Raw genomic sequence first — 72,089 nt, forward strand, 5'->3', positions numbered from 1 at the left:
GACTTGTGGGCTTACAGGGGCCGGAGAAGAGGAGTGTGTGCTCTCTATAGTACCAGTCAAGATCAAATCTAAAATGAGTGATAAATATATAGAGACATATGCCTTTTTGGACCCGGGAAGCACGGCAACATTCTGCACGGAAGATCTACAAAGGAAACTGAATGTTAAAGGAAAGCCTACACGGATACTTCTAAGTACCATGAGTCAAGAAAAACCAGGAGAACAGAAACTCATGAACAGTTTTGTTATATCAGACCTGGAAGTGTGTGGGTTGGAAGATTCCAAGTTCGTTGAGTTACCCAAGGTGTTCACTCACACTAGTATACCTGTGAGTAGTGGAAACATACCCAAGCAGTCAGACATCCAGAAGTGGCCTTATCTACATGAAGTGAGGCTACCAGAGATAGAGGCTAATGTAGACCTGCTTATAGGAGCCAACTGTGCAAAAGCAATGGAGCCATGGCGTGTCATTAATGGACAAAATGGAGGTCCTTATGCAGTGAAGACCACCATTGGTTGGGTTGTGAATGGACCTATAAGAAAAGAACTAAATGACTCAGAAAGCAAAGAACCACATTTCTCAGTAAGCCGAATCTCTTTAGTGGAAGTTGAGAAGCTACTGGTCCAACAGTATAACATCGATTTTTCAGAACGTAATTATGATGACAAAGAGGAAATGTCACAAGAAGACAAACAGTTTCTACGAGCAGTAGAAAAGACAACGACCTTTGAAAATGGACACTATAACATTGGATTGCCACTTAAGAATGAGAATCTTCAAATGCCAAACAACCGCTGTGTTGCGGAGCAGCGGATAGCATGTTTGTTCAGGAAGTTTAAGAAGAATCCTCAGTTTTTTGAAGATTATAAGTGCTTCATGGAAAACATCATCACCAAGGGCTATGCAGTTCCAGTGCCAGACCACCAGTTGAGCCGTGACGACAACAGAGTGTTCTATATACCACACCATGGGGTGTATCACCCGAAGAAGAAAAGTTGCGAGTTGTGTTCGACTGTACGGCTTCGTACCAGGATATGTCTCTAAACAAGGAGTTACTGCAGGGACCGGATCTGACTAACACACTGGTGGGTGTTCTTTTAAGATTCCGCGAAGAGCCAGTAGCGCTGATGGCAGACATTGAATCAATGTTTTACCAAGTCAATGTACCAGAAAGAGATGCTGATCTTCTTCGTTTTCTCTGGTGGCCAGATGGCAAGCTGGATGAGCCCATGAAGGAATATAGGATGATGGTGCACCTCTTTGGAGCTACTTCCTCACCAAGTGTCGCCTCATATGCGCTAAGAAGAACGGCAGAAGATCACAAGGAAGAAGCATCTCCAGAAGCTGTTCAGACAGTCCTGTGCAACTTCTACGTAGATGACTGTCTGAAAAGTGTAGCTACAGAAGAGGCTGCAGTGAAATTAGTCAGTGATCTTCGTGCTCTGTGTACCAGTGGAGGGTTTACATTAACAAAATGGACAAGTAACAGTAGAAAAGTGTTGATGTCAATTCCTGAAGAACACAGAGCCAACGAGGTGAAAGATCTGGATCTTAGGCATGACACTTTGCCAGTTGAGAGAACTCTAGGTGTACAGTGGAACACAGAAACAGATACCTTCACTTACACTATAAGGTTGCAAGACAAGCCAGTGACCAGAAGAGGCATTTTGTCAGTCATTAATTCAATTTATGACCCTCTTGGCTTTCTAGCACCAGTCATCTTGCCTGCAAAACTTTTGTTGAAAGATCTCTGTAAAGAGCAGCATGGTTGGGACAAGGAGATCAATGAAAAGCATGCAAAAATTTGGAAAAAATGGAAAGAAGACGTTGTACTCCTCTCCAACTTCCATGTGAGTAGATGCCTAAAGCCTACAGGTTTCGGATGCACTGTTGTTGCGCAGTTGCACCATTTTTCCGATGCTTCAGATTACGCATATGGAACTGTCTCTTACCTGTTGATGGAAAATAGACGAGGCAAGAGACATTGTGCCTTTCTCATTGGGAAATCCAGAGTTTCTCCGCTCAAGCAAGTCACAATTCCTAGGCTTGAGCTGACTGCAGCAGTGATTTCAGTGAGGATGGACAGATTACTGCGACAAGAACTTCAAGTTCCTCTGCAACAATCAGTCTTCTGGACGGACAGCACAACTGTGCTTAGATACATTGATAGTGAAACATCTCGCTTCAAAACATTTGTTGCAAATAGTTTTTCACTTATTCGAGAAGCAACCAAGCCATCGCAATGGAAGTATGTGACATCGGCAGAAAATCCTGCAGATCAAGCAAGCAGAGGCTTAAAGGCAAAATATCTGTTGGAAGGAGGTTCATGGATTCACGGGCCGAACTATCTTCTAGATGAAAACGAATGGCCAGAACAGCCAGTGAGAAAGAAGGAAAACCTTCAAAATGATCCAGAAGTCAAGACTTCAGCAACGGTTAATATACTGAAAGTTGAGAAAGGCATGGAACCAATGAGACGTGTGATAGACTACTATTCAGACTGGAATAAACTGAAAAGAGCAGTGGCCTGGATAATGAAGCTAAGGAAGGTGCTGTGGATGTTAAAAGAAGAAAGAAAACAGTACTCAAAAATAGTCCAGAAAAATGAAAATGATCCTGAAAAGCAAAAGTTAAAGTTGCAAGGGCACATGAGGACATTTAAATCTGCAATGGGAAAGAAAGCGCTTGCTTTGGAGGATCTTGAGGCTGCCGAATCAGAAATTGTTCGTTTCAGCCAGAAACAACATCATGGAGAGGAGATCAAAATCCTACAGGAGGGAGGACAGCTTAGTTGTAGCAGCCAGCTGTTCAAATTAGACCCAGTTCTTCGAGATGGGATGCTGAGAGTTGGCGGCAGACTCCATAAATCAGGCTTGCCAGAAAATGCTAAACAACCAGCAATTCTTTCTAAACACAGCAAAATCTCTGAAATCATTTTGAGAGACATCCATCAACGAACTGGTCACTGCGGTCGCAATTATGTGCTGGCGCAATTGCGATGTAGATATTGGATTCCTCAAGCCAATTCGGCAATTAGAAAGATAATCAGCAAATGTCAAACTTGCCGTAGGATTTCTGGAAGGGTTGGTGAGCAGAACATGGCAGACTTACCTGAAGACCGTCTTCTACCAGACAAACCTCCGTTTACAAACACTGGTGTCGACTATTTTGGCCCATTTGATGTCAAGCGGGGCCGGGGTACTGTCAAAAGATATGGTGTCATGTTTACCTGCCTCACTCTCAGAGCTGTACATATTGAAGTTGCAGACAGTCTTGACACAGACTCCTGTATCAATGCGATTCGCCGTTTCATCTGCAGAAGAGGTCAAGTTACCATCATGAGGTCAGATAATGGCACAAACTTTGTGGCAGCGGAAAGGGAGTTGAGGGAAGCCATTCAAAGACTGGATAACGACAAAATTGAAAGAGTCCTACAACCAAAAGGTATAAAGTGGATTTTTAACAGCCCGGCTGCTTCACATCAAGGTGGAGTTTGGGAGAGACAGATTCGAACAGTGCGTCGAATTCTCAGCGCTCTCTTGAAGGAACAAGTGCCAAATGAAGATTGTCTTCATACGATAATGTGTGAGATTGAAAGCATCATTAATGGCAGACCTCTCACAAGCGTCACAGAAGACATAAATGACGTTGAAGCTTTAACGCCGAGCCATCTGTTGCTGCTTAAGTCACAGCCCCTCATGCCTCCAGGTGTCTTCAACAAAAATGATGCATACACCAGAAGAAGATGGAGACAGGTTCAATATCTAGCAGATTTGTTTTGGACCAGATGGACTCGTGAATATCTTCCACTTCTGCAAGAGCGCCAGAAGTGGCTGAAACCGAGAAGAAACTTCACGGTCGGAGATCTTGTGCTGCTGGTGGACAGTTCTTCTCCACGCAACTCCTGGCTCATGGGGAGAGTGGTTGAGACGTTGCCAGACTCAAGTGGAACAGTCCGAAGATTGAAAGTAAAAACTAAAAGCAACATCCTGGAAAGACCTGTTAACAAGTTGTGTCTTCTGGAGGAGGCTTCATCCGAGCGATGAAGAGAAAGAATGTTTGTTCATGGACATTACAATTAGGTTGGCTCTTAATGAGTAATGTGTAAGTTAGTAATTGTTTAGTTCTCTCACCTAACCAATTAGGGGCCGGATGATGTAAGAGCCAATTAAAGGTTAATTTTATTGGTACTGATAAAATGATTAGAGGAGAAATATACATGTTTGATGTTAAGAATATAATTTCTAGTTGATTTCAAAATACTGTTTGTTAAATGTATAGAGTATAGAAGTGCGACATTCTAATGCGCTTTTTAGTATTTTGGGCTTCCGGCGCACTGTAATTACGTAGTTGGGGAGTCGGATAAGCTGGAAGCAACACAGTTTTTTGACCGAGTCTTGCCATGTAACTTAAAAGTTTCAATAAACATATTTTTTTGCAAGAAAAGTACCTGGACTTGTTCGCGTTCAAATGCATGTTGCTGGACTGACTCCTAAAGGTGGTACAGAAGAGTGAAATAGAGACGGAGTGCCGCCGCTACAGTTTGCTTTAACCTCTTCCACGCTTGGGGCACCTGTAACAGATACAATGCGTGCAGTCCCATTTTTTTAAGGTTGCCAATTCTGTCACATTGGTCACCTACAATACCAGTAAGGTAAGGTCTATTTTTAATACCGACACAACAACACATTATAAAACTGTCATCAAGGTTCAAGTGGTCTACATAAGTTACACATCACAAAAACAAGTTAACAGCGTCAATATTATTAGCCCCCTGAAAAATGGATCTTTTTATTGAGCCATAGCACAAACCACTGCTGTGTAGTGATGTGCTTTAATTTTGTAATGCTCAAAACTTTTAAAAGTTAAAAGCAAGGGTTATCTTCCAATTTACACACAGTACAAAACTTCAGCACGGGTTTGAGCTGTCACTTGAGAAAGCATCATGTCAGAAACAAAATAAATCTGTTTAGACTTGAGAAAAAGAATAATTGATGCTTACAAAGCAGGAGATTGATATAAGAAAGTTATCTAAGTATTTCCAAGTGTCAAGAACTGGAGTGAAAATATCATCAAGAAATCAAACAGAGCCACGCTGTGGAGAACACGCCTGGCAGAGGAAGGAACTGGAAGGTTTAATAGACCCAGAAAAGAAAACTAGTTGGAGATGTGCCTAAAAACCTCAGAACAACTGCCAAGACAGTATAAAAACAACCTAACCAAGTCAGTTGTCTCAAAGAGGCGAATCACTGGAACCCTACACAAGAATGAACTGTGAGGTTGCAGAACAAGGAAAACCCCACTTTTACAGACGAGACACCTTCAAGTCAGACTGAAGTATGCTAAAGACAACCTGGGGAATGATTATGCAATACTGGAATACACTTGAAGTGCGTCGTTTGATCAGATGACTTCAGAGCCACAGAGTGCTGCTTATGTTTGGAGAAAGAAGCCGGGCAACCCAAAGAACACCATCCCCACAGTGAAACACGGTGGTGGGAGTATTATGTTGTGGGTGCGCTTCAGAGTTTCTGAAAAGGGAATCTCGTGGAAAGAAGGATATGTGAAGATTTCCGAAGGAAACATCAAGCAGTCCGCAGCAAAACTGGTTCAGGGTCATTACTTTGTCTTCCAACGTGATGAACCAAAACATACATCGCTTTTCCAACACCAAAGAGAAAATTATTGATGGGCCTGCACAAAGTCCATGACTTGAATCATTAAAAATCTGCAGGATGAACTGAAGACTAAGGTCAATTCCAGAAGACCATCTTATCTGGAGGAGCTTGAGATATTCACCAAAGAAGAATGGGCTGGGATTTTGAGACTTGTTAAAAACTACAACAAACAACTGCAGGATGTTATCCAGCTAAAAGGATGCACAACTGACTGTTAGCATCAGGGCAGCTAATAATTCTGTCGGTAGTTTCAGTTTATTTGTGACATTATTTTCCTTCTGTGTGAAAAACCCCAGGATGTTTGGAACAGGTGTGTTAAAAATTACTTGTTCTGTTTAACAGGTCTTGGAAAATCCATGGGGAGGCTAATAATTATTATTGTTTCATGATTTTCAAAAGGGCTGCCAAATGTTCATCACCAGTCCAGGGTGTACTTCACCACTCGCTGGCATAGACTTCAGTTCCCCTGTGACCCTGAATTGGATAAGCAGAAGAAAATGGATGGATGGATGGATGGGTGGGCTTTCAAAAGGAGTGAATAAACTCATTATGAAGCACTTTTGTAGTCTGATAGTATGCGAGTGTAAGCTTCTCATTCTCAGAGAACAAGTGTCCTTATATGACCCATGAGGCTTTTAACTGCAGCCATGGTCAGAACATCAATAATGGCCACTGGTCAAGTCAGATTTCCTCACATAACCTGACTGTAAGAGGGCAGCAGGTCATTGTAGCCTCACTCTGCATCGCAGCATCACGCCTTTAAATTTTTGTACAGAAAAAACAGAATAAAACAAACAAAAAAAGGGGGATGCCACAAGCACTGATCTGGGTACAAGACCACCAGATAATAGGCATTCTCTCCCCTCTCACACACACCCACACCGACAAGCACACTGAGTGACAATTTAGCCACGGCTCATTTAACCTACAGGCTGTGACCCCGAAGTAAGGTTCCCTACTGGGAGTTTTCACCAGGCCAAATTCTTGCTGAAGGACGAGAGCACAGAGGAAAGTGACAACGCACACAGTCAACCACATACTTCGTAGGCGTTCTAGCGAAAGAGGTGCCCATGATGCTCAAAGTTTCATAAATAGGAGCTCATTCTGTTCACACTTATGTACACTTCGGCCTAGCTGTAAATAAATACACCCTCGTGCTCCCGCTACCCATAACCACAAATAATGCGAATTTCCTTCCCTTTCTGCAACGTGGCAGCGAGTGATGCTCAGCAGTCACCCACACAGTTTGCAAAAAATACCCCCGATGCACATCCCTGCTCATCGCGGTGCATTTTCTCACCGTGCGGACAGAATAAGTCACTCTGCCACTAGAACAATGTCAAACACAATGCAACTCTGCACTCTCTGTGTCTCACACACACTCACACAGCAGTGCCCCCTCCTCTTGTTGCCAGCAGGCTAGTGGGAGATGTTAGTCAAAGGGGGAGGGGGTGTTGTGAGGATATGCTGAGTGTGAGTGTGGTGGGGGTCTTTGTGAGCGACAGAGGTAGGAGGAGAAGGGCAGAGGGAGGGGGACATAGCGTTCTATTTCTCATAGACCAGCAGCTGCTGTCTATAGTGGAGAGAGAGAGAGAGAGAGAGGAAGAGGGAGGGCTGTGTGGCGTGAGGCAGTGCGTGTGCTCAGTGTTTAGGTGAATCCACAACCCTCTGGCTCACGAGGATAAAGGATCCACACACAGAAAACAAGAGAGAGAGAGAGAGGGAGAGAAAAGCAGTGCGGGGACTTTGTCTTCTTCTTCCTCTTCTGGCATCCTCTGCGCTCTTTCTCCTCGCTTCATTTTCCCGCAAGCCGACAGCGGCTGTTTTTGCTTCTTTTTTCCCTCCCTCCTCATCCTTCCCTTTTGTTCTCTGCATCCATCTCCGTTTCACCTCGGTCCAGCAGAGGAGGCAGGAAGAGCATAGTCAGAGGCATCATCCTCCCCTCCTGCACGCCGAGCCGGTAAGCTGAGCTCTTTTTTCCCCCCCCTCTCCCTTCGTTTCACCTCTCACCAACGTTCTGTCCACTCAGCACAGGAAGGGGATCGGATAGTCCCACCCTTCACCTTAAAGAGAGGCTGGAGAAGGAGGATGGAGGAGGCATGTGGGTCAGGTTTTGGAGTGAGGCTGGTGGGTGACTTGGGTGGTTAGTTTTAGCAGGGTAGATGGACCGGATGGGAAAGACTAGCCTGGGTCAGAACCCCCCTGTGGAGTAAGGCGGGAGGAAGGGAGCATGTGGGGCTGGTCAACTGGGACTTGTCCTCTTTCACTGCAGTGCTTAGCCAGAGCGCCACAGTCACTGCCACAGTCATATACACATCTCTACACACACACACACACCATCAGGGATCTGCTCTGCATGTTGGAAACCATCAGGAGAGCTCATGTGTGCAAATTTCCAGTGAAGGTTGGTGGCTCGGTCATAGGACATATGTGACCTAGAACCATTGCAGCACATGCATCGTATATTACACTGATACTGTGGGAACAATATGGATAAATTGCATGCCAGACATGGCCTCTCGCACATTGAGATCCATTCACCGCACACGCGTTATATCATCTAATTGTCGACGTGTACAAAAGGCGCCTGGCTTTATGCAGCGAGATGAGGTGTTTGAGGTTCAAGCTCAGGCCGGTCATTTCTGCAAACAGACCTGCTAAAAACAATAGCCTCAGAATTGCAACGCTGATCAGAAGGGGTGGGTGCATGCGACTGGAGTGGATAACAGGGAGGAGGGAAGGAAAGGATGGATGGAGGGGGAAAAAACTGAATGGAAAGATGAATGAATGAGGGCTAAGGATGTTTGGACTTTTCAAATGTAGGAAAACAACTGGTGGATGAGAAAGGTGTGCATTTGGAGCAGAAAGAGTGAAGCTACCATGTGACTCTGCAGGTCTTCTTTTTGTGTGTGTGTGTGTGTGTGTGTGTGTGTGTGTGTGTGTGTGGGAGGGGTGATGTGTGGATGGACAGATGCATTTGAAGCAAGGTAGAAAGAGAAAGCATGTGTGTAAGAGTGGACTGAGATGAAAGGTGTGTAATTCCAAGTATGAGGCTGAATCCATGCCTGCTGCAGTCGCTAGGAATGTGGTTATGATTATGATAATGAATGACTCACTGTAATTTAAGTTTGCATGCATAAATTGGTTTGCATACCAATGTATGTATACCAATCATACAAATGACACACATGAATGCGTATGTGTGCATGACCAGTGTTCTATAATATATCTATATGTAGGCCTTTATTATACTGTACAGGTGCATGCATACATATTTGAAAGTATGACATGTACAATATGTGATGTATTTATTAACAATTATTATATTTATCACTGTAGCACATGTAGTGACTGAGGTAAAACTGCATAAACAAATATATTTAACTAAAACATGTCTTTAACATTAGACAAAAACTGCTCAGTGCGAATCAGTTTATTTATATCTATATATAAAGCATACCAATGTGTTAATCAAATTGTGTGTGTGTGTGTGTGTGTGTGTGTGTGTGTGTGCATGCAGGATTTTTCAGTCTGAGGTGGAATGGTGGCTGCTATGGTATTTACTCCGCTGTTGCTAGGACACTCCCTTTGAACATTTTAACGGAGCCTTTTCATTGGCTCGCCGCGATGATGCAAGAATCCCTCACCCCAAATCTTTCCTGAGCGCCCATAGAAACATGCCCGTCTGCATTTCCCCCCTGCTCTCCTCTCGCTCCTTCTCTGTCACTCTTTTGTCTCCCCCCCCCCACTTTCCCCCATATCTCTCCCCCCTTCTCTCCCATATCTTTTTCTCTTTGTGTTCTTCTCTCTTCTTCATTATTGCTTCATTTATTAATTCCTTGCTCTCAGTAAGTCACTCCTCCCATCAGTCTTCATCAGCTCGCCACTTTCTGTCACTTCCTTCTCTCTCATCCAGTCAAAATGCTCGCTGCAAAATGGTGTTGACAGTGTGCGGTGGTGGCTTCCAGCGCTGCACGATCACTCTCTCCTGCTGTCTTGCGGAGGATTAGCACTCTGTGTGTGTGTGTGTGTGTGTGTGTGTGTCTCACACTGTCCTGTTTCGTCTGTCCATGCGAGGTGAGGCATCATCAGGCTGTTTTCCATGTGTCAGGATTATTAGCCTCGACAAGGCAGAAGACAGGAATAGGGGCTTGGGTGTTACGGTGGAGGAGGTTCTCGTAATAGACATCACCTTATCTATTTTTGTCCTTTCTCCTCCACAATATGTGCAGTTATTGGTGTTCACCTTATCACTGCAATAACCCCAGGTTCACAGCCATACATTATTTCCTGTCATGTATTTCCCTGTGGAGTCATGCAACCGTAACAGCTCCAGTCTGTTGGTTAGCACATGTTAAGGGAGTGGGGGTAGAAGATTAGGTTATTTAAGGTTAGGAGGAAGGAAAAAGGGGAAAGTACGAGTAATTGTAGTCTTGTTTTCCGATCTTCTCACTTTTGTAAAGTGTGAACAGAGTTTCTGCCTGAAAGACTGTTTCGTCAAAACATTTTAGCACAGAATAGTGGCTAGTTAGCTAGTAGTAGCCTAGCCTAAAACAAGTGAAAGTCAGGGAAGTTAGTGATTACATCTCAAACATGCACTCTCTTTTTTTGTAAGGTGTCTTCACACAAACATTTGTTTTATTTGTAGCTGTAAACTTTGATAACTCAATGCTAGCACTAGCTAGTTAGCTAGCAAGCTTCCCAGAGACCAAGAAGCTCTCATAATAAATCGTCTAAGGGAGCAGTATTAAAAAGGTTTTGTGCAGTGTTGATAGTTTTTTACTTCATAACAACTGTACTGGCTGAAACTGGAGGCTCACCACTCTGATTGACAGGTTTATGACATAGGCTACTATAGCATATAATTAAAATAGCTTAACTGGACCTTGCTGCTGTCTATGTGTGTTGGAGCCTTTTTAATGAAGTTATCCAACAAATGATAAGGCCTGCAATGAAGTACACATTCGTACCCAAATTTCGCACTAAAATCCCTAGTTTAGTCACCGTGTTTGTCCAAATATACTTCTGCTTCGGAAAAGCTAACATGGTGGCGGTCAAAATGCTAATGTTGGGGCTTAAAAATGCCATTGACATCTGGCTGTGTCTATCTTCTGGCTGACATCTTCTGTATGTTTGTGGCATTGTTGAAGTTTGTGCATATTAGTGTTGTCTTCAGTGTAGTATTAGTTGTGGCTGCAAAATGCAGCAGCTAGCGTTTCAGTGACAGTCAAACTCTAAAACTGTCACTTCCAATAAGTGGACCAGTTGACATATTCAGTTTGACTACAGGACTCTGTTGAACTTCATGCAGTATGAAAGGAAGTACATGATATACACATTGTACTACATGTAAGTTTATTAAGAGAGCTATCCAAATCAAGTCACTGTGAATTTTCTGCTCATCCTCTCATGATGCTTTGAAATGGTTCTTGTCGAAGCCCAAATTGAAGCCCAGAATTAAACACTTGCCCCACCAGTGCCTTTGGAAAGCACAACAGTGTTTTAAAAGTATATTTTGGCTTTTTGTTTTAAAGCATAGCCTTCTACGATGTCAAACAAACACGTGAAAGTACAACCATTCTCAGTCAATCCTTTTACTAAAGTACACCATCATCCATATGTTTGCCCATGTGGCCACACAAGCTTTCTCAAAATGTGTGACAGCCCACACTTTATCTCACCACTTCTAATCTATTTGACTTCCCCGCCCATCTGTCCAACAGCAACATCTGTCACTTCAACATCTGTCACTTGAGCTCTCACACTTGCGTTTGAGGTCTTCTTTTGTTATCATTTGAGTTCAGAGGTCAGATTGGTGTCATAGACAGAGCTGAAATAATTGAGGAATTTGAGATTTGAGCTGTCTCTAGCCGCTAATCTTGTAGTATTTAATCCAGTATTGTCAGGAATTATGGATTACTTCCTGCGAGCAGAGATGATCCTGTTAAATGGGCATTGGAGTGGAGGAACAGAGGGTGTGGGACGAGAGGGTGGGCGCAGGCGTAGGATGCTGGAGGGCAGTATGAAAGAAGAGCGTTTACTAAATCTAGCATTAGTCAGAAAACTCTTGTGAGATAAAAGACAAAATGTAAATAACACCATTATTAATTCAGTCTTAAAGTCTTAGGACTCTTAAGTAGCTTGACAAACTGGAACATATGCATAGTTTCCTTTCTTGCTGAGAGTAATTTGTAAAGATAGACAACACTTTTATGTTTGTAGAGTAAAGTCAGATTCAGGGTCTTGGTCTGGATTCACGCCTAAGACAGGGATTATGTGAATTTAAACAATGCAGAGGCTGCACTTTGACACCGTCCTACAAAAAGTCAGCATAGATTATGCTTAGGTTGAATTCATCCAAAAGTGAGCACGAACAGGAAAGAGAGCCACAGCAAACATCACCACAAAGAGAAACAAGTGAAAAAAACAAACCAACCCCAAAGCCCATCAAAGATTTAAAAAAGCACAGACGAGAAATACAAACAGTGGCTGCTGTGGGCAGTTATAAATGTTTTCAACACTCCACTGCAAAGAAGTTTTTTGTCTATCATGATTTCTAGCTTCTCTGTGGCTAAGCTAGTAGACCACCAACAGCACAAAAATCAACACAAGCAGCCGTTGGGCCTGCAAAGCTCCATGTAGCACCTACAGACTATCAAGACACAAGAGACATATAGCTTTGTATTAACAATGAAAACTAGTGGAAACACTAACATGTGTGCCCACATATAACAAAAACTCCTTACCACTCTCTCTTAAGGTTTCGAATGAATATGCCTACTAATTAGTTGATTTCATTCATATTGGTAGTTCTCAGTCATATTCTGCAAAGTCATTTCCAGAACAGGAAAAAAGTTTGGGTTTTGAAATCAAAGTCAACTCCAAAGCATCAGCAAACTATTGCTTATTTTTCCGATAACGTTCATATTCAATAAACTTAGTCTCGCGCCATATGTTGCTCATGGTCGTCCATGTAAACCAACAAGACTAAAAAAAACGTGTCCTCAAAGGACTTGCTAAAGATATCTAACAAGATAAGAAATTTTGTTAGTTAAACGAAACCAACGTGTTCAACTTGTTTTAGAGTAATTCAGGTGTCTTCAGGAATTTTCTCACGACATTTTGAAACGAACAGGAGGAATTATAAGAACTTTAAGGCCCATTAGAGGGTAAAAAATCTCGACTAACAAGTTATCAAAAGGGCTAATGTAACACGTCTTGAATTCATCCACTAAATCAGTAAAAAACTAGATTCAGGAGCCAGTGAGATTTAATTCTTTGTGACTAGGGAGCCGGGATCTGATAAGTCATCAATCTTTCTTTATTCTCAATGCTGGATTGCACTTCTGAAAACTGCTGCGAAGTCTTATTAAACTCTGTTATCATCCTTGTTATGGGTGTTCTGCTGAAACTCTTTGAAATCTGTGCTGTTAAATCCGGGAAGACACAGAGACGAGCCACAGTGAATCCTCTCCAGCTTCTAACTTCGACATGACTTGGCTTGTCAAACTCGTTTTCTTCTGTGGTAGTGAAAGATGATGTAATCAGATTACTTTAGTTACGCTCACCTTGGGTTTACAATAACACCGTGGTCTGTTGTCTGTTGATGAGAACAATGAGCCTCCACTAACACCAACGAAAAGTCTAATTGCTCACCCTCTGGTCATATTTAAGGTCAATAAATGAAAGGTGAAATCAATTTATGCTGGTGGGAGGCTAAAGAGAGCAGAGCGAGGGGAGAGGAAGCAATACTGTGTTGCAATTAGTGTGTAAAAAGTGAAAGACAAGTTATCTACTGTGCAATGGCTCTAACTTCCTTTATAAGGTCTGCTATAAGGCTATATCCTAATGTTTGGTTAGAGGCTAAAGGTAAATATACTTACTGTGGAGTGGAACACTTTCCCTGTGAGAGAAGAATGACTCAGTGATTGTGTATTTACTTTAGCAGCCATTATGCGCAGTGTAATCGAGCATGTCTTTGATCATTGCTTAAACCTCATCCCTTCGTTTACTCTTTCTTAATTGTTAGCATGTAGCCTACAGCTAGAAAGCAAATGGTGCTACTTCCAAAACCAAAAGACCTTTTCAGTACCAAACGACATTGTTCTGTAAGGGTACACGTTATGGTAAAAAGCATTTACTTACAGTTTGGGAATCCTTAGTGAAACTACATTGGAATTTAGGCTAACTTTAGGAGCTCTTTCCTGGGAAGGTTTACACTTCAGCAATGAGACAAGACACCATTACATTGCCACATCCGGCAATTACTTTTGTCAAAGACTTACACTTTATAGCATAAACATGAAAATAATATAATTTTAAAAAATACAACAACATTAAAACTTGCCCAATATTGCACCAGTTTACCTTGTACTGCCAAAACAACTTTGGGGATGTACTAGGATGTAGGCAGCTGGACCTGAAGGTGGTACTGGAATTTGGAGGTCCGGTGAGTGTCCTGGATTCTCTATTGTGTTCCTCAGGCCATAGGACAGTGTTTGCATTGTGGTGTAGAGCATTCGAAAGGCTGTGCCATGACAGGGTCAATGGGTGGAGTTTGACCTAGTCCCAACAAAGCTTTTAATCCAGCTGCACTCAAGGTTCAAACCCCCATGGGAGAGTTTGGACTTTATTCGTTTTTTCCAGAAAAAAGAAAGCATTTCCAAACCACGACTAACATTCTGAAAACTTTAACCCAACACATGACCTATCCCTAAACCGAGTACTACTGTTTCATAAAACCAGTAAAAACTGAAGATGAAGAAGAAAAAACATCCAGCTAAGTCTGGAAATTCACTTACAAGGCAAGATAAAATTTGGATTAGCAGGCGGCATGAGCTAAGCTGGCTGTGACTACTTTTGGTTATGTACAGCATATTTCTGTTTCTTTTAATGCAGTCTTCACCCAGTTGATGATACTGTGTAGCCTCTGTTATCACTGTAAAGCTGGACAGGTGGGCAACAGTAACTATGGCAGATCTTAGTAAATGTCACTGCTGCTTGTGTGTGTGTGTGTGTGTGTGTGTGTGTGTGTGTGTGTGTGTGTGCATGCCCTTCCATGGGCAAACTAAGATGCTGGCAGCCATACTTTTATACTGTGTTTGATCAGGCTTGCCAGATTGTACACAGAAACACCCCCGCCCCTCCGCCAATATGCACATAGACACTGAGATATCCTCACTAATTAGTTTAGCAAGGATTTGTACGACTGTATATATCACTCTTTTTTTTAATACATCAAACAGCACTGAAAGAAGCTTTTAAGTCCAAAATAAATCACCGGACAGAAATAAACCAGGAAAACAGCCAAGAGCTCAAACTTTCACACCAGGGATCCACCGACATGTCCCAAATGTGCTCTCTTTTTTGTCTGTTCTTATCCTCTTCCATCAGTTTCTCTTTTTTTCCATTCTTTGTGTCAGCTTGAGCCCATACCTTAGACTGCAGCCAGTCTCCTACATTTGAGAGCCTCTGTGGGACGGGGAACGGTGAAACACCGCATCCTCTGCCATGTGAGACACACTGCAGCACGGTGTGCACAGCAGAGGTGTCAAGGTCTGCTGGCAGACTTTGATGCTAAATATAGATTGGCTCTGTGTACATAAAGGTCAAATTGGGGTTAGAGGTCACCTTGTTCATTTATTCTCTGTGGTCATGTTCCAATGGAGTGAGACACATAATATCTCCCAATTCCAAGCATCACTATTACTGTCAGTTTACCATCAGCACGAGCTCTGGCCTCTTCTCACTCTCCTTCTTGGTCTCTGCATTATGCAGTCTGACATCAAGGTGCATTCATGTTAGCTGTTTTTTTTTTAGCAATAAGTGATGCTTTTGCTACACTAATGTCATTTTCAGTTAACAGAAAATTTATATTAATAGAGAATTTATATCCAGATTTAAAGCCTGCTTAGGGGCTCTGTGTCATTTAGGTTGGAGTTTAAGGAGCTTTTATTTGTAAAGTTTCACTTTCAGGTACGTGCACTGCTCCTTCCACCCGTTTCATGTTGCCTTCATTTGCCATTTGTAGCAGTTTTTCTTTCACTATTTTTATGCACTTGCACGGGAGGATGACGTTTCCATTTTTAGGCACCTCTAATGGGCTCAGTCGCTTTTGCAAACGCAGCACAACTGCCAGTAGACACCAGATCTGCTGGAATCTGCTTTGCTGTTTTGTGCTAAGGAAAAATTGGGCAAGATGTGCATCCGTGGAAATCACTTACCCGGAACTCAAGATCAAAGATGACGCTGAACTCTTCTCTAATTTCCTCTACTTAAGCAAACAGCAAAAATTGTGCAATCAGAAGCATTTTATCAGGCATGCAGACTTCATGAAATTTACTGTACTGTCAATTTCTCAGTATTTATTTGTTAATAGGGCATCCTGCTGTCCATGCCATAGCTTCTGTTTGATGAAGGTGAATAAGACAATAGATACTGCTTATATACTGGAGCTGGATCACAACTAGAGAGTTTGGAGTTTGAGGCTCAAGATAAGGAAGAGTTTTGGTGCTCGAGTGCTACTTGAAAACAATTATTGTTAAAGAACAGAACAATGGCTAGTGGGTGCAGGCAAAGAGGGAAGTAGACTAAAATATACAGCCAGACGTGGAATGAGTGGAATGAAAGAGTGAAGGAGAGTTGAAGGGGAGGGGAGTATCACAAGACAGCGAGACTCCAGGGACTTGACTTCAAACTGCCTTTACGTACCGTTTTATAGTAGTCCTCGTCCTTGTGACATTCACTCTCTGTGTTTTACACACACTGTGTCTCTCGCTGCCTCTCTCACTTAAATCCCCTGACTTGACTACAACGATAAAGAAATTATACAAAAACAAAATAAATATTTAAAAAGAGATTAAGTTATTTAAGGTATTAAGTGGAGAAGATAGTGACAGAATTTTTTTGTGTTAAAAAAGGAAGCTCTGTTAAAAGCTTTGACCAAATCACATTTACGCCCATAAGCAAAGACAGTTTTTGTTTGGCAGGATTTTTGTCTATAGCCAGTCTTGAGCATCAGTATTATGGGATATTTTATTTTAATATTAAACACAAAATCTCTGTGTGTTTGTTTCTTTGTCTACAAACTCCTGCTTGACCACCAGGAGTCCAGTAAACAAACTTTGCACACAGATACAGCTTAGGCCCCTGAAGGTTCTCATCTACATCACGCATTAGGATGTCATTATGCTGCCTAGCAACCACCTAGTAACAGGCTAAAATAACCCATTTTTAGCATATAAAGAACATCTACTGCTTGTAGTTTTTCATTTTTGTCAGTGAGGCTTAGTATTGTCAGTTTGCCAACTGCACAAACAGGCCTAACAATGGTTGGGTACATTTTTAGAGTCATATTAGAATATTGTATTGATGACTTACAAAAACAGGTTGAAGCATGTGATGATCTCCTTTTTAACTACATTTTAAAACCATGCTCATCTTCTACCCATGCTTCCTTACTGGTCAAAACAATTTTCAAATAGAGTCATATTTTAGCACCTGTGAAGCTGAAATATTTAATCTAGTTATAACAATGCAATTACGATAAAGCACGCCTCATTTGGTCCAGATAGGGTGGACAGAGGTCAGCTGAACAGGTAAAACAAAGCATTCGACTGGTTCTTATAACCAAAATTTTAGGTCCATAAGATACATTATTACTCAGTGTAATTAAAGTCCATCCTGACTGATGTAGATGATGATGATTCAGCCAAATGCACCCTCACTGCATGTGGAGGCATCTGCTCTAATGCTCACGCTGTTCACGTCTATCCTTGCAGTTATCGTCACATGTAAAAACACAAACATACACACTCTCCTCTGACCTATATAAAACACAGTGCAAGCAGTCCATCAAGAACAAAGAGCGCCAGCATGCACGCACGCATATTCTGTCTGTCTTTGTTTACAGGTAGTGGGTGGTGGGGAGTTCTAGAAAAGGGGGTTCAATGGGGGAGGGGGACCACAATAACTAACTACCACACACACACACACACACGCACACACACACACACGAGCCCCCCTGCGAGTGCATGTAGAACCCTAAAAGCCTATCCTGTTCTCTTTGATGGCAGCTAATTGGCATCCCGCAACACAAATACAGATAACAAGAGCTTGCAGATACATTCCTTTATGTCCTCTGACAGCCGAAGCACAGAGACAAAACCGCTATTAAAACTGATATATAAAGCTGTAATTTTTCCAGATCTGCTTTGCTAAGTTTGAAAATGCCCCGGAGCCAAGCCACGGTATTCAAATATTAATGACCACATTAAATATAAGGCATATATTAATCTGTGCTGAGAAAGAAAAGAGAAAGAAACTACAGAGGAGAACTCAATTATAATTCCCAAGAATTTCCCATGTTCAACGCTTCAGCAAAACGAGCTGCCGCAGCAAAGGCAAATAGACATCAGGTGTTTTTTTTATCCACCTCTGAACAAATAAGCTATGAAGTTCCCCAGTCGCTGCCCCACTTCTTTATTTCACTTGAGAAAAGATCACACTGAAGGATGTTCCACTGTAGAAACGGATTCAAGTGCAACTTAAACGAGCCGCACATCTGCCTGCCTGCCATTTTTTTCTGCCTCTCATTATATCCTCTTTTCTTTGTCAGCAGCGCAGACTCACAATGCTCATTTGCAATCGGCCTTTCACGAGGCACCGTGCTCTCCTCCGGACTGGTGTGTGTGAAAGAGAGCGAGAGAAGGGGGAGGAGTAGCGGTGGAGAATCGTAACCTCCTCCTTTGATTTCCATCCCTCCTTTGCACTCCATCTTTTGCTCTCACACTCAGCCTCTCTCTTCTTTTCATTCTCCATCCCACCTCACTTCAAGGAGGGACAGCGGTATCTATTATTGTATATGAATGTGGATGGGGAGGGCCTGAGGCAAATTGGCTGTAACATTCCTTCAGTGGTCAATCTTTGGTGATGGTCTGGCCTTGTCTGACGCTGCCACCTCCCATTCTGCTCCTGGAAAAGCCTCTTTGTCTCCTCTTGTGTCCTCAAACACTGCTTGGGCTCTCAGCAGGGTTCAGCGGCCATAGCCAGAGCTGTACCTGTTTCTCTCCAAACCTTAACTTTGAAGCGTTAATAGATCTTTAAAGCTTCATCTAAACATGCTGCCTGACTGTTAAACACACACCTCACTTGTGCACTTGAATGCAAAGTGTTTCCTTACTGAGGCGTGTAAGTTATTTTGAAAGAATTCAAACACACAGCATCAACTATTCGGCCATTTTTGCCCTTCCTTCCTGCTTCTAGGTGCATGGCGGGTTTCTGTGGGCTGTATGAGAAGTTGACATGCCACGCAGTGGTCAAAGTTCAACCAATCTGACAGTGTGAGGAGCTCCCAGAGCACTTCAACATACAAGAGCTCCATGAGGATGATGCAAGCCCAGCATCACTCTGGTCGTCTCAGTAAAATAGCCAGCGGTATTTTTTTGACAGGCTTTTTGGATTCTTGGAGAAAACAGGCGTTTTACTGAGAAAGATAATCTCCATGAAGTGACGCCACTTTTGATCTTCAAAGCTTGAATGCAATCAGCACTGAGACTAACGAACTACTTGAGCGTCATCGCCGCTAAGCTGCTGTGCTCACTGTCACGGCGTTTAATATCGCTTGCGGTCATGTTTAGCCACTTGTTAGCAAACTCCTTTCTGGGACACGTAACACCTTTGAAATTTACAGGTCAATTATTTACCTACATATTTAATGTTGTAGCGCAAAGCTTAAAAAAGTCACAGGTTTGAGTTCTTCTCTTTCTAGATGAAGAGAACTGGAAGTACAAAATGCCAAATTTCTTGGTTTTAGGATTTTGAGCCACATGCTCCGTTACTTTTTGCGCGAGATTGAAATTAGCAACCATGATCATTGTAGAGACTACTTACAATTAATGTTAGTATAAAAAAACAGCTGTATCCTGTGATACCACACTTATCTGCATCTGGCAAGAAAGGACAAACGAGAAAGTGAACAAGTCAAAATTGCAGGTGGTGAGAAGTGAATGATTGGCTGCATAAAAAAGAAGGTTGCAGAAAAAGTGGAAGAGATAAAGGATGAGAAAAGTCACGGGTGGGACCTGCTGAGAGCGCAGAATCAAAATGGACTGATGTGTCTCTGCAATGACTTCTGATCTGTGTCTTCTCCTGCCCCACCTATAATCCTCTAGTCTGAGTCTCTAAATACATATCAGCTGTCAGGTTGCTGAAAAAAGCAGCTAGAGTGCATTTAAACACTGTCCCCTCCAGCTGGCTCGTCTAACAGTGTCTGCCATCTGGAGACTGCAGAGTAGTCTGATATTTGATTAACATGACACTGATTCACGATGAGGCTCATGAAGGGCAAAAAGACGAGTATTCATCGATTTGTTTTGACTGTTTCCAAATGAGGACGGAATGATTAGCACTTCATAGAAATTTGTTCCCAAATTGTGTTAAACAGAAACAATTTTTAAAATAGCTTTTCCTAACCTCATTTTTTGGGGGATGCTTACATTATTTTACTTTGAACACGGAAACGAAATTATTTCACAAAACCCAAAATCTACCAGGGTCAAAATTATTAGCTTTTTGCTAATATACAGTTGTGTATCCTTTTTTGCTGGATAACATCCTGCAGTTGTTTGTTGTAGTTTTTATTTGTAGTCTCACAAATGTTTCCTGAGCAATCCCAGCCCAGTCTTCTTTGGTGAATCTCTCAGGCTCCTCCAGATGTGCTGGTCTTCTGGCGTGACCTTGGTCTTCAGTTCACCCCACAGATTTTTAATGATTCAAGTCAGGGACTTGAATCATTAAAAATCTGGGGATAATTGGATAATCCAAATTGCCACTAGGTGTGAATGTGCGAGTGAATGTGAGTGTGAATGGTTGTCTGTCCTTGTGTGTTAGCCCTGCGACAGACTGGCGACCTGTCCAGGGTGTACCCCGCCTCTCGCCCTATGACAGCTGGGATTGGCTCCAGCGCCCCCCGCGACCCTAAAAAGGATAAGCGGTAGCGAATGGATGAAAGTCAGGGACTTTGTGCAGGCCAGTCCAGAACATTTACTTTAATCTTCTGCAGGTAGCTCTTCACCAATAGCATGTTTTGGGTCATTATCGTGCTGGAAGGCAAAGTGACAACCCAGAACCAGTTTTGCTGCTGACTGCTTGAGGATTTCTTTTAAAATCTTCACGTCCTTTTTTCTTTATGATTCCTTCCACTTTGTCGAGATTTCCAGTTACAGAAATCCTAAAGTGTCCCCACAGCATGATACTCCCACCACCATGTTTCATTGTAGGGATGCTGCTCTTTAGCTTGTACACCTCTCCCTTCTTTCTCTAAACTTAAGCAGCACCTCAGTGGCAAAAAAAAAAAAAAAGCTTTATGAGCATCAACAGTTCTCAATTTGAAACTAATTTATGTTGTTTTTGCCGTGATGCTTTCTCAAGCTTCAGCCCAAACCCTTGCTGAAGTTTTTATACTGTGTGTAAATAGTAGATAACGCTCAGTTTGACCTTGATTTCACGAGCTTTGAGCATTACAAAGTTAAAGCACATCATTGCACAGTGCTGGTTCATGCTATTGCTCAATAAAAAGGTCTGTTTTTTCAGGTGGCTAATTATAATGACCCTGGTAGTTTTTGTTTCTGTGTCCAAATATAAACAAGTTATGCTTTCTAAAGAAAACTAGTACGATTAGAAAACAAATGCGGCCAATAATTTTGTCCTCTGTATATATATTAACACTGTAATAACACAGATCAGATTTGTGTAAGTAAATTCATCCATAAAGTTAATCATATGAATTATTTGCTCAAATCTTGAAACAGTTTTACAAAATTTTGGGCATGACATGCTAGATAGCATCCTCATCTTACTGAGTCCCTGAGACCATTTTTCCTTCATTTTTACTCATCTGTATAAAAAAATAAACTAAATGTATTTACTTAAATGTTAATCAAGCACATTAGTCATGAGGACCATTTTTACGCCTCCTGTAACACTGCAGTATTACTCACTTCGTGGTGATTGGATTTTGAAATGAAAAGCTGTGCACTATAAAGGTGGATGCATCTTAAACCCTCAAGCTGTAAATATAAACATGTATGCTGGAAGTAGAGATGAAAACTGAAGTTTGTGCATGGTGAGAAAGCAAACAAGTGGCATGTAGCTTTAATGGAAAAGTGGACCATTTGATTAGCAATTAGCAGATTTAAAAAAATAGTTCTCCATCAAAGTGTGTAGTCGAGGCCCTGAAGCAGGGGTAAAATTAGATATCTATTCTCGTCTGGTAAAGGCTCAAATACTTACAGCTGCAACAAAAAGGGCTCGTGTGAGAGCTCCAAAGTTAGGAGCAAGAATAAAGTTCACAATATGTCTGCAAACTTAAACTGCGCTTGTTAAGTGGATAAATGTGTAAAGGCTACTCACTGAGTTTTCTGTCTGCACCGAGCTGCAAACTCACCAGACGTGACTTTGCATATTAAATTCTTCTACAGTAAAGACGACAGTTTAACACAGATGAACACTAAACACTGCCACAACACATTTAATCTGTGGTTTTTACATATAGCGCCTGCTGCTACCTAGCTAGCTAGCACTGCTGGTGACCACCGGTATGTTGATTAGCAACCACCTTACAGCTGCAAATGCAAGAAGTGACAAATCAATCTTTTATGTGGATTGGGCTTTAGTCTCTTGGTTTTAGTCTCCTTTGAAAGGCTTGACCTTTGCCCTTTCACTGACAGAATAAACATTAGACTCCTGAATCAGTCCATGACTCCCCGATAAGGCAGAAGACGCGATTCCACGATTGCACAGCACTTTAACACTGCTACAGGAAAGTAAATGCTTTGGTGTCCCCTCGTGCTCCAGATATTGAGCGAAGTCCATCTATCCATCCCACCTCATTGATAACACCAAACTGTGTGTTGCCATGAGAATAAGAGGCTGTGTTTCCCTGGCAACTATTCTGCAAATATCCTGCCTTCCTCCTGTCTGCACTCTCCCCTGATTCAATTCAATTCAATTCAATTTTATTTATATAGCTCCAAATCACAATGACAGTCAACTCAAGGCACTTTATATTGTACAGTAGATCGTACAATAATAGATACAGAGGAAAACCCAACAATCATATAACCCCCTATGAGCAAGCACTTTGGTGACAGTGGGAAGGAAAAATTCCCTTTGAACAGGAAGAAACCTCCAGCAGAACCAGGCTCAGGAAGGGGCGGCCATCTGCTGCGACCGGTTGGTGTGAGAGAAGAAAGACAGAATAAGACATGCTGTGGAAGAGAGACAGAGATTAACAGGTATGATTCAGTGCAGAGAGGTCTATTAACACATAGTGAGTGAGAAAGGTGACTGGAAAGGAAAAACTCAATGCATCATGGGAATCTCCCGGCAGCCTACGTCTATTGCAGCATAACTAAGGGAGGATTCAGGGTCACCTGGTCCAGCCCTAACTATATGCTTTAGCAAAAAGGAAAGTTTTAGCCTAATCTTAAAAGTAGAGGTAGTGTCTGTCTCCCGAATCCAAACTGGAAGATGGTTCCACAGAAGAGGGGCCTGAAAACTGAAGGCTCTCCCTCCCGTTCTACTTTTAAATACTCTAGGAACAACAAGTAGGCCCGCAGTGCGAGAGCGAAGTGCTCTAATTGGGTAATATGGTACTACAAGGTCATTAAGATAAGATGGGGTCTGATTATTTAAGCCCTTGTATGTGAGGAGCAGGATTTTGAATTCAATTCTGGATTTAACAGGAAGCCAATGAAGGGAAGCCAAAACAGGAGAAATATATGCTCTCTCTTTCTAGTCCCTGTCAGGACTCTTGCTGCAGCATTTTGGATTAATGGAAGGCCTGTCAGGGAGGTTTTAGGACATCCTGATAATAATGAATTACAGTAGTCCAGCCTGGAAGTAATAAATGCATGAACTAGTTTTTCAGTGTCACTCTGAGACAGGATATTTCTAACTTTAGAGATGTTGCGTAAATGGAAGAAAGCAGTCTTACATATTTGTTTAATATGTGTGTTGAAGGACATGTCTTGGTCAAAAATGACTCCAAGGTTCCTCACAGTGTTACTGGAGGCCAAGGTAATGCCATCCAGAGTAAGAATCTGGTTAGATACCATATTTCAAAGATTTTCAGGGCCGAGTACAATAACCTCAGTTTTATCTGAATTAAGAAGCAGAAAGTTAGCGGCCATCCAGGTCTTTATGTCTTTAAGACATTCATGCAGTTTAACTAATTGGTGTGTGTTATCTGACTTCATGGATAGATAGAGCTGGGTGTCATCTGCATAGCAGTGAAAATGTATACTATGTCTTCTAATGATGCTGCCTAAGGGAAGCATGTATAATGTAAACAGAATTGGTCCTAACACTGAACCCTGTGGAACTCCATAATTGACCTTAGTGTGTGAAGAGGACTCTCCATTTACATGAACAAATTGGAGTCTGTTAGATAGATATGATACAAACCACTGCAGCACAGTACCTGTAACACCTACAGCATGTTCTAATCGTGCTAATAGAATATCATAGTCAACAGTATAGAACGCTGCACTGAGTTCTAGCAGGACAAGCACAGAGACGAGTCCACTATCAGAGGCCATAAGAAGATCATTTGTAACCTTCACTAAAGCTGTTTCTGTGCTGTGATGAGCTCTGAAACCTGACTGAAACTCTTCAAATAAGCTATTCCTCTGCAGATGATCTGTTAGCTGTTTGACAACTACTCTTTCAAGGATTTTTGATATGAAAGGAAGGTTGGAGATTGGCCTATAATTAGCTAAGACTGCTGGGTCTAGAGATGGCTTTTTAAGTGAAGGTTTAACTACTGCCAGCTTGAAGGCCTGTGGTACAAATCTCTGATGAGATTCGATGATGCAATGGCAGCAGCAGCAGTGTTAATAGTTACACCAGTCAGCGGGTAAGAGTGCTGGAGGTGTGCGAGACGCTCAGTCAGTAAGATGAGCTTAACAAGCTTAAATGAAGACATAAAAATGGAAAGAAGAAAGCAAGAAGCACCATTCACGGGCTCCCAGACTGAACCGATTGTTAAACGTCTGTATTTTAAATGGTATTACTCCATCAAAACCACCCTGGGACATAGAAAACGTCTATAATCCACAGCTGTGTGTGGATTACAGCTGCTTTTAGTGTATGGTCTAAATATGTGAATCAAATATATATAATGCAGTGCAGTTGCTTATGGTAAAAAGAATTGTTACGCGACTCTGCAGATGCTCATTAATGCAGCTGGAGTAGATTGTCTACCAGTCAGAAGGCTGGTGGTTTGACGCCTCCATGTCTGAATATCCTGAACCCCAAGTTACCCCTGATGCATCTATTGGAGTGTGAATGTTAGATTAGGTGCTTAGAAAAAAAAGCACCTGTATGAATATGTGTTTGGGTAAAAATCTAGTAAAAAGTGCTGTGAGTGCTCAGTTAATGTAGAAAAGAAATATACAAGGCCAGCTATTTAGTCTGCCTTAGCCTGCCAACAGCGGTACGCTCTGCAAGCCATTTTGCAACCCACCCCTAACCGAGCTCCATGTTAATGCTTTATCTGACTCACTCAGGCAGTTTAAATAAATACAGATTAAATTACAATCTTCTTTGACTGTCGTGGTCTTGACTGACCTGTTTTCAGTTTCTGGTCAAACCAAGGTAGCCTTCATCAGTTAAAAACAACTAGATACAAAGTTACTGGCTATCTAAAGAAACAAGCATGGTTAAGATAAAGAACAGAGCTAAAGGAGAGTGAGTGTGTGGCGAAAAATCTGTTATTTGTAGGTTTAAACAAAGGCTTGAACATTTTTTGGATGACGTCACATGTTCAGTCTGGCCAATTATAATCATATCACAGTCATATTTGTTCCTAATTTGTTGCCGTTACCAACTCTTAACATCTTGATATCCAAATAAACAACACACTACATTCCTGTTTTTCCCCACATTGTCTCCACATGTAGTTGAAATTTACGCCGACTCCCCTCCCTCTGCTTTTTTTTCTTCTTGTTACCCTCCTTAATCTGTTTCTCTGTTTTTTGTCAGGTTGTGGGTGCTGATGCTGTAACCACTGTTTGGAGCTGAGAAGCCCTGGTTGATGCAGTGAAGTGTTCCAGTGGGATAAACACAAGCAAAGGTAGGAATGCAAGCAGATAACTCGGAGAAAGAAAAACAGAAGCATACAAAACACCATTTGGGGGAAGAGGAGAGGCAGATTTTCTGAACAAAGATTGGTGAAGATGAGAGCTGAACGAGTGCAGTCGCTGCATCCGTTGCATACAGTACAGCTGCTAAAGGGTTTGATTCACAGGCCACTGAATACTCAGTTAGTGACAGAAAGATTGTGGTTAGAGACAGAGAGGAAGAAAGACAGAATAGAAAGGGAATGCGGATGGTATTATTGGTGAGTTAATAGAGGTTAGGCTTGGCAGTGCCATTCCTGTGCTCACTAAATCCACACTGATGAAGCTCCTGGGCTGTAACAGGAGGAATCTTTCAGTGAGAGCTGAAAGGAGGCTGGGAGGCTTAGCGCTGACGCTTGGCTTCCAGTCTGGACCAGATTTGCTTTTCAGGCCCATGTGGGAGCCGGGCTGTGTCTTTATTAAGGCTCGAGGAGCCCCTCGCTTTGGTGTCTCTTGCCGGACTACAGATGAGAGCTGTGTGTGCTGTGCGGTTGCATAAGAGAGGCACTTTCATCCACTCAAACGCCGGCAGACTGCAAACACTGTGCGTGTGAGAGGAGCTGCAACCGGTGGCCACCAAAGACACACTTCCTAATTCCACAGAGTGCTGCATCTCAGCGCCCAGAGAGTCCATCTGTGATGCATCCAGTGGCTTCGTGGAAAGTTTTAATAGCAAACGTGTGTTTGCGCTACCCTATCGCCATTTCCATTCTGCCACTTGGATTTGTTTGCGCCCGAGGGCCACCAGTGAGGCCGAATGGCACCTTGACAGAGATGTGCTGCGACAAGACAAGGCCAAAGAAGCCGGGAGAGTGCTGCTGAGTGGTGAAATAGGGAAGTGAAGCAGAAAGGAGAGCTGAAGGGGATATTTTTGAGGAACCCATTCTGACGTCAGAAACAAAAAAAGAGAGAAGAGACTTTTCTCTATTTGAGTAGAAATGATATAAACGCACACACAAAAAAAGAGAGAGAGAGACATCTTATGTTCTGTAGACTCACAAGCTTACAACAGCAAAAACTAAACAAAAAAAAGCCCATAGAGCAAATAGAAAAGGAAAAAAAAAACCACAGGCCTTTAAATAGACGTCTAAAAAAAAGAGAAGTGTGAAGTGGACAGACTGAAGGAGAAAGAGCGAGAGCAGAAGTTTACATCAGTCTCTAAGAAAAGCCGAGAGTGGGAACCGGTGGAAACCATCGTGGGACTCCCGTTGTCACTCTGGGATTTACTGACAGGAGGCGAGGACGTGCGAGAAGAAGCTGAGGACCAAAGACAAACGAAAAGGCCACACACTCATAGGAAAGCAGGGTAAGAGGAGAGAGGCTGGCTTTAAAGCTTAATGAATCGCGTTTACCATCCGTGCCACAAAATAAAGACCAATCTCATGAGTAGTAACAAGTGAAGCATCGGATCGCTGTTGTGAGCGACTGACTCGGTGTGCGAGTGAGCTGGATGCTGTTTTTTTTTTCCTTTTTTCTCCTTCATCTTCAGCTGAGAAGATATTACCAGGCCAACAGTATCCTGGCAACCATCAGCCCAGCTCTGCTCTCGGCACGGACCACATGCTGCTCCAGACTCAGTGTGTGTTAATGTGTGCGTGTGTGGCTGTTGTGAGGCTGACACGCACCAACACTTCAGAGAAATCTTTCTTTGCTTTATGCGAGGTTGTGACGTGGATCTCAGCTTGACTTCGCCTTTGTAGTCACCTTGTCAGGCCGAAGATGAGGATCGGTTATTCATATATTCACGGTGTCGGCTCGGTTTGCATCTCTCGGAGCAGGTGGTGGAAAAGTCAGGTCGGAGACGAGGTGCGTTTTGGGCCGACGCTCACAGGTTACAGCTGTGACTCAGCACACAGCTGCGTTTAAGCGATTTACCTGCAGATGGAGCAGACACAGAGTACAGCAGGTAGCTGCAGTCCTCGTGTGAAACTGTCTCAGCGACCGGACAGTGTAACCCCATCCCTTCCTCTGTGCTGCAGTGCAACACCCGTTCTTGCTGAGTAACAGGGAAAAGACAGTTGATACATTTAATTTATTTTCTGCAAGATGGCATCTAGAGAACATGCAAATGCCGGCTGTAGCTTATTCTTGAAGCCGGAAACTGATAGACCTCAGCTGTGAGCTAACACAGCACATGCACAAACACAAAGGGCACGGCAGAGGAAGTGAAACTTGGCAGCCGCTTACCTTCTGCTACCAAAGCGAGCAAGAAGCAGGAAGACGATTAAAGGCGACCTGTTATGCTCATTTCCAGCTCCGTACTTTTACTGTAAGAGCAGATGCATGAGTTAAAAATAATCGTTATTTATCTTATATTGGTTATGAGGACAGATGTCTTGTGATTGGATGCCCCTCCCAGTTAAGGTTTGAACTGGGAGGGGCATCCAATGCTGACATACTCTCACTCTCAAAGTACTCTCTCGTGCGTTTGGCTAAGTCATGTTTCTTATCAACATTTATGATTTTTAAACTACTCAAAAAATTAAAGGAACACTTTCATTGAAGTGTTGGAATTAAACTTGTGGGATATTGATCTGCTCGGTTTAGTAGCAGAGGGGTTTTAATCAGTTTCAGCTGCTTTGGTGTTGATGAATTTAACAACAGGTGCACTCGAGGGGCAATCATGAGACAACCCCCAAAACCATTCCTGTTTTGGGGGTTGTTCGTAGCTACTTGTAACATGAGGCATGGTTGGCATCAACATAACTCCAACTCCTCCAGGATGGCAACCATGCCACATGGTTTGTGGTTCCTCCCAGCACAGTCTCAATCAGACCTGATCTGACCAAACAATCATGAGGGTGGCTCCTGAAGCCAGGTTTGCATTTGCCATAGAATACCAGAATTAGCAGGTCCATCACTGGCGCTCTGTGATTTTCACAGATGAGTGCAGGTTCACCCTGAGCACATGAAATAGACATGAAAGGAAGTGGAGAAGCTGTGGAGAACATAATGCTGCCTTTGACATCATTCAGCATGACCGATTAAGTGGTGGGTCAGTGATGGTCTGGGAAAGCATATCCATGGAGGAACACACAGACCTCTACAGGTTAGGTACTCCCATTAGGTATCAGGATGAAACCCTTACATCCATTCCCAGACTTTATGCTGGTGCAATGGGTGGTGAATGACAATCTCCAACTTCATGTGGCACGAGTATGGAGGCAGTTCTTGGAGAATGAAGGACCTGACACCACTGACTGCCCCCCTTGCTGTTATAGGCAAAATAGAGTAATCTGCTCTATAATTTACTTTGATAATTTACTTTGATTTTCAGGGTGTCTTTGAATTCAGCTCTCTGTAGGATGATCATTTTCATTTCCATCAAACAATGTGGGATCCTTTCATGCCTAACACACTACAGAGTCAACATCAGCATAGAAACATCTGATGTGTTTTTTAAGTGTTCACTTAATTTTCTTGAGCGGTGTATATACAAAAATAAGGAGCTTCCTTAACGGCATAACAGGTCCCCTTTAAGGAGGATGACTTTTTTTTTGGTGTTTTTTGCTCTAAACTTCCTGTTTAAGCAGTTTTAACGTTTTAAAAATCATCTTGTTCCACAGTATGAAATGCTTTGTGCACGTGTTACTGAAGCTGTGTGTGATTCAGTCAGAGGTAAATCAGCAGCATCATTTCAGACACAGAAATAAAATTCAGCAGGCACATCTGATATTTTCATTGAGATGTGGACAACTTAATGCATATGTACTTACTAGTAGTTTGGAGCATAGACGCTCCTGTTAGTGTGATTAGTGGCAGAAAAAGAGCCTCACCAGTTGCCAAATTGATCTTAAATGGGCCAGACCAGTAAAACCGTTAAACACCTTGAAATTATTATTTTTTAATTCTATGAAATCATTCTGAAAACCTCTGTATTTCATGGAGAAATAAGCTGAAAAGCCCGAGACTTTATAACGTACCTGTCTGACCACAAATGTTATCTCTTGAGCTTGGATCCTTGGGTTCACGCTCTGGCATCTGGCCCTGTGGTCTGTAGAAGTATCTATAGACTGCTGTATATAAAGAGCATTAGAGGGGAGCAGTCTGCACATGGCAGGCTTTTATTGGGTTACTATAGTAATGTAAATGGATTAAAACCACCGCTCAGCTCGAGCGACTCCCAATGAGTGAGCTAAATGATTCACGGCTGGATTTGGGCCGTGCTGTAATTGAATACAGCATATGCGTATCGGACACAAACTGCGATCGGTGTCATCTGTGACTGGACGTCCGGCTTCGCTCTGCACATATTGCTTAGACAGAAGGATGCAGAGGGGAAAATTAGACAAGTGCAGATGGGTAAGAAACTAAAGTGCGTCTGCTGCGTCCTCCATGTGCCGGTTGTGTATTTTGATGCAGGTTGCCAGATCCAGGGTACTGTATGCATTTTGTTGTTTCCTCCCGTCCAGGTCGCCAGCCATGGGGAACCTCATTAAGGTCCTTGGCAAGGATTTAGAGAACTGTCCACATTTTTTCCTGGACTTTGAAAGTAAGTGGGCGCCAGGGTTGCGTGCGTGTGTCCGTGTGGTTGAATTGTGAGTGTGTGGAGTGGAAGTGTGCGGCGGGGAGGGGGTGGGGCCAGCTGGTGGCGATTTGATGGAGTGTTGTTGAGGGTGTGGTTTGTCATTAACAGACACTCTTTAGTCCCACTCTCCACACGAGGAAACCTGTTTGTTTCATGAACTTGTCAGCTGTCCACAGAAATCAGATATGACAAGAAGCCAATAAACAGAAACAAACCAAACCAACAACCTCAGAGGCTTGACCGTAAAATAGAGAACAGTGACCACAGGTAATTGAAAGCAGCACATGGGGTTTTTGTCTCATAGAAACTCACCTTTTAAAAATAAATCTTTTTCACTGCTCCAGTTTTGAGTCACATATATGACGCGCAGCTTTCATAAAGCGGTTGCAAACACTCCGAGCTGCACCAGTGCTACGCAACCAGCTGTACTTTGCATCAAATTATACCAAACTAGAAACAATTTGTTTTTATTACACAGTAAACAAACACAGTCATATCCTAATTACATTGCAGTTATGGGCTAATTAGAACCTGTGCATAATGTTTCTGGATCCAAAAGTATTAAACCTAATTACATCAGGTTTGGCCTTTATTACAATGGGATGAAACACAGAGCAAGACTTTATTCTTTCACTTCATTTTACCGCACGGTTCTCTTGTAATGTGTTTCATTCACACTCTGGATGGGTCCAATGTTCAGACAACAGAATTATGATAGTTTGGCATTTAAAAAACTGATATTTCATTCTCAATTTTCTTTGTATCAGTTTAGTTTTAGTTAGTTTCCAGAGTGGGCAGGGGGAACATTTGTTTTAACACTTTACAAAGGCCCTCGCAGTACTGCAGACATCACAGGCTCAACAAAGCCTCATCAGGCAAGCTGTTAGTGGTTTATCAATGAGTGTATTCCTGTTTTACAGTTTATTTGTATTTTAAAATAATTGATTTTTTTAATCACCTAGTTTTAGCTTTTAGTTTAGTTTTAGTTAACTATAATAACATTGCCTGACTAGTTTTAGGCCAGTGTTAGGCTGTTGGAGGTAATCCTATATCACCAAGGGCAGCATATTTTATACACGAATGTTTGAGATCAATAAATTGCACGTGGAGGCAGAATGCAGGAAAAATGATACGAGCTCACTAACTCAACAGGACTTGAACGCATCAAATGCATGTGAAGCAGTTATAATGAGCAACAAATGGCCTTGTAATAAAGTAAAAACATGGTCAATAAAGGCCCAGTAAATGTCCTCTGAGTGCAGTGTTTTCAGTGTCAACCAGTACACAGAGTAGAACTGGTTACTCTGGATCTGACAGTATATGGAGTTTCTAACTAGATCATAATTAAGGTATTGTGTCTAATCAGAACATATTATTCCTAGTGTTTGTCTAATTTGATAAAAGGAAGCACAGCTGATTAAGTGTTATTAATGCAACAAAAAATAAAGTGCAGTATTTTTTAAGTCGTTATCTTTATATTTCATGACTTTATTGCAACTTTTAATTTAAATTTTCTGCACCAGACTCAGGTAGTTTCTTGTATTTGAGTCTTAATGAGTTTCCTGTCTTCCAAAATAAATAAATTCAAACTGTTCTTGCGACAAACTGTCTTGTGTTTGAGGCTAGTAGCGCATTCCTGCGACCTTTGATCTTTAAGTTTGATTGCTTTTGGAGTCGGCGCCTCCTCATGAAGGACTATTTTATCTCAGAGGAAACAGTGAGAGTGGGATTAAAGACGTTCTGCGTCCACGTTGTCACGCTCCACCCAGGACATACTCCCATCATGCCATTCCAACAACGTCCTCTCATCCACCTCGACACCCTCACCTCTCGCACAACGCACACCCACCTACACCTCACAGGCACGCACACGCGCGCACAACCCCTCCCGACACCCATCCCCTCATCACCCACAGACTTCTCCCCTCTCTCTGTTCCAGGGGGCTCATGGGAAACCTCCTGAAAGTGCTGGCTTGCGCCGAACTTGAGCATGGCCCAATAGTTTTCCTTGACTTTGAACGTGAGACCATCCGCTTCTTATTTTTTTGAGTTATCCCTTTCTCTCTGTTGCTTCCCCCCTCCTCCCTTTTATTTTTTGGTCATATCATCCATCTTAGCTGACCATTGTGTCATCTTTAGGTCCTTAGTTACATTTTATTTCCTCCTCAGCTCTCCCCCTCCTCACCCCTCCTCCTTTTCTTTATCTTTTTGATTTCTGCTCTGGGGACCGGCATTTGAAAGGCATCTGGCTTTTTTCTGAAGGGTCTTACTCACGCACGCTGCATCCTATTAGACGCAGACAGATGCACAATAGCAGGGTGACACTGCAGCAAAAAGAAAATAAATTCATTAATGTTAAAAACTGACAACAATAACACTTTGCTCTCCAAAGCTACAAAGAGCTGAGGAGAAACAAACAGAGAATGCCAGTCCTGTGTGGGTTTCTGTTGCTCGGGGATGACGATGGCTAACAAAAAGTCTATCGTCATCCCTCCACCTCCTCATCTCCTCATCCCCTATTGTACGTCTAATCTATTTGTGAGTGTGAGTGTGCGTTAGGAGAGTGGGACTGATAAAGAGAAGCTGAAGTATGACTGCAAAGAAAGGCTAATGATTTCACCTCTGTCCCCTCTTTTCTAATTTACCCAGTCAGTGAAGTATGAACTTTGCAAAGCATCCATCCTAACAAATCTTTTTTTTTACTTCATTATTCAGTGTTAAAATCTTTTTGTAGTTCATGTCAATTTATAATTTACTTTGTTAGCAGGCTCGGCATTTAACACAAAGTTCAGTAAGCGAGCTGACATGTTTAGAGGTTTTCTTGAATTGTTGGGTATCTTTGAGATTCAGATTTTTTTGTTCCTCTTTTGATGAGTTTAAAAAGCTGTGAAAAAACATCTCCAGTGAAGATCTTAACACTGATTATGAATTTTTAAGATGTAGATGTTTTGCACTGTATCCCCAACATGCTCTGCACCTCCTAAAACATCCCCTTCTCCCTTTTAACAGCTGCCTTCCTCCCCCCTCTTTCTTTACCCGCTGTTACAGTGGGAGTGGGAGAGCTCACTGCTGGCGAGAGACGTCAGCCGTCAAATAGGTTGAATTTCCCCTTCGTGTGTCGGGCCTGTGATTCACTTTACTTCAAAAGCGAGTTGGGATGAGTCAGACTCGGGAATGGCAGCTTTGGGAGCGTCCCTCCCCCTCCTCATCCACCCCCCTGTGCCATCTGTGAGCTCTCCTTCTCCACCTGGAGACACACACTCACCTCTGTCACACAGCTTCAAGTTTGGTTTCTCGTTAAACTATTTATAGCTCGGCGCTGATCACACCTCCCTAACACCCTTTGAAGGATAAGATGCAATTCTGACCACTGACAAAAAGATTATCAGGATGGATGTCTGGACTGAGCTGCTGTCTGTGAAAATCATCAGTCAGCTTGAAGTCATCCTCAGACTGAATTATAGCAACCTCTGTGTCTTAAAACATCTGAGGGAAATGGTTTGAGAATCAGGGAAGATACTGCTCTCACCGTGAAGCTGTAATCAGCCAACCTCGGAGAGAGAAACAAACTTGCACACATTGTAAAAATCCCCCTGGGAGCACGACTAAATACAAAAATCAACAAGTGAAGCTTGAGGTTTATCAGAGTTGTGTAATACTGTGATAATTATGGCCAGATTTCCCATATCCATAATGAGACTTCTGTCACAAACAGTGTGTGCGAATCACTCACTGCACTGTGTATTATAGTTAGGGTCGTCCATTTTATTCAATTATCTAAATTTTGTGTCATTAAATTTATATCGACGACTCCCCGCAGTAATTCCATCCACTGCATGAGCTTTATATATGCAAAGTAATAAAATTAAGTAATTCAGCTCAATTCATTTTAATTTTTATGTTGCTAAATTACAACAACGAATGAACCATAAAAGTGAAGTCGAAACCTTAGACCCTATCCCTGGCTTTTTTCGTTATACTAGCGCATGCTAACACATTCTCTGCTCCGGGTTCATATCATTAACTGTATATTAAAAATGGACATCACAACTGTAATGCAACCAATCGGTTTCTGGACAATAATTTTTTTAGCGCCTCTAATTTGGCATTTTGGCCATCAACCTTCTCTGCTGATCAGCTAATACTGACTGCTAGCTAGCTAGCTTAGCTAATGAGGTGCATCTGTTATTTACTTAGCCGTACTTGGGATGCTAATTTGGCTAATTTGGCTAGCAAAAGACAGGGTTAAAACAAAATGTAGAAAACTACACAGCAACGCCTTTTAGTAGAACCAAAAGTGTGGGCTGGATATGAATGAGAAAACTATATGATCACAATGTAGCCTTGCCTGAAGTATACTATGCTGTATTGTTTGAACTACAGCTTACAAAATGAAATCATTCTGTATTAAGGAAGACTTTAAATTTGCAACTCAGACCATAAATAGTTCTTTAGCTAATAAATCAAATTAGCAGCAGGATAATTGTCTGTAAAGATCTATAATTGATTAATTTTTTCCAACCAAAGGAGTCCCCCCTGCTGGCCAGTATAAAGAATGCAGGTTTAAGGCAGTTCCAGACTGATACCTGAATATGTCCATCTTTTATATACAACTAATTTAGCTTACAAATATGAGGGCGTTATCAATCACCAGATCTTGGCATAATAACTGTATTTAATACAAAGCAATTATGCTATACTTAATTAATACCAAGTAAACATAATGTGTTGTTTACGAGAATAATGAAGGAGGGCATTAGAGAGAATTCACTACTGTTGCACTGCTTGCTGTGCTTATAATGGCAGCTGGTGTGCACGTGGGACAGCAAATATACCTTGATTACTATTTCTCCGCAGGGAAGCAGCGCCTCGGGGTGCAAAAATAATCAGCAGAGCTACCGCATGTAGCGAGCTGCCTGGGCACACTCCCACTCTTTATACCTGAGTCAGAGGCAAGAAAAACCAAACACATCGCTGACTCAAGAGGACCCCTCCTAAATTGTGTCCCTGTAAGCACTTCATCTGTCCTGCGTGCATACATGAACGAAGCAAAAACTATGACTGGAAAAAAAACTGAGATAAAGACTGAGCATGCCCAGAGGTTTCCCTCTCTGCTGCTTATTTTTTCTCACAATTAAACTTAACAGTCATTTAAAAAAATCATTTCACAGACGTGTAAAGGGAAAAGGAGAGTGAGAAAAATCTATAAGACTATTACATCAGTCGGATTCTGCTGTTACACCTACCCAGGCTTTGATACATTTATGCTGAATGGGCAGTGGACATGACTGGTTGCTTTTACAGCGACTGCAGCCCATCAAAATGGAAAACTCTGTTCCCTGACACAAAGCCAACTTGTTATATGAGTAACCACAAACCTCGCTGTGTGACAAAGCGCTCGATGAGTGTCCTGTTATTGTTCTACCTGTAGATTGTTTATTGGCCAGATTTTAACCTTAGATATTTACACATGCAATGATTACTCGTTGTCTTTCTAATTCTTTGCTAATCTCAGGTTTCTATCTGGCCTTCTAGGACATCATCATCTAAGCTCCTCACTAATACTCGCTCTCCCTTTCCTCCCTCCTCTCTGTATTCCATCACCTCTGCTCTTGATATTTTCATCCCGTCATGACACTTTCACTTCCCACTCCCCGTCCTTCTTCCCTCCCTGCCCTCACAGATGCCCAGCCCACAGAGGCAGAGACGGCCGTGTGGAACCAGGTCAGTGCCGTGCTGGAGGAGGCTCACGGGATCTTGGCCGAGCTGCAGTCCTACAACGGAGCGGGCCAGGAGATACGAGAAGTGAGCATGAATCAGTCGAGCCCCCACTGCAGCATGGGGAAACTAGCGCTCATGTGTGATGCCAGGGTTGGAATTCTGACGTGCAGCGTGCCGTGCAGCAGGCACCGAATCTAAACCCAAGCAGAAACACCCGAAACATTTCATGCAATATGTCGTTTCCATAAATATAATCAGCTACAAAGCTGGTACACTGGTCCTGATGATCACATGGCACACAATTAACTGTCTTCAGAAACATTAATGAGAACCACTGCTGATAGCTTAGCTGTCAGGATAACTACATTTATAAGTGCTGAATCATTTCCTTTCCTTGCATCCTAACTCTGAGGACACAGATACTGTATGCCGGGGGCTATAGAGAAGATAATGTATTATTAATTCCACAGCGGAGAGAAACTGAGGAGAGTATTATTACCAAACCTGAGTAAAGATAACTAGAAATATATCTTTAGTGATAACATGCAACCAACAGATATCCCGCTCGGCATTTTTTTACACTGAGGCATTTGTGAAATATTAATCTTGACTAAATATGTGTCAGTTTGCACACTTTTCCAGGACAGAAATGGGAACTTTTAGATGATCCGGGTTCAAAAAGTCTTCTTTCATATTGTTGGCAAATTGGAGTAAAAGTTTTTTTTTTGCAGGAGGGAAAACTGTGTTTATCACTCCATAACAGCCATTAAAAAGTCAATTTTCACTGTGTTTTAGCAATGAAAGGGGCTATAAATCAGGCTTTGAAGGGCTATATGAACAGCTGATTGTGTAAAAACCATCAGGATATAGACAGAACAGTAAAAGTGAGAAGTTTGGTGAATTTAAGAGCTGTTCGAGTGGAGCTTTTTGGCTCAGAGAATTAGAAAAACTCATAGTTCTTTCTTTTTTTAAAAAAATTGGGGATATCTGCTGGCAAAAGAACATGCCGTCACAACGGGATTATATGTTTTATATATTCAATAGCATAATTTACAGGAAAACAAATAATGACAGTCATAAGGGCTTATTATGGAGCTGATATGTATTGATTTGCTGCTGAAAATAGCTCTGAGCAAATGCACCAATTTCCTCTTGTTTAAACAGCTTTAAGCACTGAGTTAGCCTCTGCAAAATGTTTCTGTGCCCTATTTAAAGATTTACACCAAAAGTAGGCGCAAAACGAATATATATATCCACACAATACTGACTTTGACAAATTTGATTACATGTAAATTTTACCTCTAATTTTTTTTTATAGGAGTACAACATAGAAGGCACATTGTCTTTAATGAAACTCGAGGAATGACTAATTAAAACTGAATAATAATTTGAAGAAATAAATGCTTGATTTTATACATTTCAGTTACATTTTACCCAAAATAATTATTTAATGTTTATGAGGGCAAATAATTGTTGTTGTTTTCTTTCAGTGTAAAGAAATTGAGAGTGGGGATTAACATGTTTTGATTTGATTTATTTATTGATTGTTATTTGTTGATGCAAAGAAATATGCACCATTTACACTTTTTCTTATCATATTGATCAGGTGAGATTATTTGAGGCCAATTTGAGTGTGTGATACTGTGTGTGAGATGACAGGTCAGAGGAAAGGACAGGGAACAAAAAAGATGGCAAGGTTTTTAAAAGTAACATCTGTCTGTGTTACTGGGCTGCAGGCCATCCAGAACCCGGGTGACCTCGCTCTTCAGGAGAAGGCCTGGAACGCAGTGTGCCCTCTGGTGGCCAAGCTGAAGCGGTTCTACGAGTTCTCCCTCCGACTGGGTGAGTGTGGCCGTTGCAGTCTATGAAAGCATTTCAGAGAGTGATGTAACCCCATCTCTGGTGGCCATGTTGGAGCTGAAAGCATCTGTAACATGAACCTAAAATCTAAAGAGACGGCAATTGCTGTCAGCTGCTCATTTATGAGAGAAGCAGGGTTGTCAGCTGGGTGGATGTGCTGCAGAGCCAGAAGAAGGCAGGAAAATGAGTGGAGATGAGGTGATGGGTGCACCCCTCAGATTAAAGTCTCTGTCCTCTGTTTATCTCAGTTTGAAACAGCTGTTTTGGTATTTAGCATCTGTGCTTCATTGGAGTGCACAGGCTAGAGCTGATCGTACTACAGCACTAGCTATTATACTGCTTTTTCTTTGTTGTTTTTTTTTTTAAATTGGCATCTTTTCAGCAGTTTCAGGATGTGATAAATCCTGTTAAGACTGACTGATGAATGCAGTCAAAAGTGTCCACGCCACATATGTTTCCTTAAACAGGAAGGAGGTCCGTTTAAAGTGATAAAAACGGGCCTTGGCATTGCTGAGAGCTCCATCAGCATTGTGCCTTTCCAGGCTTGACAGCATTCCTCAACAAACACACACACACTCACATTCATACTCCATGATGTCCTCTCAGCCATCTCTGCAGCATCCTGACCCAGCAGCAGCCAGGCAGCCGTTGCTACGGAAACAGTGGTCCACAGTGGTCCAGCGCGAAGAGAAAGAGAGAGAGTAGAGAGAGGAGTATGAGCAGAGAAATAGAGTTCAGCTGCCGCCTCTGCGCTGCCTTCCAGTAATACTTTCAGTCTCAGGGACATTGTGTTCTCAGATTACCATACAATGGGAGCTGGCCAATAATTGATGATAATGTCTGGCGGCTAATGTAGCTATGAGATTCAGTACAATAGAGATCACATACTTCCATCGTGCTGAAGAGAAAGGGTGGCAGTATGTCCCAGCACCACCTTTTGCTTTATAGTTATTTGATCAAAGGGGGCAGTAAGGGGTGGAGAGGTCCAGTTTAACGTTAACAGCTGCTGCATCTCTATAAGCTGTCAGAGGATGGAGATCGTGCACTCTGTGCTCTCGGCAGGAGCGAGACTGGGGTATCTGCCCAGGGCCTCAGATGAAACAATTCCATGTTGTATTTATAGAAGGCACTCGTGCATTTTTAATGCAGAGGAAGGGATGGAGCCCCAGGAGCTTTTGCTTCTGAGGCATCAACACCACTGTACATACAGCCTCTGGAGTCCGGCTATGGAGTGTGATTTGTTGCAGACTTAGTTTAACATCATGGATGACACGGGTGGGATAACCATGGCCACTGCCTCTGCAGTCACAGCCACACTCAGGCTGTGTGAGCAGCTGTAGCTTGATCTGTGAACATGCAACATGCAGTCTGTGTTTTAGCAAGGAGCGCTCTGTTAAGCCTGTGGTCACTGAGGGCAAATAAAATCCTGCTGAGAGCCTTAATGAAAGTGAAACTAACAAGACAATAGCAAGGAGAGCGTGCAAGTGGGTATTTTGGATTTCATGCTAAGCAGAAAAACATTAATCATGTTCACCATCACGACCGATGTCTGTTTACCAGTTCAGGGAGGTACCACTGCATTTGCTTCCAAAAAAATAAATACGTAAAATGTTGGACTGATCTGCCTCTAATCATCTCACTCACGACCTACAAACTGAAACTGCTCCCCGAGAGCTCTGCCTCGAAGTGTAGCTAAATATGCAACATTAAAAATGCAACAGACATGCTGTTTCAAATCCCGTGGCTCCACTGACTGTATATAAAAGATGGAAATTGCCACTGTGACGAAACCTGTTGGTTTGTTGAATTCAATTTTGGAACTTTATGCAAAGAGTAAAAGTATGGAACATAAAACTTCTTGCATGTCCTCTTAGGTCACGAGACTGCAAATAGTATAGATCTGTCAAATTGTGTATAGCATATAGTGTTTGTGGGAGCTGCCAGCCACAAGTGGCCTGTCTGCCGAACCGCAGTCTTCAAACGTTCTTTCTGCTGTGATAAAGCCATTTTGGTGTTTATACCGTGATAAACTTGACCCCTTGTCCCAGGTGCCCACGCTGAGCTGTTGCATAAAGAAATAAATAAAGAAATTCTTTCCTTTGCTGTCAAAAACGATTTCAGTGTAGAGGCAGCAGTCCTTTACTAAATTTACACCTTTGTGCATCCTAACGGGACACACATCAGAGAAAGACTTTTAAGGCTCATGCAAAATGTAGAAGACACGCTGGTAATGATTTCCTTTTAGGAAAGCAGCTTTTCCGTTCGCATACTTTCACTTCCTCTGAAGCTTTATTTCTCATACCAACTGTTTGGCTCCAATTCTAAATTTCTGGACACCTGAATAATACAATAATACAGAGAAAACATCCAACAATCAAACAACCCCCCTTTGAGAAAGCACTTGGCGAAAGTGGGAAGGAAAAACTCCCTTTTAACAGGAAGAAACCTCTAGAAAAACGAGGCTCAGGGAGGGGCGGCCATGTGGTGTGACTGGTTGGGGTTGAGGGGAGGTAGATAAGACAAAAGACACGTTGTGGAAGAGAGCCAGAGATTGATGACAACGATGATTAAATGTATGCATTTTAGAGAAAGAAAAAAGAAGAAACACTCAGATCTTGGCTAGATTAGAGAGGATTACACAAGTCTGACCAAACTAAGATAAAACAGGCAGGTCCTAGCTGGACTGGATGAATTTCTGACTTGGATCCATTTGCAGAGAACGCCTTGCGCAGCCTGCTGGAGGCGCTGACGAGCCCGCCGTATGCTCCCATGCAGCACCTGGAGAGAGAGCAGGCCTTGGCCAAGCAGTTTGCCGAGATCCTCCATTTCACCCTCAGCTTCGATGAACTAAAGGTGAAGGAAATCTTTGTTGTTGTTGTTCTAATTACAGCCCTCAGACGCTGACCTTTACTGTACTGAAACATCAATACGGTCGTTGAGCAGCCTTGTGAAACTAAATGCCACCTTCTCTCTCTCCGTGCAGATGACAAATCCAGCCATTCAGAATGACTTCAGCTACTACAGGAGGACCATAAGCAGGAACAGGCTGAACAACCAGCAGGTGAGGCAGGCCTGTTTGCACTGCATACATGATCAAATGGTTCAGCGCGGCTTCAGTTCCCCTCTTTAATCATTAATGAAGTGGGGGTGTCCGTTTCCTTCCAACGACGCAAAGATGTGTACAATCAATATTTCATCTAACTTTCGAGTTATACAAATTAACACCAGGGTTGCCTCCATCATTACGCTCTCCTTTCACCAGCTGTGTGACATGATTATTGGATCGTCTGAAACGTTTGTTTTAAGTGTGACATCTGTTTTGTTTCGGCGCGCAGCTTGAAGCGGAGAACGAGGTTAACAACGAGATGGCAAACAGGATGTCGCTGTTCTACGCCGAAGCAACACCAATGCTGAAGACTCTGAGTAACGCCACCACCAAGTTTGTCTCAGAGGTACACGTCATCCACTCACTGCTTACATGTGTTTATGGCTTAGTCCACATTTCCAAGAACAACATTCCAATCAATAATAATGAGTAAAGTAGTGGTGACACAATACATCCTCAACAATGAGTAAAAGACCAAAAGTATTCAATGCAGACAAGGTTTCTGGTAGTATTACCCCATTTTTTTGGATAAAAGTAAAATGTAGCTCTTTGGAGGATAATTCTACCAGCTGTAATTCAGTGAGTGAATCTGATCAGCATCATCCCTTTAAATTTAACTCGATGTCTTTAGTGTAACCTAACACTGACCAGGAACGCCACAGCTGCTCTGCACCAGTCAACCATGTCAACACAGCACTGTAGACCAGGGGTAGGCAACTCCAGGCCTCGAGTGCCGGTGTCCTGCAGATTTTAGATGACTCCTTGATCGAACACAGCTGATTTAAATGACTAAATTACTTCCTCGACATGTCTTGAAGTTCTCCAGAGGCCTGGTAATCAACTAATCATTTGATTCAGGTGTGTTGACCCAGGGTGATATCTAAAACCTGCAGGACACCGGCCCTCGAGGCCTGGAGTTGCCCACCCCTGCTGTAGACTAACCACTTTAGCAAGTTTCTTGAATTCTACTGTATTAATTTGCAGTGAAACTTTCATATATGACAGTAAGCAGGCCCCAGCTGATGGGGGATAGAGCTGCTCCAAGTGTGGGACGACCAAGCAAAAAACACAAAATAAAATAATGATTTTTATTTAGAGAAATTAAAGAAACGAGAGTACCAGATGTCTCCTGCTAACCTGAGAGCAAATGAAAGGACTGGGTTGTTAACTGCTTTTGGGTTCTGAAGAGGGGCTAACCCAAGTTACAATGACCAGTATAAAAGGGAGTCCTGTTTCCCTCACTGTGGGGGTCTTAGTCGTAGACGTGGTCATTGTCAAGACATCTGGGTGTAACTAAGTAAAGTAGAGTCTGTCAGCACAGAAGTGAAGCTCAATAAAGCGAATAGAAGAACAGAGCCCTCTATATAGATTAGATCCGAATGACTGTGTGTCTCTATGTACAGTCTGTTTTTGCTGTGCTTGTAAGAGAAAAAACAAAACCATATACTTCCATGGTACACTCGAGTCTTCACCTCAGGCGGCCATGTTGAACTGCTGTGTGAAACATCCGCCTTCTCCTGTCAAAACACAGTTTTACGGGCGAGGCAGCAGCCTTTTGCTAACTTTACACCTCGATGCATCCTGATGGGCCGCACGCCAAACGGAGAAAGACTTCAGAGGTTCGTGCGATATGTAGAGGGCACGCTGGTGATGAACGCCTTCCAGCATAGCAGCTGCACAGTCCTCATGCTTTTTGCCGTGCTTTGTCGCCACCTTGTGGCAGAACATTTTGGCGCAGGCAGTGCAGTAAAGTGTAGAGGACTTTCTCACATTGTTCGCTCATCCAAATGGAAGCCATTTTTACATCTTCTTTCATTTTCCTTTTGTCTTTCATCAGAATAAGACCTTGCCCATAGAGGACACCACAGACTGCCTGAGCACCATGGCCTGCGTGTGTCGCGTCATGCTGGAGACTCCGTAAGTGCTTCTTGTCTCCCCATCTTCTTTCGCTCAGTTCATCTCCTTGAATGTCAGAATCCTAAATTCGAATTAACAGGCTCTTTCACTGTGCCGTATAATATGTCAGTAATTCAATAGATCGACGCTCAGAGTCCTTCATGCTAAATATAAAATGTTTAATCTTTATTCTGTGTGTCTTTGTGTGAAGAAACTCTCATCTATAACTTGTTCACTGGTATTTGGTGGACACCCCCAACCCCCACCGTGCCCTCTGTTAAACAGAGCAAATATTAACTCCTGTTTTTGTCCCAGGGAGTACCGCTGTCGGTTCACCAACACAGACACTATGCTGTTCTGCATGAGGGTGATGGTGGGCGTCATCATCCTGTATGACCACGTTCACCCCGTCGGGGCTTTCGCCAAGACCTCCAAAATTGATGTGAGTACAGCAAATACTTGCATACTTTGAAAATAATGGCCCTCTGTTGCATGTGTAAAGCAAAGGAGGTTAATCTAGTGTACCTGAGGGGTCCTGCTAAGCCAACAGTTTGGTTAGGCTGGTCATCAATCACAAAGCTTTAGTTGACCAGTTGCATTCATTTCAATCTCCATATTTTTATTATTGAGCTCCACCAGAGAAGATCTGCACGACTCAAAGCTCAGAATAGTCTTTTTATCTCATAACAGCTCAGATTATCTGCTCTCTGGAGCACGTTTGTAAAGAAGTGTGATGAGTGCTGAGTAACAGACCTAGAAAAATATTTAAATTTTGCATAAGATGGATGGAGTTGTTAATAGCTGGGTATTGTGAGCATGAATGTAATGTGGGCTTTGTTATGATTGATGCAAATCCATTAGCTTCAAATCCCCAAGTTTCATACCAAGATGAATGCCTCTCTTAAATGTTTTTGTCTTTTTCTATCCATTTATTACCAGGACAAACTGATAATAAGGAAATACAAATAGACGAGCACAGAACTGATACACACTGTCCTTTATCAGTGACCCACATCTTCAGCTTCAGTTAATTGACGTTGGTGGGCATTTGTTCATGCACAGCTCTCTTTAACTCCTGTTGCACTTTGATTGCAGCACATTTTCTTTTTCAGACGTTTTGTTGTAGAGTTGCTGCTGTGCTTGGGAACCAGCTGTTTTGACAGATGGCCTCACATTTGACTGTAGAGTACTTCAATATACAGAGGAGCTCATGGTTGACTTAATGACAGCAACGTGTCATTAAGGACTGCAAAACAAGGCCAAGTCATCACCCCTCCACCACTGTTCTTGACAGTTGGTTATGGGGTGTTTGTAGTGATATGCAACGTTTGGTTTTCTCCTTTCTGCACATTACGTAGTGCTCTCCACCAAAGTAGAGATATCAAGCATCTCCACTTTGGCCCTGTCTGTCCAAAGGGCATTGTTCCAGAAGTCTTGTGGTTTATTTGGATGCAACTTTGCAAACACAAGACATGCTGAGAGCAGAAGCTTTCTCATGGCAAACCTTCCAGTCAAGCCGTACATGTTTAATCTTTTTCTAACTGTACTGAATTTTAATGAATGCTAAAATTTAACATTCTAGCCGAGGCCTGTAGAGACTGAGTTGTCAGTCTCAGTTTCATTTATTTGATGCATTTCATTAAAGTTCATCTGAGTGTGTTTACAGTAGATAAAAAAACACCAAATCCTGTGTAGGTTTAAGATGAAAATAAAAGCTAACACACACACACACACACACTCGTAACTGCAAGCCTGCAAGAACCTAGTCTGTTTTTAAATGCATGCAAGGATTTGACTGACCTCACATCAGCAGGACAAGATGTTCTGGGGAGCTAAAAGGTTCATGAGAAGGAATTCAAAGGTAATTCTGTATTCAACTGGGAACCCGTGAAGTCACTTCAATAATGGGATAACATGTTCACATTTCTATGTACATGTTAGGAGTCCAGACAAGTTAAAGTTGTCCTACTGATGATTCGGATAATCCTGGTAGTCGAACCTGCTCGTGCTCGATATGAAAGCATGGATCAGTTTCCCAGAGTTGGTTTGAGAATTTTTAACTTGCGGGATATTAAGTTCCTGAATATGATACAAAAAGCTGTGATCACTGTCCAAAAACGATGCCATGGTTCATGGTTCCTGACCTGCTCACCGAGTTTCAGAGAAAAGGATGATGCATTAAGACGTAGCTCTTGGGTTTCTGTGCAGTTTCTCTGGGCACAGGATGGTCTGATCTGGGGTGAATTTAGCTTTTATAGAGGTGTTCACACTTCCTGTGGATCAGTTAGTCAAGTACATTTGATTGGCGGATTGGATTTGATTTCATAAATGTGTGCACGTGAGTTTGGGTTTTTTGCAGCAGCAGTACCAGGACATGATGTGATGTGAGCCCGCTGACCTTTCTCTAATGCCCTGTGTTGTCTTTGTGGTGGGCAGATGAAGGGCTGCATCAAGGTGCTGAAAGAGCAACCGTCTAACAGTGTGGAGGGACTCCTGAACGCGCTGAGGTGAGTATGAATGTAGAAGAGTAGAAAGGTACAAATCTCCTTCTCCTTCCTCGCTCTGAATAAATGTGAATGTGACATGAATGTGCTTCTGCTCCTTCAGATACACGACACGGCATCTACACGATGACAGCACCTCCAAACAAATCAGGGCCCTCCTGCAATGAAACAAAGAAGAAAAAGAAGCGACCAGGAGAGGAGGAGGAGGGGAAACGAAGGAGCGCACTTGAAGGAGGAGGAAACAAACGCTGATAAACCTGTTTGTTTACAACGAACAAAGAGAAAAATCATCTCCGGGGTTAAGTGCGACCTGATGACAATAAGAAGAGGAAAATAATTATATATATTGTCAGCTGTCCATCATTCTGTCTCTCATTTTGTAAAGTAAGAAAAGAAGAAAAAAAAGAAGCCAGAAAAGAAGATATAGATATATATTAAGAAAAGTGAAACACTGAGCAGCAGGTGAAGAATAGGTAGGATTAAAGAGGAAGCTATATTGGAAGATTTAAGGTCAGAACCAACTGAAAGTGTACGAAACAAAAAAGGAAGAAAAAAAAAAGAGGGTTAATGTTCCAGAAGTAGTCTGACGAGTATTTTTGCACACACTTTGAAAACATCTCCTTCCCCAATGAAATCTGATCCCAAACTGGTTCCCATTGCTTGAACTGGAGGGGCTCTCCTTCAGCTGCACTGGTCTCCACCGACGGGTGAATCATAAAGCAATGTGATGGATACACTCCGGAGATTTGCTTTTACCCGTTTCACTTTCTTTCTGGTGCAGCTGGAGGAAAGCAGGCAGGCGGAGACGGGACGCCTCTGTTTTTGCCCCGATTTCTTCCTCATCATCCATCTATCAAGTATATGCTTTTTTTTCCCTTTAAATTTCTCCTCATCACCAACAAAAATGTAAAAAATAAATAAATAAATAAAGATCCGCCCGTGTCGTGTGCCCCGATGCCGTTTATGTTCCTGCACACAAAAACCATCTTGCCAGCTGCCTGGCTTTACTTGAACTACGTCCTTCACTCTCTCCATGGTGCTAATGTGGTTTATCGCAGCTTCTTATCTGATATCGTTTGGCTGTGATGTGGGACATACAGTGATTTTGTCATCCTCTTCTTTTGTGCACAAGTTAGCCACGATGGCGAGTGAGCCTTCAGCATCTCGGTGCGTAAAAAAAGGGGGTCAAATCTGAGAGGGCATTTTTAGGGAAACCGCAGCACACTTTTAGTTCTTCACCCAGTGCCAAAGCTTATTCTGTTATTACATCGCACGTGAGTCAGGCTCGAGGGTTTGATGGTATTATTATATCACTCATCTTTCTTTTCTTTTTGTAAAAGAGGATTAAAAAGCCGAGACACACGTGAAAAACAAGTGGGAAGGTGGTCCGATTTACATACATTTTAAGGGCGATCTGAGTGTTCCGATGTAAATACGTGAAGCTTTTCACAGCGGGCATCCACACGTTCCCCGTCGGGGAATATGAAAAAACCACCATCACGAACTCACACATAAAAACTCGAGTGCTTTCTTTTAGAGCGAGGTCCATCAATAAGTGGGAAATAAAAATGAAACTAAAAATGATCCAAAAGGAGATTCAAAAGAAGTGCTGTAATGTCTAGAGCCCTTAGTCTTATTTAATTTGATCTTATAATATATTTTCTATACAGGGGTATGTGCGCGAGCATATTCTGTATAAATACATAGATGGCATGTTGCAAAAGTTCTGACAGAAATGTGTAAATAAGGTGTTTTTATTCATTTTTAATCGTTCAGTGACGCTGAAATTGGGTATGTGTTGTCTCTCAGAATTACCATGCGTTTGGCTTGGACCATCGGACTTGCCGTAGTCATAGGTTTCAGAAATTCAGCTTCATTAATGGCGAATGAACCGGAGGGAGGGGAGGGACGCTAAGTGGGGAGGGGGCCGGGGCTGTCCATTTGCTTGTTATTTTGTATATTTTGTGCAACAATAAACTTGTCATTTATTACATTCAACAACAGCCGTCCTGTGTCTGTTCAGTCATGTGTAGGAGTAATGGTGCTGGGGGTGTGATGTCAAAAACTGCAGGTGAAAATCACATTTTTCTAAAACAGGGCTGTCAAACATAAGGCCCGCGGGCCAGAATTGGGCCGGCAAAAGCTCCAATCTGACCCATTAAAAAGATTGGAAAATGTAAAGAAGGATGTAAATTCGAAAATTTTTACTGTATTTTTAAGTTTTACGTATTTTCCACTTCCCCCTTGGCTAGTCGTACTGCATCACACCAAACTAAATAAGTAAAAGATAAACAATGAAATGACATGAAAGTTCCTATTTTTTCACCACTATAGAAATGTAGGATTCTTATCACGAGCTTGCTGTAAAAACAAACAAAAGAATAAGAGGACATCATGTCAATTAACAAAACAAATGTCCAATTTATAATTTAGGTACATCCTGTATGATGAATTAACAGAACTTTTTCTGTCATTTTAAACATCTTTTTCTTACAATTTAATCCCAAAGCAGCATTTCTTTCACATGTAGAAAAACTGAGATATGTTGCTGAAATTGCACTTCTTTTTTTTTTTATATTAAAAATGTGTAGACTTCTTCACACTGACAGGAAGAGAAGCTTCACTGCTCCAGCCCACTTAAGATCAAAGCGGCCTGTACTCTGCCCACAATGTAAAATAAATGCGACGTCCCTGCTCTAAGGTAAACTCTCAGAGTAACAGTGGTGTAGTCTGCGGCTTTAAATTACAGGAAATATTTGACTGGAAAGCAATTAAATGATTATATTCAAAGTCATTACAAATTTGGAATAAATCATAAAGTGTTAGTTACTTTTCAGTGTTTCCTTTGGTTTAACTCAGTCCAATGAAGACACGTAGTTACATGTGTGAGTGTTTAATGTAAAGAAACAGTAGTTTCACAGTGTGTAATGTTGCGTAGGTCACAGTGGTTTTGCAATAGTACCCACAGTGGGAGGGCAGGTGACTTTAATGGTGCAGGAATTGGTCTGTAACTGCAGGATGTAAACTCCAAATTTTGCAAAAGAATGTAAAACATAATTTTTTTTTTTAACTAGAATTATTTGCCATCAATCCCCATAAATCTGTTAAAAAACTCTCAGAGTCAAGCTACTGCTCCTCCCAGTTGAAAGGAGTTGGGTGAGGCGTTTCAGGCATGTCCTACGCCGAGGAGGCCCTGCGCCAGACCCAGGACACGCTGGAGGCTTGGAAAAGCCTCGGTGTCTCCCTGGAAGAGCTGGAGGAGCAGAAACTGGATGGACTGATAAAGAACACAATCCACTGCATAAAAAATATAAAAATGTTAAAACTGGATTTCAACATTTTAAATAAACCAATAAAATTTTTATTTTCATGACTAAAACAATCCACTGTTGCAGGCTGCAAGAATACATATGGAAAAATCTAAAGTTTTAAACTTTAATGAAGAACTTCAAATAAAAATAAAATATAATTTACTCGATATGCTGACCAAACCACGGTGCATCCTGAATTTGAAAAAAAACAAAAAAAAAACAAGGCAAAGTAATGGAGGCTGAAATGTAACATTTAGACTCAATTCATACACTTAGTCCAACATAACACAATGCCAACGAGGCAAGAAGGTATCTGATGATGGATGAACCCCAGGAAGGCCGCCGGACCAGATGGGGTAACCGCAAAGGTCCTAAAAGAGTGTGCAGACCAGCTGGCTGGGGTCTTCACTAAGATCTTCAACACTTCACTGTCCCAGTCCTGCATCCCGCCGTGCCTAAAGTCAGCCACAATTGTCCCACCGCCAAAGCGTACTAACATTAGCAGCCTCAACGACTACTGACCAGTTGCTCTAACACCTGTTATAATGAAGTGCTTCGAGAAACTGATCCGACGTCACATCATGTCCTGCTTGCCACCCACACTCGACCCGCTCCAGTTCGCATGCAGAGCTAACAGATCAACTGAAGATGCCATTGCTACAACGCTCCACACCACCATCTCTCACCTGGAAGTGCAGGGCCGTTACGCCAGGCTGCTCTTTGTTGACTTTAGCTCTGCTTTCAATACAATACTCCCGGACAGACTAATAGTTAAACTGCTGGAAATTGGACTTCCTTCTACCACCTGCCGCTGGATCAGAGACTTCCTCTCAGACCGTGTACAGAGAGTTAGAGTGGGGCCTCATCTTTCCTCAGCCCTCAGCCTCAACACCGGCTCTCCACAAGGCTGTGTACTGAGTCCCCTACTGTACACTCTGTACACACATGACTGTGTTAGTTCCCACCCAGACAACACAGTCATCAAGTTTGCAGATGATACCACCGTGGTGGGGCTCATCTCAGGGGGAGATGAGACGGCGTACAGAGCTGAAGTTCAGAGGCTGTCAGATTGGTGTGTAGATAACAACCTGGACCTCAATACCACCAAGACAAAAGAACTGGTAGTTGACTTCAGAAGGAGGAAGTCCGAGCTGCAGCCTGTCAGCATCAACGGGGAGTGCGTGGAAAGGGTCTCCAGTTTCAAGTTTCTGGGTGTGCACATAGACACAGACCTCCAATGGAGCTCTAACACCTCTGCGGTCTTAAAGAAGGCCCAACAGCGTCTCCACTTTCTGAGAATCCTCAGAAAAATGGACCTGAAGAAGGAGCTGCTGACCGTCTTCTACCGCTGCTCCATTGAAAGTGTGCTGACATATTGCATCGGTGTGTGGTTCTCCAGCTGCACCACAGCACACAGAAAGGCACTCCAGAGGGTCATCAATATGGCCCAAAAATCATTGGACATCCTCTTCCCTCCCTGAAGGACCTGTACAGCACTCGCTGTCTCAAGAGGGCACGCAGCATCCTACGGGACTGCACACACCCAGGACACCGGGTGTTTAAGCTGCTGCCGTCTGGCAGGAGGTTCAGGCTGCTGAGGTCCCGAACAAATAGACTCAAGGACAGCTTTTACAACAGGGCAATAGCCCTGATCAATGTAAATAGCTGACCTGACTGGCTACCACCCTGGACTTTTTTAGGGGGGAGGTAACAATGTTTAAAACAATAACAATAATAATATTTATATTTATAACAAGGTGCAATAATAATTAATATGCAATAATAACAGTGTGCAATACACATACACTTATTCTTCTTTTTATACTAAGTTAATATACTGTGTTGTGTTGTCATGTGTCATATCGTGTCGTGTTGTGTTATATGTAGTGCCGACGTAGGACAGTTTTCCAATTTCATTGTACTACTGTACTATGTATGACTGTGCAATGACAATAAAGAGTTATCTTATCTTATGTAATGTTGCAAATGCAAAATCTTCAATCGGCACATAAATTCTTTTTTTTGCTTTAGCCACGGTCAGCTTGTCAGAAGGAGACACACCTGAGTCCTGAATTAATGATTTGTATTAAGTATTCATTAATGAACATTACTGTGTTGTAGCATATCAGTCTCCCCACCAAGAGCTACTGCAGGATGTATTCCAGTCACTCACCACAAGGGGGCAGCAAACGTCTTTATGAAAGACTACAAACCAACTCAAACTGCGCCTGCTCTGCTTGTTCACATCAAAACGGCAGAAATGTAATTCACCTCAGCATAAGAGCCCTACCAACACTCACTTTGGCAGCGTGATGAACATCAAACCGTTCACGAGGTAATTCATGCGGTGCTCCAAATAAGCAGTGCTGTTGAGCAATTAAACTTCAGGTATGGTGCGGCACCTGTTATCGGGCTCTGAGGTCAAAATGATGAATAAGCTGCAGGAACATTCAGCTGAGAGGTCAGTCTGACTGAGCTGTGCTGTAAGGTGTGATTGTTGGAGGGTGTAAAGTAGGGCAGGAGATAGGAGAGCTTGTCAGAAGTTATATGGAAATGAGAGCAGCGGGCTGCAGACACTGAACCATGTTATGGGATCAAATTCAACAACAGCTTGAACAGAAAAGAAAGCGGCTGTAAGAAAATATTATAGGCTGTAAATATCAAAGTGGGCTTATCAGCTCATCCTACTGTTTTCTAGATCGCACCTTTTGAAGCCTCGGTGTGAGTCGACTGAGTTATAAGAAAAACTCCACAAAGACCAAAACTCACTTTGTGTACTGAACTGTAAACGTGATTATTTCATGGCTGAAGGTGAGCACTTTATCACAGGAGTCTGCAGGGATTTACTCAGTCGTGGAGCATACTTGCCAACCTTGAGACCTCAGAATTAGGGAGACATTCAAAAGGGCTGTGGGGGAGGGGTGGTATACATATACATATATATACAAAAAACGTGAATCTTACAAAGTTGTTTTTATCGGCTAAAATAAGTTAAATGTCGCAGTTATTATTGTCTGGCCGGAAACAGCGGGGGTGTCCAAATTCAGAGGCTGCGTCCACCTGAGGACCTTGCTTTTAAGTGACTTATATATATCATGTTTAACCTGAGTAGCGAAAGACCGCGGGGGTTTGAAAACGATGTGCCAGGAGTTTGCTGTTCCGTCGGCTCAGATATTTGAAGTTTACGCAGCTACATTCTCGCCTGAAAATAGGTTAAAAGTTTATTTTGCAACCCAGAAAGAGTAATAAGAGTAATATTAAAACTAAGTAGCTGCAGTAGTAGTAGCCATTGTTGGAAACTGGAATTGGCTGGGCCAGTCTGGGATATGGTTTTTCAATTTTGTTATCCGGGTGGAAAATCGGGAGAAATTCGGGAGAAATCCGGGAGAATGGTGGCTCCGGGAGATTTTCGGGAGGGGCATGGAAAAATCGGGAGGGTTGGCATGTATGCTCGTGGAGTCAGCCTCAAGTGGACATTTCAGGAACTGCAGAATTACAGTTTGTTTAATTTTTCAGCTCTGGCAGCTGCTGCTTAAGAAATACAGACAAAATGATGGAAATGTGTCTCATGCATAGCCATGCATTTCCCTGAGTAAATTCGGCAAATTCTAGGAAGAAATTATTAAACGTCAGATACAAAGTTTTCTTTATTTCTGGTAAATGTACTTTTCTGCTATACGATGGAAATATCAAAACACAAAAACTAGGAACCAAATATACTGGTGGTTCCCAAAAAGTTAAACCCTTTGCTTCTTTTTTCATAGTAGGGGAAATACATTTCTGATCCCCTGCTGAATTCACAAGTTTGCTCACTTACTGTTGGGGAGTAACGGAATACATGTACCGCCGTTACGTATTTAATATACAAAATATGAGTAACTGTATTCCGTTACAGTTACCGTTTAAAAGGTGGTATTCAGAATACAGTTACTTTGTTGAAATAAATGGATTACACTGCGGTACTTTCCTGTTTCATTTTGTCGCGGGTCAGGACTGTTTGGGTTTTGTTTGACAGCTACGTTCTGTTGTTCCAGGCGGCAGCGTTACGGTTGCCATGGTTACAGGGCGACGCTCTCTCTCTCTCTGCGACTGTGTGTTTCCTGGGTGAGAGAGCGCCTTTTCGTTGTTGTTGTTGTTGTGCTAAGCTAACAGGCAGAATGCTACAAGCATAGCTCTAAAGAATGTAGCATCATGGGCAGTGTAGTCCGTGTTGCAGGGAGAATGGACTGCCATACACGTTATGGGTCTGTGAGCGCGAGGAGGGAGAAAAAGGGGAGTGGAAAGGTACGAGTTGTCATCGAGCAAAAACGGGAGCTGGAAGCATGTAAATATAATAATAACCACTGTAGCCAAGAAGAGAGCCTGACGAGCCCAGCTGTAAGTGAGCTATTAAGACTCGACTGTACACTGTGTTCGTGTTTTCCTCCGAAAACAATAAGTTCCGTTGCAGCAGTCTTTCAACGCCTCTCTCTGTCTCTCGCAAGAAAAGTTGACCCACACAACAAAGTAAAGCTATTTTTCGGCTACGAGCCGACAGGGACCCCGCCGTATTAGTCAGAGGTCCCTTTACTTTAGAGTCGCGGACCTTCAGTAATAGTAATAAATCACACAGCAATAGTACATTCACGTTGTTGTAAAAAGCATGATAATATATTAAGTATTCCAAAGTATTCAGAATACGTTACTGTCATTGAGTAACGTAACGGAATACGTTACAGAATACATTTTGGGGCATGTATTCTGTATTCTGTAATGGAATACATTTTAAAAGTAACCTTCCCAACACTGCAAATATATTCAAATTTAGAGGTTAACGAATCCTTTGCAGCTACTTACCATCTTTCAACAGACCATGCAAATAACAACAATTTAAGAGAAAGTCACATCAGATACTTGAGTGAGCACCAAACTGTAGTTGTATGTTAATTAATTGCTGTTACTAGTCTGGGATACACTGGATGCATCCATAAAGACATCTTTGATAACACAATTTATAATAAAACTAATTATTAAAACATGTAAATAAATACTTTTCGGGGTTTTTTGCTTATTTATTTAAACGATGTCTCCGTTTGACATAAACCAGCAGAGCTTACAGAGTCATCTCAGATATGGAAATGTCCTTTTCAGTTAGATTCTTTAAACAAAGTTATCTCAGATAACTCAAAAAGTTCCCCTGAAATGTTTTGCAAATTCCCCTATTACTTTGTTGTTCTTGCTCTCTTCCCTTCCGCACGACGGCCCGGCCCCGACAGATCAAGTACTAACCGTTAACTGCCCTCAAGGCGAGAGCACCTTATCAGCATAAATGAGCGTGATACACGTGCAACAGTGGTTTCCCTCCTCTGGGTTCACATGCGGCCTTTCACTGAACTTGGACTCTCTCTCTCTCTCTCACTCACACACACACACACACACACACACACACAAGTAAGCATTTTTCCCGCCCACTCTGTCGTTCCCTCTCTAACTAGTCCTGGCATGGCTTACTTCATATCAGCAGACAGTCATTGTCCTCGCGGGCCACAATGTAAATCAGCCTGAGCGGCATCGGAGTGGTTAGCAACTGCTCTGTTGTACAAATGTGCTGACCAACTGTGCTGAGCAACAGTTCTCTCTGCTCTTTAACAAGCCCGTACATGCCTGAATGTGCAAGCGCGACATGAGGACAGCCGTTCTGTGGCAACTTAACATAAAAGATTCAGCGATAATTTAATGCATTCATACTTCAAATTTGCAACTTTTAGTGAAGCAGGACAAATACATTTAACACAATGTTTGCCCTGCACATGGCAGCCTATAATCATACAATATCCTTTTGAAGAGGAAGTTAAAACTCCTTTCAAACTTCACTGTACATGTTTAAGCTTGTGATCTAAGTGCAATCTGTAAGAGTAGCTTTGTGTTATTCAAAATTACTACTATTACTTATACTAATAATGAATCTTATACATGGCCTTCTGTCTGAAACAACCCATTTAAGCGCTCTTCCATCTCTCTTCAAGCCAGCTTTGTAAAAAACGCTCAGTAAAAGTAAAAGAGCATTACTTGACACCAGTTTACTTTGTTCTGATTGGCTGTCCCTTGTAAATACAAAGTGGGAGGGGCTATGTACCTAAAATGACTATATTTGGGATATCCACTCTCACTGATGTCATACAGAACCAACACTCGAAAAAAACTAAATGAAGTGATTAAAGCGGTCTGCTTTTTTGTAGATTACTTTTACATTCACTGACATCATTATTTGCACTGAACAATTGCACCAGTGTACCAAATATAAGATCTAAATAAGGAAAAGTTTAATAGCCTTTTTAAAGAAAACAGAGCTGTGACAGAGCTCACTGCTGTGCATGTGTGGAGCTGAGCTGCAGTATCGCCATCATCTGGTCTGTATCGACACAAATGCGTGTCTATAGCTAACAATGCTCACGTGATTAAAAGACATTTGAGCACCGAGTATGAAACCACATGAAAATCTTATACTGCAGAAGAAACAACCCAACAGTGTTCCAAAATGACCGAGATGTCATTTCGACCCAGCGACAGGGTAACGGGCTGTCAAGGATCACTGATGCACAAGGGGAGGAAAGGTTGGCAGCGGTGGTCCGATCCAACATTTTCAACTGTAGCTGAAATTTTAAAAAAGACATTTATGCTGGTTCTGATAGAAAGATGTCAGAATACACAGAGCATCACAGTTTGTTGCAAATGGGGCTGCGTAGCTGCAGAGCAGTCAGGGTGCCCATTCTGATCCCTGCTGAAACAGTTAAAAGCACCAGCAATGGGCACGTGAGCATCAGAACTGGACCTTGGAGCAAAGGAAGAAGGTGGTCTGCTTTGATGAATCAGTGTTTTCTTTTACATTATGTGGATGGCCATCAGAGGCAGCGTGATGGTTTGGACAATATTCTGCTAGGATCTTGGGTTCTGCCATCCATGTGGACGTTACTTTGACATGTACCACCTACCCTAAACAGTATTGCAGACCAAGTACACCTTTTCATGGAAACAGTATTGCCTGAATGTTTGGGCCTCTTTCAGCAGGATAGCACGTCCTCCTACAAAGTAAACATGATTTAGGGAAGGTTTGAGGAGCACCACAACGTGTTTGAAGTGTTGACTTGGCCTCAACACCTCAAACTCACCTGATTGGTGTAAAACAGAAACATGCATTCTAAACTTATACACATGGCACATAGAAAACGTTGTAACTGATTCCGTGAGGTACAAAAACTAATGCACAACTGTACTTGTTTATAATCAGCAGGGCACACTGCACAACTTCTCTTCCTTGGATCAAATATCACACATTACTGTGTCTACTGTCCTCCGAGCACACAAATATTTCTCAAGCAACAGGCTGACAAATTGCACAACACCAATATCAAAGTCTAATGGGAAGAACAAAACAAAAAGCAAACAAAAAAAACATCTAAATATTTGTGCCTGGGTATGCAGGGGGTTCTGTTAGGCTGTCCACTGGAGGAAAAGGTCACTAGAAACCAATACAGAGGTGCTTCAAGTCATCACTTTTATCCTTTAATGAAGGACTCATCTCCTGAGGGGAGTGATGTCTGTCAGGATAACACCGTCCCCATCTAAATGTAGAGTCTGCAAACTTTGACCCAGATAGGAGATTTTGGACCAATGTGTAAGTCAGTGCTCTCCACCACTGTCATCAAAAACCTAGAATCTTTAGAAGACTGACCTCTGGAAAACATGCACGTCTTTGTGCTGAATCGCACCAAGAGCAACTCAGAAGCAGTATGCTGAATCTGCACAGGGTCTTTTATTTTGAAAATGCTGCCCTCGTGTCTGATTTTCCACCCTTCCCGCCTGCTCTGTGCAAAGCACACCTTCCAGGGATGCTTATAAAAATGTGCCGTGGTGCATTTGGTGGAACCGAAAGCAGCTGCAGTGACTGCATCAGGACCAGAATGCAATGCAGCTACGTTCATTGTATTCCTAGACTGATGTTTCATCCTGCCAAGAGACATCCTGAAACTCAGACAATCAATGCCAGGAGACATTTTTAAGCTGCGCTGGCCATGCACAGTCGCCCCGGACCTTACTAGGACTACAGGCTGTATATACGAGTTACACATAGTGGGATGAAAAAAGAGAAGTCAATGTTAAGTTGCATTAATGCTCAACTCTGTCTAACAGGCAGTAGGGGGAATCTAGAGAACTCTATGGGTAAAACACCCCTCTGCTTCGTGCCCCCTGTAAACACTCACCCAATGACTTTATGATGTAAAAAAAAAAAAAAAAAAAAAAAAAAGCTAGATTCAAGTCCCAGTGATTTGTATCGTGCTAAGAAGATCATTTTGCAAATTATGGCTCTCATTAAAGTTAGTAGAGGTATTAGAATATCTGCTTATTGATACAGGTTGTAATGCAGAAACTGATATTTCAATATACTGAAACAAAATATTTTGGAGTTGTGAAGTATGTGTGTGTTGTGCTTAATATGTTTAACGTCTTCATATAATAAGGCGCTTTGATAGGAACTGCATGAAGAGGCGTGTGAAGGAGCTCACGTGTGTGTGTGTGTGTACGTGTACAACAGCTGCTATTGGCATACACGCCATCTAATGTTACACTGGGTTTTATAACACACTTACATAAAAGAGCCATGTGCTGTTACACACACGCACACACAGACATACAATAGCACAGTTTTACAACACTTGTAAATTAATACTAGTTCCAACTCTTTAACTTATAATTAGCGCAGGTTTAAAAGTTTATATATTATTATTTGTATTTTAAATTTGCACCAATTTCAGATCAACAGCTACATGTTTATCTTTGTGGCCATGAGTGAATATGATCTCACCACTCTGACCACTTCAGTGGTAAATCCGAAAGCGTGGCGATGTCAATAAAATCAAAATAAATCCCTTCACAAAAGGATTCACACAGGAGTAAGTTGTAAATTAAGTCATATTTACAAATGAACACAGAACACAAATCTTTAAATAAAGTTGCAAAATCAGAGATTAGACTTTCCAAACTCTAAGATCAACAAGCTTTAGCTGATGCTCCTCTTTGGAAGAGAGAACAATTAGCCTTGAATCCCCAAAAGCTTCGACTACACTGCTTGTCTGCTCATTGATGGTCAAGCTGTGCACGGTTGCAGTTATGCACAACACAGATGTACAATTAATGCTGTGTTTATGTCCTCCTAATGAACAACCAGGAAAGTCCACAAAGTCCAGTAAAGGGGAAAGTTGAGTATACATAAAGCCAGACAATATTCCAGCACAGAGACCTTTGATCACAATGGGTTAAATAACTTGTTGTATAGTAATCAGACTAAAAGTAAAGACTGTTCATTTAAGATAGTAGGTGCAGCCCTATGCTGTCACAGAGTCCTGGTGAGCAGAGTAAGGACGATTTAAAACAATGCACCGACTGACCTTCACCCTGGCAGTGAAAGCGTTAAGCTCTGCATTAGGGGAGGCTCCCAGCTCCGCCCACCTCACACCTATTTGCATATCAGGCGGGAAGCGGAGGCTCTTTGTTGCTGCTGAGCGCAGCCAAAACCCCTCCCACAAAACACCGCACTGGCGGGAAAAAGCCGGCTACAGCGCTTAACTCACTGACAATGGCAATGTGCACACAAACACCCTTTGTCTCACACTCTGTACACTGCAGAGAGTACATTGCTCCCAGTGCACAGATACGTCCAATGAAAATAAGCACACAAACACGCATGCTTACACATAACTGAGAGTTAGGCTGCTTTGATAGTCCTTTATGAGCCAGCACACCCATTTCCTGCCTAGGAGCAAAGGTGAAAAGCAAGTGGACAGACACACAAAAGAGAGGAAAGATGGACAGCAGTGTGGAGAAGAGTGAGAGACACACACACACAGACCCAAGAAGTGTGAGGACGGAGACATTTATGAGTCCAGCCAGACACAATACATCAAGTGCAAACAGCTTTATCTAAAATAAGAGCACCATGCATACAATACGTAACAATAGAAAATGGGCAAGCACTGCCCTGGGAAAAAAAGAAAAGAGTTCACTGGGTTGCTGGAAAAACAGGAAGGCATGTCATGCTCTGCACTGGGGAGGGTAGAAGAAAAAGGAGAAGGAAAAAAGTACAGAGCAGCCCCCGCATTACATAACCAAGGCAGGAAATATGCAGCAGAGAGCGAGAGAGGACAGACAGAGAGACTATAGGGAGCCATGCATAAGCTGCACCTATGACACTTTCCTTACAGGCTTTTCACATCTTATCACATCTCCTCCTCTCCCTTTCCTTCTGTCGCTCTTTCGTGTACCGCGACCACTACAGGAACCAGACAGTGTGACACAGAGACGGAGAGAGAGGAGAGAGAGAGAGCTGCATGAACTCAGTGAACCTAGTTCCTCCCTATAGACACACACACACACACACACACACATAAATAAATGATGGTCTGCACTTGGCTCTGGATGCATACATCACATTGAAATGTTATAAAACAGCATCTCAGGATTAGGCTGCAACAACACTCATCCCTCACTGAGTAGCTCTGGTCATGTGTGTGCAATTCATAATGCATACAGATGCAAACACGCAATTATTACACCTATACTGCAGTCGCCACGGAGGTAAGAAGCGACTGCCTTGCATTTTGTTGTGGTACTTGTAATAGAAAACAAGACTAACACATTCGTGCACGCGCACACACACAGAACAACACAATACGCTTTTATCTTATCGAGTCACACCTTGCAGTGTTGTGTTTCTCACAGGTTTGTGAAACTCCCTTTGTCCTCATCCTTATATGCATGGAAACAGTGTGGCCCCAGCTCGCAAGCAGGGATTCACAAACACACACATACTGATCTTTATAGAAAAAAAAGATGTCAAAGGCTACAAATGTGAGCTCCTAGCATCTTTTCTGCTCGCACACTGAGCGGCTCACCGCCTGATAGTTGACCTTTTGCTGGTTTTAACCGTCTGCGCCTATAGTATCAACAAGAGAGATACACATTCTCAGACAAGTCCTTCACACGCCACAAAACGAGATTAAAAAGGCTGTGTGGTATCTATTATTTTGCCCCCCGGCAAAGACTCGGCCTTCTCTGGTATCTCCAAGAATTCTCCGCACAAGCAGAACTGATATTTCTCTTCATTTCAACAGTGACTTTGGCTACCACCTATCCGATTAGATGCTTGCATGTCTGCCTGTGTAGATACGTGCAAGCATTTTTTTTTCATCTCGCCAGAGCCAGATGGCAGAGAATGTTTAGTCAAACGGGATTAGAGATTAGGATTAGGTGGACTTCAAATTACCTAGATGCACAGTCACTGGGTGACACACTACTACAAGCAGAGCTCTGAGAAGCCCACAAAGCTCAAATACAGACGTCCATTGAGCTCAATTAGAGGACAAACTAGAAAAATTAATGAGGAGAATGATCAAAAATAAAGGTCTGACTAGTTAAAAAGACAGTATCAGTTACTTTACAAGAAATCATCAAAGGAAAGTTTACTCAATTTCTTTTATTAGGAAGTTCCTTGAGAATAGTCACATAGCTATCTCTATGCTATGCTAATTAAACAGCTACTGCCTGGAGCTAATCTTAGCATAAAGACTGAAAACAGGCCGCTTCTATTTATAGGTGAAAAGCACCAACAGAAAGTGCTGCAGGAATGAGCTGGGAAACCAATCTAACTCCAGTTGACCCACTGTTGGTCCTAAGCACTGGGCAACATTTTCAGTCATCAAATCTGAAGCAGAATCCTTCTGCCTGTAGCGCTGATAAAGCCGGGTTATTTGTCAGATAATTCCAGTAATAATGCTCTAAAACATAGGTGTCAAACTCTGGCCCGTGGGCCAAATTTGGCCCGCAGCCTAATTACATTTGGCCCGCGAAGCCATACCAAATTATTATTAGAGCTGGCCTACTGGTATTATACAGCTAATATATATATTGTTTAGTATTAAGCTTTGCTTGTTCCATATTCAGTTTTCCAGCAAAACTTGTTTGAGTCCATAAGAAGAGATGCATTCTTAAGTCTGGAGGAAAAAATTTTTTTCAGTAAATATTAATGTTAGCCTGCGACCTTGTTCCAGTTTTGAATTTTGGCCCACTGTGTATTTGAGTTTGACACCCCTGATCTAAAAGGCACTAGCAGCAAAAACACGGTTGAGAAGTCCAGTTCAATGACTTCAATGACTCCAATTAGTGGAGAGAGGCCTTGAAGAAACCAAAACATTGTATTTAAAGTTTCCTAGCCTTGTCTTTCCCTCCTTTAAATTGTCAGCAGCCTCCTTTCAGTGTCTTAACAGTACAGATGGAGTGCACCTTAATCGAAGAGTTTGGTTGGTCTAGAAACTGAAATTAACAGTACCTCAGCGGTAAAAATGCACTTACTGCTTGAAAGAAAAATAGACCAATCAAAATGTTTTCATGGGTATTATTCGAGGTGGCCAATTGCGGGTGCTTATGAACAACTAGCATGGAAACATACTTAGCCTCCACCTTTGGTAAACTGTTTAGAATCTCTTTCTGTTGAGCTGTCAGGCAGGCTAATATCAGCTCTGCTCTGGAGAGTCAGGCTACCAATGCGTGAGGTTGTGTGAAGTCTGGTTTATACCGTTGATTTACAGCCCATGCAGGAGGCAGTATATGGAGTACTAAAGGCCAAGGCCCCAAGGTGAACAGGCCAGACCAATGGACATTTTTAGGCTACCGCATGTACAGTTCCCCTATACTGGGCCTCATGTATGGGGCGGTATGTGCTCAGAGCATTTAAAAATACTGACTGGCTATGGTGAGGACTGGACAGAGAGAGGGAGAGGCAGAAAAGTGCTGAAACTGGGAGAATCATTGTATGGCTCACTAACTGATGCAGCTATGCATGCAAACTCAAACACATGCACATACATAGGGTAGATTTAGAAGAAGGGTGGCAGCTACAGCTGCAGTACACCCCCACCCCCCAGCCTGTTTCAAAGCTTTATTCATTCAGTGCATGCATCGATGACACGTTGCTTCACAGTGTGCACATCGCTAATTAGCCTTGTGACTGTGGATACTGGCATTCCAGTCAAGGTGCTTTATGTCACCGAATTGCGCAAGCTTGGCTCTTACATGTGAGGTGATTCAGCGGTGCTTGGAGGTGCCAAGCCAGACTCGCTGAGCCACTCAAGATAACTACACACCACGTGTAAAATTACTAAAGAAAATGCGAGGCATTTAACAGCACGTTGGATGCCTGACAGTAACGCTTTTTCCTCATTCAAAGATCCCTCTCGTTGGTTTTTTATCATTACAGAGATCACCAAGATGAAAAAAGTGCTGCAGTGGAAAAAATAGAGCCGTAGCTGATTCGAAATGGACAACAGAAGGAAAGAAAAACAAACCATCCAAACAGAGGAGTGGTTATAAAAACCAGACACGAGCCGTACAGTGACCTTTGCTATCACTGTGACTCCCGTACTGTATGGTAATACCCCAGTAAGCTGGAGGCCTGACCCAGTTTGGAAAGAGAGAGAATGTGGAACACAACTCACGCAGACAGGCGCACACTTCCAGCTATTATGCTGCTGGAAATATTTTTAGCCATGTGGATGAGGTCAACTTCTGGGAGCCTGTGAACTAAACTCTGTAATTCCTCAGACTGTAAGACCGCAACTGAAAACTTAAAGACAGAGAGCGTTAACGCAGGAGCAAGGTGAGGAGACGGAAAAGCACCGCCAAAGAAAGCCTCTGGAGCGATGCCAGGTATTGTGGCTTTACAGCGGGGGGAAGACACGCCTCGGGTTGAAAGCGGTATGGCACGCTGCCGGATAAACAAAGACCTGCAATCACCGCTGTGAAAACACACTCCTCTCACAGCCTGACCTGCTGGTGGTTTACACCATCGTCAGGGCTGAAATGAGCTCGGCTGGGCTCCACTCAGGAGATAAACCACGCCAATCAGGTGACTAGTGAACAAAAGACCAGAAACAACATATTTCATGAGTGTAAAATGAGGTGGCAGCCGGCAAACAAAGGACCAAGCTCAGTGCTGTGTCAGCAGGCCAATGAGAGCTCAATGAGACCAAGGTTAAACTGCTGCTGTCGCATCGAGAGACCTCTGAAATCCAATTTTGTGCTTTCTACTTCTCGTTTGAGTGGCATAAAAGCACCGTCACTTGGATAAATACAATTTAGACTTCCTAGGATTCCGAAAACGACATAATTGGGATCCAAATGCTTCTTTCCTAAACGTCCAAACTTGAGCCAAGATGAGAGAAGGAGAGCGTCCGATCACCTAAAGAAGTTATCGTCAGGTAAACCTGGGGAAGGACTCGTTATGTCATCGAGGGTCTCTCACCTGACCACATGGGGTGACGTGTGAGTGAGGCGTTGGTTGGCAGTCCATCAGGGTCTCTGCATGGCTGCAGTCTCCTAAAAGACCCGAGTCTGCTGCAGCTTGGCTCTGTCTTCCACAGTGGGTGGAGGCTGGAGGTCCACAGCTGTCTTTACTGTCAATGCTATAGCGTTAAGTCCGTGTCCCCCCGATTTCGCCCCCTAAACGTGTATGTAATTGGTTCTGTTTGTCTGTAACGGTCTAGCATCCACAGTTTTCAAGATATCATCTTCAAGTTTTGCGTGATGGTAGACCCCAAAACCAGTTCGAGCTGTTCAGTAAATCAGCAAAAAGTTCATATTACCCACAATCTTTTTTATGGATCATTTACCAACTTCGCAACAATACACTAGGCCTCAGCAGACAACAGTATCTATGTTGGCTAAGCATTTGACCTTGACCTTCATTGTTAGTGCGAGCATTGTTAGTGCTCATTTCATTTGAATTCTCTATAAAGTTTTGGGAAATTCCAGAAAGAGACTTTTTTTTCAGTTTAATAAAAATATGTTTAATAATAAAATATTTTATGTCACAAGATTACAGGTTCAGAGCATGAGCTGAGAAAACTTTGGGAGTTTATTTGAAATAAAGGTGACCGGGCCTAATACTAACAATCTGTCCTGAAGCCTGAAATGCTGACAAACTAGAGAGTCCATAGCAGTGGTATATACAGCACAGTCTTAAAAAATAGAAAAATAAACCTCTCTCTTAAAATTTACATTAGATTTTCAGGCAGTGGTAAAAAATTAATTATGATTTGTTTTTTTTATTCTTTGCCTGCACACGCCATAAATCATGTACTTTATTCACTTCGGTCTGTGTTGCTACTGGAAAGAAAAAGAAAAAAAATGCTGCAAGAACCCGAAGCTCGAGGGCTTCAGCATCTATGAAGGAGGGTTTTTTTGTTGGAATTCAGGAATTAATAAATAAATTCGATCCTATGGAAACCAGGAATTAATCATATAAGTACTGGATGGAGACCTGAGTGAAGATGGATGTGGATCAGAGTCAGTGCAGGCTTTTTAAAGAGTCACTGGTACTTCCTCATGTGTCGTCCCAGAAGAGTCCTGATCACCGCTGCCCGGAGCAACAGTATCACAAGAGTCTTTTAAAAGAGTCTCTGCTGCAGAGTCGGAAGGTGCGCTGGTCCTCTGCGACTGGTCACAGGATGGATCGCACTTCCTCTTCTTCCTCACATGATAGTGATGCTTCTTAGATTTCAGGTGAGCTGCGGGTACAGAGGATAAAAGACACTCCTTGGATATATTTAGCAAGACAGACAGAGAAAGAGACCAAGTCACCAAGAGGCCAAGTCACAAGACTTGGTGCAACAGGGCCCAGAGGTGATCAGGTGAGCATGTAGAGAAAAGAAATCTGTTTTTGGCACTGGGCATGAATCTCCACAGAATCTTAAGGCACCGCTAAACAGTCAAATACACAACATGGTACGACTTCTTTAGTACTTCTCGGTTTGCTTGTCCTCGGTGCTTTGATGAACATGTTAGTATCGTTAGCAAACGTCTATATTCACATTCAGCTTTTTTCCCCCCCCCACATGCTTATGCCTCACCTGTCCACTCCAGGTCACCGATGATCACTTTGTCACACAGGTCACACGTGTGGTGGCTCCGCTTGTTTCTCTGCTCCGCCCCCTGCGCTCTGACTGGTGCAATAGCTGGCTCCTCATGCTGAGAAGTGGAGCGAAAAAAGTCTGGTTTTTTTAGGTTTTAAATCTGAAAAAAATATTTATGATGTGCTAAAACAAACTTTTAGGGAACAAAAAAGGGAACGGAAGCAGAACATCGGATAGGCAGCAGAGTAAAGCATGATTTATGGTCCCATAAATGTGCCCGATTGTGTGATCCTCCGAGATCTTGTAATGGAGAGACGTATGAGTCTACGGAATGCTGAATGGTTGACAAGTGGAGTTCACCGGGATGGGTGAACCGTGGAAAAACAAGCAGTTTGGTAATGCTAAATATCACAAGCAAACAAGTAACCTAAATTCGGCTAACGGCAAACATGTGTTGCAGAAGACAATTTTATACAAACAAAGGCCTTTTTTCCTTTTTCAACCAAAGCCCAAACTAGACTTTGACATCGAGGTCACTGAGATTCAAACATTTTTAATAGTTTCATCCGTGATGTCAATTTTAAAATTCTATGTTGCCTCGTTCTCAAATTATATTATTCACAAACTCGAGTGTCCACACCACCCGCCTGGCGGTGTGGCGACAACACGCCATCGCCCTTTGACAACTGAAGGACAAAAAAGAATTAGGAAATCGCAGAAAGGAAAAATAAAAAGAAGAAAAATTAATAAAAATGGGACAAAAAAAAAGCCCAAATGAGGCAAATCCAAGGAAGAAGGGCATATCCTCAAGAGGAGGAATAAATAAGAGCAAACAAGGAGAGGAACACACTAATGGCAAAAGGATGAAAGGAAGGAAATGTAAAACCACAAAGTACGCAATGAAAAGATAAAGAATGATAAAGAGTAGCGAAAGGAACTGAAGTAAAAGAGAAAGATCCCACAGCACCAGATGAAAGCAGCCAACAGGAAGCTGCCACTTTAGACTGCTGAGGCCCCACCTTACTGAGGCTGTCCAGTATCTGCAGTGCAGGGTCCAGCACAGTCTCCTCCCACCGTGACACGTCCGTCACATCCAGGCCATACACTGCAGGGATGTTGTCCCCTGGTCCTGTACACACATACACACAGAAAGGTCAAAAACACACACTTATACATTTGACAAGGACAACGAGGACTTGATTTGATATTGGATTCAGTGTTTCCAACGATTTATTTTTAATAAACAGGTGGAGGGGAAAAAAGCCTTGAAAAAAAAAACAAACTTTCAGACCTCTGACAGTGACAGTGCTCATTGTACACAAATAAATAAATATATAAATAAAACAATGAAGCTCCGGAGGGTCTGTCTGCAAACTACAACGGCTGATACAGGCCAGTTCAAACTGGGTAACGCACAGGAGCGGCGATGTGCTGGAGCCGCACCCTGAAGCTCCATCAACCTGCTGACTCACACTGGCTCGATAATGTCTCCCCCCTCCTTCCTCCCACCCTCGTGTCTTGTGCGCTGTCTCTCTTTCTCTCCCGCCATCAGTCTCGCTTCAGCTTTCACTCACTGTCTCACCCTCGAACTCTTCCACCCCCGTGTTTCTATTTTGCATCAGTCAGCAGTCTCCGGGCCAGGCCTCGGGAACGCAACGGCAGCACCAGACCTTGCCCCGCTCGTCTCTCTGTCTATCCCAGCGCTCGCCTGCATCCAGAGCCGCTGCCCTTCAAGGCGTACCGTGGAAATTTAGATCAGTGCAACTTGCAGAGAGTGACTTCTAACAGATGCAACTTTTTAATGATTAAATAAATAAGCAGGAAAACAGAAAAAAAGAGTCTGAGCTCCATTTTTTGATACTTGTGTCAGTGCACACTACGACACATTGTCACACAAGTTGTCTTCACTTTCTCCTTTTATTGTACTAAAGAGTTTTTCCTCCAGATGGTTAGAAAATACAAACAGACAGGGTTTAAATGACATTCAAAGCTAGCTAGATGGTTATCTTTTCAAGGAATCAAGGTTACGACTGCGGTCTGAATGCACGAGAGAGGCGCAAACTCTGAGGCTGTACTCAGACACGACGCAGCTAAAAGAAACCAACCTGACTCCAGACGAGACAGCAGCAACCATGACTGAACAAACGTGCACGTGCAGGTGCAGCAGAACCTTATTTCAAACCTTCTTCATGCTAAAAACTGGAGCCTACATTACCCAGAATACAACTCGACAGCTTACAGCTCGGGGATTTGGTTGTGCTTTTGCGCCTTCATGTTCGGTTCGGTTGGCTGAAAGGGAAAATTTGCGAAAATGCCCGGAACGACAAGTCGGAAAGCTGGAGAACATTTTTGTCTATAAGTTGCCAAGCTTACAGAAAAACATGGTGGATGGCGGTAAATGTTAATGAATGGGTCAAATGTACAGTACTGTGCAAAATCCTTCCATTAAAAAAACAAAATAAAAAATCCGCTTCCAAGGAGCCAGACATTCGTGTAATTGTTTAAAGTGGTTTCGAGGAAATGGTTCTCCAGGCTTTCTGGAGCTCTCTCAACACTTCTTTGGACAATGTCTGCTTTTCACCTCAACCACTGGCAACCTCTGATTTTGCCTCATATACGGCATTACCCTGCATGTTTGCAGGTCACAGTCACTGCAGCTGTTTCCCTTTTTTCCATCAAAACACAACAAAACCACATTGCATACCTCTGCATGCAATGCATATAATTTTTACATTGAATGCAATTTTAAAAAAATAAATGTTAGACTCTCGACACCTTAAACACAAAGGAATAATATATAACACATCATCTCTGCAGCCACTCCATTATGTTCCCAGTTAGTTAGAGGTTAGAAAAACTCATTCTAAATTAGGCAAACTGGACAATCTACAGAACGCGTGAATCTGGGGTTGTTCTGGTTTTCCAACTTTGGTAACTCAAAGTCTGATTAGAATATATGTGTGTTAAGCTCACACTCTCAGGTAAGCGAATCCCATTAACCTATAAAGCGCTGTTTGCCAACTCAATTATGTCTTAATCCTTTCTACACAAAGTCAACTGTGGATTTGAGGGCAGCAGACATCCTATAGACTGAACTCCACTGGGAGCCGTCTGGGCCTCCATTATCACAGAGAGACACAGAGTCCTGACTGTATGACTGTATAACTAACAGTGTTGACTTTGTCAGAGGACTGACTGTGGCTCTGTCTGTGTGTGTGTGTGTGTGTGTGTGTGTGTGTGTGTGTGTGTGTGTGTGTGTGTGTGTGTGTGTGTGTGTGTGTGTGTGTGTGTGTGTGTGTGTGTGGGAACAATGAGTCCCCATACAGCCACACCCGGCAGCTCTACACTTACAATTCACTCTTGGTACAAACTGCAGTTCAACTGCCACTGGGTGAAATTTGCATATTGTAGGCTTAATCTGCAGTCAGCCATTTAAACACGTGACATATTTTATTCTTTCATGCTGAGACCAGCTGTGCTTAAATTAATGCAAAAACAAACAAAAGGCTCCTTAATAGCAGAATCTCACCCTGCACCTGCATCATTTGGCTTCACAGCATGTGTTTTTTCCCCTCCTCTTATCTGTGTGCACCACTTATCCTCAAAACTTTGTCCTCAACTCAGTCGGGCTTGTCTGTGTGTTGTCAAACAGCAGTTACTGTTAATCAAAGCCTCTGATTCCATTTGCATGGTTCCTTCATGTGAGTGTGGAGGTAACTCTTTTGTGTTGGCGGCACAATACCAGGCAGGTGGCGGCGGCAGCAAGTGTCACCTGGCGTACCTGCACCAGATGCAGAGTTGGCGATCTCGCCTTCAGGTTCTCTAATATTTACTTCACCTCAGCAGTGGGCATTCTGCGCCCTCCTGTTGACACTATCTGTTTCCTTACTTTGTGTTTTTATCTCTCTCAGCACCCTCCTACAATTCCCTTCTGCAGTCGCTAACCTCCCCCCTGGGCAGAGTGGAGCGGTGGTAAATAAAAGGGGAGATACTGTACGGTGGGTTGCCAGATGCTCCACAATGATTCTTGTCTGGGATCTGGTGAAATTTAACCCCGCTAATCCGCAACATCTCGAATGAGAGTTGATAAGAAATGCCGAAGGGACAAAGGACGGGGTGGTCGGTGTGGGCGCGCGCACGCACACTTGGAGAAAACACAAAGCGTGAGTGCTGCCTTTCGAGTGCACAGGGGAGATGGCCTTGCCAACAATAAGGAGCAGAATCTGTCGCTGGGCAGCTGCCTGCCAGCGCCGGGTGTGTGCGTGCGTGTTGAAACAGTCGTCCACCTGTTGCAACAAGCGGGCGAGAAGTCATTTGCTGTGTTATCCTTGTGTTTGCTGAGTGAGGATGTGCGGCTGTGTGTGCTTTGCTATAAAAGCTCCGCTACCAGCCTCAGCACGATGTCCCCTGGCCCAGCTGTGCTTCTTTGGCTGCCACCCACACTGGAACACCGCAGCTGCCGCTATTGACTCAACAGCCTCCTTCCCCTTTCCTAAAGTTCCTCTTCCACTTCTCGTCTCACTCACCTCCGTCGTTGAACTGTTGTTTGTGATCGAATTTCTGAAGCAGGTTGAGTACGGCTGGTTCAAGTTTCCTTTGAAAGGTAAGGATCTGTAAAAAGTGGACTTTATTTCTGGGGATTTTTTGTGGAATGAGGGAATCTAAAATCTAAGCTCTCTATACATTAAGCTGCATCCTCACACAGGAAGCATTCACAGTGACATGATAACCTCAGATCACAGAAAGTAGGAGCAGAACATAATCTATTAGTGATGAGAAGCGAGCAGATTGTGAGAAAAACTTTATCTCAGCCTCAAGGTGAGCAGTTGAAACAGCTACCAATGAGAGCGCAGTATACTGGTGATTAATGCAGCTTATTTGATCCCTTGCACACTCTTAAAGAGATAAACATTCTCTAAAGAAGTATTAGGTCCCCACATTTCTGGCTACCACAGACTGACTACAATAATATCGATCGATCAGTTACAAATGATCATGAGAAACATGGTGGATCAGCCCAACACTACACAGGAGAACCTTGTTAATGATCTGCAGGCAGTTGGGACCACAGCACCAAAAACGCCAAATACTGAGTCGTGTTTTGCTTGGGGTTTTTTTCCACTCAGTGACACGCAAATTAATTTATAACTTTTACGTAATGTGTTTTTTTCCCCAGATTTCTGGTTGCTATTCTGGCTGTAACTACCATAAGAATTAAAGCCTGCAGCAGGATGAACACGCCATGTAGATTCACAAAGCTGAAACTGATCATCAAACTACACCGACTCATTCAGGCCGTTCACCAACACTGGACACACCTCCGAGTCAAAGTGCAAAGTACAGTAGTGCGTTTCAAAGAGAAGAGAGGAGAAGCGTGGCAAGCAAATCTGTAAATGCAGTTAGATCTCCCTAAAAGTTCTTTGACACATCACTCAATAGCAAACAGCAGCCTCACACTCCACAGAAATTAAAGTGTGCGAGAGAAGCTGCCGCATTAACCGAAAAGTGCAGCGGAAGTCGCTTTGCTTTAATTAGCTGTGAAGTGTGAAGATAAGCTAAGAGTGCAGGCTAGCAGTTCCTGGACTTTGCATAAACAAGAGATCAACTTCTCGTAAGTGGAAAAAAACAACAAGTGGCACCAATTGTTTATACGGAAGACTTTACCATCCTTCACCTACTTATTTTTTTTTAATGGGCAAACTATTTTGGGTCAGCATTACTGCTCTCACAGTTCATAGACCAGGAGTGGGGAAGTCCAAGCCTCAAGGGCCGGTGTCCTGCAGGTATTAGATATCACCCTGGGTCAGCACACCTGAATCAAATGATCAGTTCATTACCAGGCCTCTGGAGAACTTCAGGACATGTTGAGGAGGTCATTTAGCCATTTAAACCAGCTGTGTTGGATCAAGGACACATCTAAAACCTGCAGGACACTGACCCTTGAGGCCTGGAGCTGGACACCCCTGACATAGACAGTGAACTGCCCAGATAGTTTTGAGGCTCAGAAAATGGGACTGTGAATAAAAATGGACGGAATTCATAAACCATTAAACCCCATAAAGGAGGCAAAATTACAAAAAAAACACCCCAAAAACCTGTCAATGTCCAAATACTTACAGACACAACTATAAGTCACTCTGTGTTTTTCACAATGGCAGATGTGTTTTGTAATGAATGACTGTCTCTCCTGATTCACATGTACCCTGTGGCATTTGTATGAGCCACTGCGGTGTAGCGGTTGAATACTCTATGACAAGCCAGTTATATTTGTTCTGAGGAGTAGAGACGAGTCTTTTTCTTATTACACCATCTCTTCCCCACCTCACCTCAGCAAAATAAGATTTTAGATTTCTCGTCAGCGTTTGACGCTTCCGCCTAAACATATCTTGCCCGTCTGCTGAGCGGAGGTCACAGAGAGGTCTCTTTGGCAACAACAACACCGTCTTGTTTTTATCCACGGTATGAGATTGCATTTATTTATTTGTGTGTGTGTGTGTGTGTGTGTGTGTGTGTGTGTGTGTGTGTGTGTGTGTGTGTGAGTGTGTGTGAGAGAGAGAGAGAGAGAGAAAGAGTTCATGAAGGTTTCACACTTGCTAGTGGACAAGGGTGTAAACTCACCCCACACCTGTTGCCTCAGCTGGATCAAATTACTCTCCCTTCTTTAACCAACCCAGCCGTCCATGTGCCATTCCTCTCAGTCGCCCTCCATCCATCCTTCACTCACTCATTTACTCCTGGGACTGAAAGACAACTATCCCCCTGTTACTTAACGCTCACGAGGCCTTGGTCAAACTACACCTGCGTAACCTGGTTACAGGTGCTGTTTGCACTCGTATGCCTGCCTTGTGGGAGTTTTACTAAACAGGGGGAGCTGCCTCATCTGCATTAGATTCAGCACCTGATAAAATGAATATAACCTCAGATTACTATGTAGTTTAAGGATAATTAAATCAACTAATTAAGTCCACCCCCCTCGCCACGCACACACTATAGGTGTACACCCACACACAGCCCCAAATAAAGGCAAGTCAAATTAAGCTTGATTTCTTCTAAGCTGGCTGACCTGGTGCTTAAATCCTCACAGCAACCAGAGCTGAGTCCATCAACAACCACGTATCCTGCTGAGAAGTATTTAAAGCACTGAACGCCCACCAACTCTCACTCTGACATTTGCTACTAAACGTGAACCGTAAAACTGGGTTAAACTTGTGCCTTCGAGGCATGTGATTCAGCCTACATATAAAGTCAGCATTCAGATTATGTTCTAGCTTCTTTAATCTACTTCATTGTTAGCCTGACTGAGGCTCTGTCGTTTTCAATTTGTCTTTCCCTTTGACCCACTAGTTTCTGCATGCCTGGGTTG

At 42.7% G+C, this 72,089-nt stretch overlaps 2 protein-coding genes across 3 annotated transcripts in view; one reads left to right on the forward strand and one right to left on the reverse strand.

Annotated features, from left to right (window-relative positions):
• Positions 1–7,330: 7,330 nt before the first annotated feature.
• On the forward strand, positions 7,331–46,871 carry fam49al (family with sequence similarity 49 member A, like). Of its 2 annotated transcripts, XM_084918440.1 has the most exons (12): positions 7,331–7,639; positions 25,723–25,813; positions 30,272–30,351; positions 36,071–36,192; positions 37,845–37,950; positions 40,685–40,821; positions 40,952–41,029; positions 41,304–41,420; positions 42,912–42,991; positions 43,286–43,412; positions 45,407–45,477; positions 45,578–46,871. In XM_084918440.1, exons 3-12 carry the CDS (start codon positions 30,282–30,284, stop codon positions 45,639–45,641), a joined length of 972 nt encoding a protein of 323 aa, XP_084774566.1. In that variant the 5' UTR covers positions 7,331–7,639; positions 25,723–25,813; positions 30,272–30,281; the 3' UTR covers positions 45,642–46,871. The 2 variants fall into 2 exon arrangements, with proteins under 2 accessions (XP_084774566.1, XP_084774565.1); XM_084918439.1 differs by lacking the exons at positions 7,331–7,639; positions 25,723–25,813 and adding an exon at positions 32,328–32,407 and having other exon boundaries at positions 30,292–30,351.
• Positions 46,872–63,629: 16,758 nt separating this feature from the next.
• The window catches only part of trit1 (tRNA isopentenyltransferase 1), a 45,092-nt gene continuing 36,632 nt past the window's right edge, over positions 63,630–72,089 (reverse strand). The window contains exons 9-11 of the mRNA XM_084918877.1: positions 65,746–65,855; positions 64,724–64,841; positions 63,630–64,381 (exon numbers count right to left, since the gene is read on the reverse strand). Of these exons, the coding sequence (XP_084775003.1) occupies positions 64,176–64,381; positions 64,724–64,841; positions 65,746–65,855 (434 nt within the window). The 3' untranslated portion in view covers positions 63,630–64,175. The remainder of the gene's footprint in view (positions 64,382–64,723; positions 64,842–65,745; positions 65,856–72,089) is intronic.

This window comes from Perissodus microlepis, chromosome 22 (assembly GCF_051167445.1).
Source record: "Perissodus microlepis isolate ML-2025 ecotype Zambia chromosome 22, ASM5116744v1, whole genome shotgun sequence".
In the NCBI taxonomy this organism is placed as follows: Eukaryota; Metazoa; Chordata; class Actinopteri; order Cichliformes; family Cichlidae; genus Perissodus; species Perissodus microlepis.

Coding starts and splice junctions, on each gene's coding strand:
- fam49al (XM_084918439.1), top strand. CDS start 32,335: ATGGGAAACCTCCTGAAAGTGCTGGCTTGCGCCGAACTTGAGCATGGC. Junction 32,408..36,070: donor AGTTTTCCTTGACTTTGAAC/GTGAGACCATCC, acceptor CTGCCCTCACAG/ATGCCCAGCCCACAGAGGCA. Junction 42,992..43,285: donor CGCGTCATGCTGGAGACTCC/GTAAGTGCTTCT, acceptor TTTTTGTCCCAG/GGAGTACCGCTGTCGGTTCA.